General features: G+C 52.5%; 1 long non-coding RNA gene across 2 annotated transcripts; it reads left to right on the top strand.

The window, feature by feature from the left end:
• Positions 1 to 48,346: 48,346 nt before the first annotated feature.
• LOC120388931 lies at positions 48,347 to 63,578 on the top strand. 2 transcript variants are annotated; one of them, XR_005590680.1, is made up of 3 exons: positions 48,347 to 48,776; positions 61,743 to 61,930; positions 63,398 to 63,578. It is a non-coding gene; the product is annotated as an uncharacterized LOC120388931 (long non-coding RNA). The 2 variants fall into 2 exon arrangements; XR_005590679.1 differs by lacking the exon at positions 48,347 to 48,776 and adding an exon at positions 60,771 to 60,833.
• The last annotated feature ends 7,735 nt before the right edge of the window (positions 63,579 to 71,313 follow it).

Raw genomic sequence — 71,313 nt, 5'->3', positions numbered from 1 at the left:
GCTATTGCCCCGCCCTGCTCCAGAGGGCCAGGGCTTATTGAACTGCTGTCGCTCTGCCCTGCCCCAGAGGGCCAGGGCTTATTGAACTGCTATTGCCCGCCCTGCTCCAGAGGGCCAGGGCTTATTGAACTGCTGTCGCCCTGCCCTGCCCCAGAGGCCAGGGCTTATTGAACTGCTATTGCCTGCCCTGCCCCCGAGGGCCAGGGCTTATTGAACTGCTGTTGCCCCACCCTGCTCCAGAGGCCAGGGCTTATTGAACTGCTGTTGCTCTGCCCTGCTCCAGAGGGCCAGGGCTTATTGAACCGCTGTCGCCCTGCCCTGCCCCAGAGGGCCAGGGCTTATTGAACTGCGATTGCCCTGCCCTGCCCCCGAGGGCCAGGGCGGATTGAACTGGGGTTGCCCCACCCTGCTCCAGAGGCCAGGGCTTATTGAACCGCTGTCGCCCTGCCCTGCTCCAGAGGGCCAGGGCTTATTGAACTGCTGTTGCCCTGCCCTGCTCCAGAGGGCCTGGGCCTATTTGAACTGCTGTTGGCCGGCCCCTGCACCAGAGGGCCCGGCGATCTAACGTTGTTCCCCGTGACTCCTAATAGCTAGCAGGCGAACAGAAGTGAGTCGGTGCGGCTCCCCTCCTGCCGCTGGAGGGTCGAGCCCGACCGACCGATTACATTGGCACCTGACCAGGGACCGTGAACCTAAGCCCTGTGAGAAGGGCTAGAAGAGGGCCAACGACTGCCAAGTCGGCCCCAATACCCAAATGGAGATGGAGCGCATAATCCAGCTGATCGTGGAAAGTCAGGAGTGGCAGCTGGCCGCCCAGCTGCAGCATCAGCAGCAGCAGCAGGCGACCCAGCGGGAGGACCAGCAACAGAGGATGCAGCCCACCTCCAGCTGCAACAAGGCCTGCACACAGCCCAGCTGGAACAGCAGCAGCAGTTGCTGCAACAGTTGGGGGCCCAGCTGCAACAGCTGCTAGTCGCTCACCCTCGTCCCGCGGAGGACCGCCGGCGAGGTCAGGACCACCCGGATGGCGGCCCCCTCCGCTTAACCAAGATGGGCCCGGACAATGACCCCGAGGCCTTTCTAGTAACCGAGCGGGTGGCCCTGGTCGCGGCTGGGCCGGGACCAGTGGGCCACGCTACTCGCCCCTATTTAACCGGGCGGCGCAGGCGGCGTGCCGAGGACTCCTACGGAGGACGCCCGACATTATGATCGAGTAAAGGCCGCCATATTAGACGCGCTGAGCGTCAGCCGGAGACATACCGGCAGAGGTTCCGAAGCCAGGTGTACCCCACCGGAGCTCGGCCCCGCGTGGTCACTCAGACGCCAAAAGAGAACTGCCGGCGGTGGCTCCAACCGGGCGAGCGGACGGCAGAGGAAGTTACTGAACAGGTCGTCCTCGAACAATTCGTTCACACCCTGCCGTCCCGGGGCAGGGCATGGGTCCTACGTCACTGGCCCACGACTCTGGCGGAGGCCGTAAGCCGGATGGAGGATTTCCTAGCTGCTGAAACGGCGGTAGGACCCCCCTGCCACCCTCCTGGGGTCAGGACAGACACCCCACGGGGGGAAAGGAAGGGGGAATCCCCCAGTGAAACCCGGCGGGTAGGACACGGACCGGACGGCCACCCGGAACCCCGGGCCCGAGGCCGGGAGACACCCCCTCGGACCAGGCGCACGCCCATCCGCCCCGGGGCCCCGTCGGAGCCCGCCTCGCGGGCCGACCCAAATGGCCCCTCGGACCCGGCGACCTGAGCTCGGCCCCTGTTTTGGCTGTGGGAAGCGGGGGCACCTGCAGCGGGATTGTCCAGGGATGGACTGTAGCTTCGGCCAGGTCTGGGCAGGACACAACCGAGCGCGACTGCCCCAGAACCCCAAGCTAACCGTCCCGGTGGTTGTCGGCCACCAGTCCGCTCGGGCCCTAATTGACTCCGGCTGTGGCCAGACCCTAGTGCGCCAGGACTTGGGACCCCCGGCCGACTCCCGCTTAGGAACAATCCAGCTACAATGCATACATGGGGATGTCAAGCCCTATCCTAGTGCCAGAGTCTCGTTGACGGTTGAAGGGGTCACTCGGGATCTGGTAGTCGGCCTGGCGCAGGGCCTGGCCTACCCTGTCATCCTGGGGCGGGACTGGCCCGCCTTCGAGGAACTCTTGCGGGTCAAGCCGGTCTTCGAAGCAGACACCCCGGAACACTTGTCTGAAGACCCGGCGGACACCATAGGAGAAGGGCCGGGACCCACCCGAGAGGAGGAACCACACCGGGAGCGCCCGGAGGGGCCCCGCTTTGACAGTGACTTCTGCCAGGACCAGAGGACGGACCCTACCCTCCGCGCCTATTACGAGCAACTTGCAGCCATAGACGGGTCCGTGATTGAACCCCAGCGAGCTACTCAGTGGCCCCACTTTGAGTTGCGTCGGGACCGCCTGTACCGGATGGACCGGGACCCGCGGACCCGGGAGCCGCGGACTCAGCTACTGGTTCCCCAGTGCCATCAGCGGGCCGTGCTGAAGCTGGCTCACGACGTCCCGGCCGCCGGACACCTGGGGCAAGAGAAGACCCTAGCCCGGGTTCTGGGGCGGTTTTTCTGGCCAGGGATCCACCAGGATATAAAGCAGTACTGCCGGTCCTGCCCAGAATGCCAGCTAGCGGCACCTCCAGGAGTACCCCGGGCACCCTTGGTTCCCATGCCCCTCATGGAGATACCCTTTGAGAGGGTCGCCATGGATCTCGTGGGTCCACTCCCCAAAACAACGACCGGGTTTCAGCATGTTCTCGTCCTTGTGGACTACGCCACCCGGTTTCCAGAAGCCATCCCCTTGAGGAGTATTACGGCCCGGACCATCGCCGGGGAATTGATGAAGATTTTCGCCCGGGTGGGACTTCCCCGGGAGATACTGACGGACCAAGGGACCAGCTTCACCTCTCGGCTGCTCCAACAGGTGTGTGGCATCTTAGGGATCAAGCAACTCCGCACGACCGTCTATCACCCGCAAACGGACGGACTAGTGGAATGCTTCAATAGAACCCTTAAAAGCATGTTGCGCAAGTTCCCTCCCGAGGAGCTCCGGCATTGGGATCAGTTCCTGCCTGCCCTGCTGTTAGCGATCCGGGAGGTTCCCCAGGCATCGACACAGTTCTCACCCTTTGAGCTTCTCTACGGTCGCCGCCCCCGGGGACTCCTAGACCTGCTGCGGGAAGCCTGGGAACAGATGACCTCCCCGACCCAAGGTCTTTTAGACTATGTCATCCAGTTACAGGGATACCTTACCCAGGCAGGAACCCTAGCCAGAGAAAATCTGAGGGCGGCCCAGCGCCGACAGGAGCGGACCTACAACCAAGGAGCCCAGGTCCGCGAATTTTCGCGGGGACGCGTCTTGCTGCTCCTGCCGTCCAGTGAGTCTAAACTACTGGCCCGCTGGCAGGGGCCGTATGAGGTGGTTAAGAAGACCGGACCCGTAACCTATGAGGTTCGTCAGCCGGGCAAGCGCAAGGCGACCCAACGATATCATGTCAACCTATTAAAGCCCTGGCGGGAACAGGAGGGCCTCCTAATTAACCCGTGTCCCCCGGGAGCTAGGGCCTAGCGTACCCGGCCGAGGAACACCTCACACCAGCGCTGGGCGAATCATTGACGGACGAGCAGCGGAAGCAGGCTAATTGTCTCCTGAGAGCATTCCAGAAGACCTTCACCGCTGTCCCAGGGCAGACCAATCTGGTGTGCCATTCGATCCAGACGGAGCCCGGGAAGGTGATCCGTGAAACGAACCGGCCCCTACCCTATTGAATGCGAAACGACGTCGAAGAAGAGGTCCAGGCGATGCTAGCTTTGGGGGTTGTGGAACCATCCCAGAGCGAGTGGCGCAGCCCCGTGGTGCTCGTACCCAAGCCAGATGGCTCCAGACGGTTTTGTATTGACTTTCGGAGAGTTAACGCCATCTCACGCTTCGACGCGTACCCGATGCCCCGGGTAGACGAGTTACTAAATCGGCTCGGCGAAGCTCGATACATTACAACCCTCAACCCCAGTAAGGGTTATTGGCAGATCCCCCTCGACCAGGCCTCGAAGGAAAAGACCGCCTTTGCCACCCCCTCGGGGCTCTATCAATTTACCCGGATGCCCTTCAGTCTTCATGGGGCCCCTGCGACCTTCCAGAGGCTGATGGACCGCCTGTTACAGACCTATCACGAATACGCCGCCGCCTACCTGGACGACGTGGTCGTCTATAGTCGTCGGTGGGAGGAGCACTTGCCCCGGGTCGCGGCAGTCCTAAGGTCACTCAGGCAAGCGGGGTTGACCGCTAACCCCAAGAAGTGTCGCATCGCTTGGCAGGAGACGAATTATCTGGGCTACACAGTCGGAGGGGGCCAAGTGCGGCCTCTCGTGGGGAAGGTACAGGCCCTACTGGACTGCCCAAAACCAACGACGAAGCGCCACGTTCGTCAGTTTCTGGGCATCGTCGGATATTATCGACGCTTCATTCCCCAGTTTGCTTCCATAGCCGCGCCCTTAACGGGGCTCTTGACCAAGGATAGCCCCAGACAGGTGCGCTGGGACGCGAACTGCGAGGCAGCGTTCGGCGGCTGAAGCACTGCCTCTGCCAAGAACCCGTTCTATACAGCCCAGACTTCAACCGAGGTTCATTCTACAGACGGACGCCTCCCAGGTGGGGTTGGGCGCAGTTCTGTCTCAAGATGTGGAGGTCAAGATCACCCCGTACTCTACCTTAGTAGGAAATTGTTCCCACGCGAAGGAACTATTCCGTGGTGGAAAAAGGCGCTGGCGTTAAATGGCCCTGCGAGGCCCTCCGTTTCTATTTGCTGGGGCCCCCTTCACACTGGTGACAGATCACGCCCCCGCCGATGGCTACTCCGCATGAAGGACAATAACGCCCGCATCATGCGGTGGTACTTGGCCTTGCAGCCTTACGCGTTCACTGTTCTACACAGGGCTGGCAAGGACCATGCCAATGCGGACTTCCTGTCGCGTATTGGAGAGATGGAGGAGCCTGGCCCCGATGAACGGGAGCCAGACTTAAGGGGTGTGTGTGTGTAGTGAGTCGGTGTGGCTCCCCTCCTGCCCGGCAGAGGGAGCTGCCCTGCCAACACCTCAGTGGGCGGAACTTCCGCCCCCAGTCCCCGCCCCCCGGAAGTCAAGGGGCGGGGCAGGAAGTAGAAAAGGCGCATGCCCAAGCTCAGTCAACACCCAGCCGTCGCCGGGAGCAGACGTGCCTGCGGGAGCTCCCGGCTGGGAGCCCTCCTCGGCCCAAGGTAACTGCCCTGCCTGGCCGGAGCTTCCCCTCGCCCACTACCCAGAGGAGCCCGCGGAGCCTACCCGGAGCCCGTACTGGGAGGAGCCCCCAGGATTGCCGAGCGCCCGCTACGAGGAGGAGCCCCCTAGGCCCTGCTGTTACCCAGAGGAGCCGCCCGAGCAGTCCTGGCCCAACTTCCCAGAGGAGCTACCGGACCTGCCGCCAAGCCCTCCACCGGAGCCGATGCAGACCGACTGGCCTGAACCGGGTGGGACGGACGAGGTAGGCCTTGAGGGGGAGATGGAGTGTAGCCCGGGGGTAGCCGACTCTTGTCCGGCTGAGGGCACTGATGTGCCCATGTCAGTGTGTTGCGGCCAGGATCCCCACTGACTGCAGCGGGTCCACGCCGCTGCTAGGGCCCCGGGCTGGGACACAGTGGAGTGGGTGGGCCTGTGTCCCCCCTGCCACCCCACTCACGGGTGGCAGTCTCCCCCCTCAACCCCGCGCTCTGGCATAGCAGCTTGCACTTGGCTGTTGCTGCTCAGCCCCTGCCTGAGGGTCTGAGCTAGAGCTGCTGTTTTGCTGCCCCACCCTGACTGAGGGCTTGGGCTTTATGGACTTGAACTGCTGCTCAGCCCTGCCAGAGGGCCTGAGCTCTGCCTCTTGCTGTTGCCCTGCCCTGCCCCAGAGGGCCAGGGCTTATTGAACTGCTGTTGCCCCGCCCTGCTCCAAAGGGCCAGGGCTTATTGAACTGCTGTCGCTCTGCCCTGCCCCAGAGGGCCAGGGCTTATTGAACTGCTATTGCCCCGCCCTGCCCCCGAGGGCCAGGGCTTATTGAACTGCTGTTGCCCTGCCCTGCTCCAGAGGGCCAGGGCTTATTGAACTGCTGTTGCCCTGCCCTGCTCCAGAGGGCCAGGGCTTATTGAACTGCTATTGCCCTGCCCTGCTCCAGAGGGCCAGGGCTTATTGAACCGCTGTTGCCCTGCCCTGCTCCAGAGGACCAGGGCCTATCTGAACTATTGTTACCCTACCCTGCTCCAAAGGGCCAGGGCTTATTGAACTGCTGTTGCCCTGCCCTGCTCCAGAGGGCCTGGGCCTATTTGAACTGCTGTTGGCCGGCCCCTGCACCAGAGGGCCCGGCGATCTAACGTTGTTCCCCGTGACTCCTAATAGCTAGCAGGCGAACAGAAGTGAGTCGGTGCGGCTCCCCTCCTGCCCGCTGGAGGGTCGAGCCCCGACCGACCGATTACACATCCTAAAGGGGCTGACTTCCAGCGGGGGGGGGGGGGCTCAGTGCAGTCTGTCTGTCACCCCTTAAGCTGTCTCATGCTGGGGTCCCCAAAGACTGATAATTTTGGAAGGTTTGGCCAGAAGTGTTTGTGCCAATTATGCATGTGCAGAATCTGTGTGTGAGACCAGCTGTAGGGATGCGAGGGGCTGTGTCCCCACGACCCATTCTAGCTCTGGCCCTCGGGTGAGACTGCAATCAAGGGCAATGGGTGCGAGTTGTGATGGGGATTTTGTGATAAAGCTCCTCTGGCACAACCACACTGTGCGGACACTGAGTGGCCAGTCCAGTTCTCAGCTGCCCCAACCTACCTGAGGCAGTAGAGGCAGCTGTGTGAAAGCTGTGGGCACCACTAACATGTTGCCAAAGCACGTGAACTAGACCCAGCACCTGCCCATGAAACACAACCCCTGCCGCTAGGGTACTTCCCAGGAAGTTATCTGGTATCAGCTAAAGGCTGAATTTATACCGCTCCAGTTACCCCAGTATAAGTCCACCCGGTGCACACCTGGGTTCTGGTCTAAGAGACCCTTTGTCTGGTTTATCTTTTCTTGTTTTGGAAGCAATATTAATGATAACTGTACATTTTTACCAGTGAGGATAATTAACCATGGGAAAAACTTACCATGGGATGTGATGGATTCTCCATTACCAGCAATTTTAAAATCAAGGGTGGATGTTTTTGTCAAAGAGATGTTCCAGTTCAATCAGGAATTATTTTGGGGCAGTTCTCTGGCCTGTGTTATACCGGGCTGTGTGTGTGTGTGTCAGATTAGATGATCACAGTGGTCCCTTCTGGCCTTAGATTCTATGAATAAACCTGATCAAGGCTCTGATTCCACAATAAGAGTGTCCCTGTGGGAGTTACACCAGCAAAGCTAGAGCAGTTTAATTACACTGGTAAATTTCCCTGTCTATAGAGAAGTTTTAATAAGCAGCTCTTCTTGTCAGTGCTCTCGCTCCTTCTACATCCCCTGTCACTGGAGTATCTGAGCCTCTTACAATCATTAATGGGGTTTATCCTCACAAGCTCCTGAGAGGGAAGTTCAGCCTCATTTCACAGATGGGGAAACTGAGGCACACAGTGACTGAGCACAGGACACACAGAATTTTCTACTGAGTCAAGGATTGAACCCAGGGTGTTGCTCCCCAGTGCATTTCCCTAACCACTTAATCATCCTTCCTCCTCTCAGCCCCAACCCCCCCACAAAGTCTGCTGGCAATCACCAACCTTGTAGTTGCCTGGAAGGCCAAGGACCCTGGACTTCTTCACCCAAAGAGGAGAAGAACCTGGAGGGGATGGGAATGGGAAACAGGGAAAACCTGAGTCACAAGGTGGGAAATCTGCTGCAGCAGTCGTACACCCTATTTGTACCAGCCTCAATCCTGCCTCCCTTCCCATCGCCCAAACCCCAGGGCAGTCAGGGCAGAATTAGAATCATTTTCTCAAACTGCAGGGGATATTGATGGACCCAGATGCTGCAGGACTAGAGAGCGACTGGCTGCTGCTCAGCAACTCTCTGCACACACAGTCAAGCTGCTCCATGCAGCCACATAGGAAGGGAACCGCAGGATGAGCCGACAGCTCCCAGAACATCTGCAGAGTCACATATGCACATGCCTCTTCCCCCTCCCAGCAGTGAGCTGTCCCCAGCCTGACCCCGAGCTTGCAGTTCAGTGGAGCGGGGGCGTATCACACGCCGTGATGTGGGATTGAAGAACCTGCTCTCACAATGTTATTTTTGTCCTCACATGTTAACCTGCCTCATTCTCTCTCTCTCTCTCCAGTTAGTCTGTTCTCATGAGGTTTCCAGGGCAGTTTATTTTCATAGTTGTACATTTAAAGGCCAGAAGGGACCAATGGGACCATCTAGTCAGAGCATCTGCACAGCCCAGGCCAGAGAGCCTCCCCCAGGGAGCCCTGCATTGAGCTGCTAACTTCTGGCTGGGCTAGAGCCTGTCTGGTAGAAAGAAACATCCCCTCTTGGTTTAACGACTCCAAACTGGCTCCCATTTCTAAACACTAAGGTGGTTGTGGCTAATCAGGGCAAGAGGGGACCGGGGGAAGGAAGATGCTGGACTGGGATAGAGCAACTGGAGATGGGCCCTGAGGTTTAGCTGCAGCTGTGGGTCCTAATCTGACCTTCCCCAGAGTTTAGGGGTGTGGACTTGGGGTTCCAGTTTGTGCCTATGACAGAGACAGCCCCAGACCACACAGTTAGGATCTAAACTCCCCCGAAGTCCAGGAGTGGTTGGGCACCTCATGGTCAATGGGGAAGAGGGACAAGGTAAAGCTGTTGGTCTTGGCATAGATTTCAGGAGCTCAATGGCACATCTAAATCTGGTGCGTACTCAAGACCTGACGCTGACAGACTGACTGAGCAGCTATGCCAGGCCACAGATAGACTTTAGCAAAGGACGCTGGGAGGTTTAACACTGTAGTCAAGGGTACAATCCAGGGCAGATTGTCAGGGCAGGGACCATGTTGTATGATACCCGACTGTACAGCACCAGGGACACCAATGGTATTGAGGAAAAAAACTAGTCACACTGACAACTCCACCAGGGCCAGCTGTGAATTTAAAAATCAAGATCGTTTTCAATGCAGAACTAGATTCTTGAAAAAAATGGGTTTTTGATTTATTTATTTGTGGCAGTCTCTGCTTTCTTTGAAGATTTTTGATTTGTCATTGGAAATCCAAAAGCCCCAAAGTATTTCAGTTTTTAGAAGTTTTCTGCTGAAAATTTTCAGTTTTCAGATGCCAAAACTGACATTTCCTTCCCAATTTTCAGGTTTTCAGTTCATTGATGAAAAGTTAAACTTTTATTGCTGAAAATTTCAAGGGAAATTCATTTAAATTTTCCACAGGAAAATCCATTTTCTGCCCCACCCCAGGGTGCACCATGTTTAAGCCCTCACTGGTTGCAGGTGGAATCTGCCAATGCTCCGTTCTGCCCTATGTCCCTACGATCTCCTAGAGGTTAATGTTTATTAGCCTGACGGACTGTGTAACAAGTGCGGGAATGTTGGTAATCAGAGAATCATGGAAATATTGGGCTGAAGAGACCTCGAGACGTCATCAAGTCCAGCCCCCTGCAGCGAGGCAGGACAGAGTAAACCTAGACCAGGGATGGGCCACCTTTGAGAAGTGGTCTGCCAAGTCTTCAGTAATTTAAGGTTCCGCATGCCAGTAATAAAGTTTACATTTACAGGCTCCCCCCGACAGAACCGCAGACCGTCAGCTGGCTGAGCGGGGCCAGCAGCCGGGACCCCAGCTGGCAGGGGCCAGAACCCCAGACCAGCAGCGTGTTGAGCGGCTCAGTGTGCTGCTGGTTTGGGGTTCCATCTGCCGCCTTCGCTGCTGGTCTGAGGTTCTGTCCGCCAGCTCCTTATAACCTTGTTATCATCCAGGTGCGTATTAACTGATTGTTTAATAATTTATTCTAGTATCTTTACAGGTATGGAAGTGAAAACAACTCTATAGGCTGGGGATTGAGGTGCTCACTTGGGTGGTAGGAGCTAGGGACTCAAATTCCTCCTCTGAATGAAGAAGAGAGAAGATCTGAATCAGTGTCTCCTACCTCCCGAGTGCCTTAATCCCCAGGCTGGAGAGTCGTTCTCATGCTCCTTGGCCCAAGGAATAGCAAATTGTTAGCTACTATTTTGGGGTCAAACACACTTCTGAAGCAGCCTGAACAACGTATTAAAAAACCTTTGTCCAGCTACAACTAATCGGGTGAAATTTGTGAATAGTTTTGGGTTGGCCAAAACAGCATTTTTCAGTGAGTAAACTATTTGTTCAGAAATTTCCACCCAGCTCTGCTTGTGAGAAACCAAACTGGTTTGTTGTTGTGGGATTGTTTGTGAGTGCCAGGACTGCACACAAAGGGGTTTGTGTGAAGGTCTGTGACTGCTGGGGTTGCATTTTGATTTATTTTTGTAGGTGCATCCGTGAGCACTGGGACACTTTCCATGTGGGATTGTTATTATAGGGTTCTCCATAAGTACTGAGGCTACTCATATGTTGGGGCTGCAGGCTTACTGGTTTGCTATGAAAGGGTCTTTTTGTGAGCTGTGGGGCCACTCCTGCTGGTTTGATTTTGTAGTATTGTTTGTGAATGCACAGGCTGTTATCACACTGGATTGTTGTCAGGATGCTTGTGAGTGCTCCGGCTGAGGTCACACTGTATTGTTATGGTAGGGCTGCTCATGAATGCTGGGTGTGTTGTTAATAACAACAGTGAAGTGGAATGAGAATCTCCAGTTGTTTCCATGTGCAAATTGCTGCATTGCTAAGAGTGAAATTCCCATGTGGGGTGAGGCTGTTCTATGGGGCGGGGGAGATGACTTCACTATTGGGGGAGACCTCCCTGTATTGCTCTGCTTTGTTTCCCCAACTCTGCCCCAGAGCAGAAACTCCCTCTCTCTCCCAAAGGCATCACTCAGGGGGTTGTGTTTTTTGTTTTGTTTTTGTTTTTTAATAAATGCCACTGCTGGGATAAGGGCAGGTCCATAGGTTTGGGCCTTACTCACAAGGGGCCTCCCTGTTTCTCCTAGAGCAGCGTGTCTGACCTGAAACCATCTATAGTTTGTGTGGGGGGAGCGATCCCACTGGGTGCCCCCTCGTGTCAGGACCCCCATTCTGTGACATGTGACTGAGGGGAGCTGGAGCAGCCACAGCCGTGGACACACCCTGAATGTGCTGCTGGAGGAAAGACACTGAGGCACCCAAACAGGAGGAGACTTACCAAAGCTCACATGGTGAGTCATTAGCACAGCTGGGAATGGAACCCAGTGCACCAGACCCTGGGTGTTAGCCCTAAGAGCCTTCCTCCCACCCTCGGCAATGGGAAGTCTCGTGTCTTGTCCGTGCATGGAAGTGACACCATTGGCCCTGGAAGCAAAACATAACCGGGGGCTGGAATCTGTCTGGATTAGGGTGCATCCATAGTTGCACCAGATCTAGGGTTGTGTTAAAGACATTTGTGTTTTGACAATGGAACAGATGATGTGGTTTTGAGTGAGTTTTAATAAAACAAAACCTGGGTTATAATCTTTAGCCAGTGATGGACTGTTTGGGGGATTGATAGTACAGTTTGTGTCTTGTACCATATCCCACTGGGCCAGCCAGTTCCTCCAACCTAGTCTGTTTAGTCTGCAGAAGAGAAGAATGAGGGGGGGATTTGATAGCTGCTTTCAACTACCTGAAAGGGGGTTCCAAAGAGGATGGATCTAGACTGTTCTCAGTGGTAGAAGATGACAGAACAAGGAGTAATGGTCTCAAGTTGCAGAGGGGGAGGTTTAGGCTGGATATTAGGAAAAACTTTTTCACTAGGAGGGTGGTGAAGAACTGGAATGGGTTACCTAGGGAGGTAGTGGAATCTCCTTCCTTAGAGGTTTTTAAGGTCAGGCTTGACAAAGCCCTGGCTGGGATGATTTAGTTGGGTTTGGTCCTGCTTTGAGCAGGGGGTTGGACTAGATGACCTCCTGAGGTCCCTTCCAACCCTGAGATTCTATGATTCTATGAACCTGGAACTGGATCAGAGCCTGAGTCCCCTCTGTTGGGAAGGCCTCATATCCCATTTCATTTCTGGCTGACACGGAAGGGTTGAAACCATGACTCCCAGACAGCAGGAGAGAGAAATTTTCCTGTTGAAAAAACAGCCCTTTCCTAATGCTGAAGTTCAGGAGAAGCCATTGTGGGGGTGGCCACAGGGATGTTACGCAGGTGCTAATGGCAGGGGAGGTGTCTGCTAGACAGTCTGTCTGCTACTGTGAGCTCCACATACAGAGAAGTTCATGAAATTCTGGTGCAGAGACAAAATACATGAAAAATTTGCACAGTTGCAATTGTAGATTTGGCCAGTAGATGGCGGCATTAAGGTGTGACTCGAAAAAATAAAAAGACAAGGCACAGGAGGTAACATCTTTTATTGGACCAACAACACCAGTAAGATGGAGTTTTCCACTGGGATTGGTGTAAAGTGCCATCTAGTGGATGGGAAGCTGCCTTAACTGGGATAAGCCTGCAGGGGTCAGAGATGAAATATGTCCAGAGGTCAGGGCCAGTGCAAGGAAGTTTCACACCCTAGGGGAACCTTCCACCTTTCGCCCCCTCTCCTCCAGCAGCTCCCCCACCCTCCACCCTGAGGCGCCCCCCCCGCGGCAGCGCCCCCCCTGCCCTGAGGCACCCCCCCCACGGCAGTTCCCCCCCGGGGAGCCGTGCAGCACCTCCCCACCCCAGTTCACCTCTGCTCCGCATCCTCCCTGAGCACGCCGCCCCCGCTCTAATTCTCCTCTCAGGCTTGTGGAGCCAAACATCTGACTGGCCCTGCAAGCCAGGAGGCAGGAGAAGTGGAACAGTGACCACGCGCTCGGGGAGGAACCACTGTAAAAAAAAATTGGGGGGCACTGCTTTTTGGCACCTCCAAATCTTGGCACCCTAAGCAACCGCCTAGTTTGCCTTAATGGTAGCACCGGCCCTGCCAGGGGTTTCTTGTTATCTCTGCTCCCCTACTTCAAGAATTGCACGTTGTCTAATAACCCCTCACTACAACCCTTGCAGCACCGTTGACATTCCCAGCCAAGTGCATATCGCTAAAGACCCTGTATACATCCAAGGGGCCATGTGCCCTTCCAGTGATGGGAATCGCCCCCACACCCACCCACAGATTAACCCCAGTCACTGTTCTCTGGCCAGTCATCGTGTGACTCCCCTGATGGGAACTTTACACTGATCAGAAAATAAACACCAAGGAAACTAACACGAGAAACCCAGATAATTAACAGGAGACGGGACCTTTCACTCAGCCACTCTGCACTGTTATGACGCAACATTTCTATTGTGGTAGCACCTAGAGACCAACTGGGTCAGGGCCCCATTGTGCCTGGCAGTGTACAAACAGCGAGCAAATGACAGCCCCAGCCCCAAAGAGCTCACAGGCTAATATCTGAATCCCAAGCATCCGCTGGAGACAGAAGAAAACCTCAGTAGGGTGCTGCTTACACTGTATGCTGGCTAGCATCTGTATCGCTCATATTAATAATATGTATTATTCTCACTGTATATATATTAGCATGCATTAAGCACAAATAATATTAAACACAAATATTAGAGCAATTATATAGCCTAGGTTGACCTACACCTTTATTATAGCCCTGTTCACTTGCGCTAAGTATCCGATCACATCTTGCATTTGCTGAAGGAAGCTTTGGCTTATAAATAGGAAACCTGTCAGGATCAGGACATGTGAGTGTTTTATCATAGCAACAGGTAGGGAGTTACTCTTACAGGTCTGTATTTGAATGTATAAAGGAGAGGACAAGACATTTGATCATTCCAGCCTAGAACAGACCTAGGAGGTTTTGTTATGCCCTTTGGTACCATGTGTTCAGAATAAAGAAATAAGGAGTACACCATGGTACAGAGAAACAAGGTAGCAAGTTGATTGCAAGTTGAAATCCAGTGTCTCAGATGACAGACACAGCACCTTGTACCTCTAAACAGGTAAGGTATAAAAAGAGGCTTTAGGGGTGTAACTTGGGGAGCAAACCTTTTGTGTAAGGGGAATGTAACAACGCTGCACAAGGTGCTTCCCAGAGATTGGTATTGTACTGAACCTTTTCCCTAGACTATATCATTGTTGTCTTAGACCAATAAACCTGACTGATATTGGTTATTTGGGCTCTTGAATACATTTCATAACAAATCAGAATGTGTTCAAGCCACTGACTTTACAATTTATCCACAGGACATAATATCAAATCAGAAACAGAGACCTTGTTCCTTAGCTCCTGTCCACTGAACCCCCTTCTGCAATTTCCTGTGACTATAGATGTTACAGCAGCCCCTGGAGACCCCAGCCATGCTCAGGGCCCCTTTGTACTGGGTGCTGCGCAGACACTAATTGCTGGTCTGCATGGTACTCAGGGGCGGCTCTAGACATTTCGCCACCCCAAGCACGGCGGCAGGCGGCGGGGGGCGCTCTGCTGGTTGCCATGAGGGCGGCAGGCAGGTTGCCTTCGGCGGCATGCCTGCAGAGGGTCCACTGGTCCCGCGGCTTTGGTGGACCTCCCGCAGGTGTGCCGCCGAAGGCTGCCTGCCTACCGCCCCCCCCCCCCCCGTGGCTGGCAGAGCGCCCCCCGTGGCATGCCGCCCCAAGCACGCACTTGGCGTGCTGGAGCCTGGAGCTGCCCCTGTGGCTGGTGAGTCTTGCCCACATGCTCAGGGTTTAGCTGATCGCCATATTTGGGGTCAGGAGGGAATTTTCCTCCAGGGCAGATTGGCAGAGGCCCTGGATTTTTTTTGCTTTCCTCTGCAGCATGGGGCATGGGTCACTTGCTGGAGGATTCTCTGCAGCTTGAAGTCTTTAAACCATGAATTGAGGACTTCAATAGCTCAGACATAGGTCAGGGGGTTGTTACAGTAGTGGGTGGGTGAGATTCTGTGGCCTGTGTTGTGCAGGAGGTCAGACTAGATGATCATAATGGTCCCTTCTGACCTTAAAGTCTATGATTCTATGATTTCTAGTTAGTAGTGAACAAATATATGCGGTCATATGCTCAGTATTACATCACAGACAACTGAAGAGTAAGTGAGGGCTGGGGACGCAAACTCACAATTTATATTGGCTACTGACCATCTCCAGAAAGGCCAGTAGTAAACAGTTCACGGAGCACGTTTTGATGGGAAAATTTATCAGTCCAGAAATTTAGATCAGTTTTAATCACTAAAGCATCATAAGCATTGTAAGGTCATACTGTCATTTACAATAAGGCTTCTTTACACCACTCTAGCAATGCAAAGGAATTTTAAAATGTTTACACCTGTTTTATGCCTCTGGGTTGAATTCACTAAGAATGGGAAAAATTCAGTAACAACAATGGGAACAAATATGCAGACAGGCTGCTACATTATGCTGGGCCAGAGGGGACAGAGTTTGCCACACGCCTACCTCCAAACACCTCAAAGCCCTACCCCTCCATGCCAGGCATGCTGGAATAGCAAGCCAGAATCTCACCCACTCACCCAGTCCCACCTCCTGGCCTGTCACTTAATCTCTTTGCACCTCAGCTCCCATCTGTGAAATGGGGATAGTAATTCTGCCTGTCTCAGGGGAGAATTTTCAAAGCCCCCAAGGGATTTAGGAGTACAAGTATGTGACTGTGCTCTGTGCCCACTGCCTTGTGCTCCTCACAAGTGCTTTTGAAAATCTTCCCTTAGATTGTGAACTCCTCCAAGTGGGGTTAGAATAATAGAATCATAGAATATCAGGGTTGGAAGGGACCTCAGGAGGTATCTAGTCCAACCCCCTGCTCAAAGCAGGACCAATCCCCAACTAAATCATCCCAGCCAGGGCTTCCTCAAGCCTGACTTTAAAAACCTCTAAAGAAGGAGATTCCATCACCTCCCTAGGTAACCCATTCCTGTGCTTCACCACCCTCCTAGTGAAAAAGTTTTTCCTAATATCCAACCTAAACCTCCCCCACTGCAACTTGAGACCATTATTCCTTGTTCTGTCATCTGGTACTACTGAGAAGAGTCTAGATCCATCCTCTTTGGAACCCCCTTTCAGGTAACTGAAAGCAGCTATCAAATCCTCCCTCACTCTTCTCTTCTGCACACTAAACAAACCCAGTTCTCTCAGCCTCTCCTCATAAGTCATGTGCTCCAGCCCCCTAATCATTTTTGTTGTCCTCTGCTGGACTCTTTCCAATTTTTCCACATCCTTCTTGTAGTGTGGGGCCCAAAACTGGACACAGTACTCCAGATGAGGCCTCACCAATGTCGAATAGAGGGGAATGATCACGTCCCTCAATCTGCTGGCAGTGCCCCTACTTATACAGCCCAATATGCCGTTGGCCTTCTTAGCAACAAGGGCACACTGTGGACTCATATCCAGCTTCTCGTTCACTGTTACTCCTAGGTTCTTTTCTGCAGAACTGCTTCCTAGCCATTCGGTCCCTAGTCTGTCCCTCGATAAGGATTTGCCTGCACAAGGAGCAGCTGGCGGAGATGTAAATTATTGTGGGTGTGGGGGAACTGGGCGTGCATGGGGAGACGTCAATCACCGCCAGGGGGGCTGGCCTGGATATGCCTGAGAGAGGGTGCTCCTCCTGGGGATGCTCTTACTCAAGTGTATGAGGGGCACTTTCCAGTTTACCTCATAGTGAAAATGGTGTAAAGTAACCCCAATCAAGGCTCTCTAATTCCAGAATAAGGGTGTCCTCACAGGGAGTTATTCCAAGATAACTGCAGTGATTACTTACACCAGTATAGTTCTGCTGTGTCATTTTCTTCTGCAAACAAACCCTTAGTGAGGGGCAGCCCCTACCCAAAAGAGTTCACAATCTAAGGGGAGATTTTCAAAAGCACTTGAGGGATTTACGAACACAAGACAGTGGGCACAGAGCACAGTCATGTACGTGTGCTCCTAAATCCCTTAGGGGCTTTGAAAATTCAACCCCGAGACAAGGCAGAATTATTGTCCCCGTTTCACAGATGGGAGCTGAGGCCCAGAGAGATGAAGTGACAGGCCCCAGGACTCTGCAGCAGAGCTGGGACATGACCCCCAGTCTCCCAGCAGAGTTACCTTGGTGACTCACCCAGGAGCCCAATCTTAATCCCTGAATGTGCAGCTTCTCTGGAAGGAGGGATTATTTGTACAGAAGGAAGGAGCTGGGCTGGGCTGTCTGACTGGGTCAGTTCATGGCAAGGCTAAGTTCTGACAGAGCTCGGTGTGGCCCTGGCCTGGCTGGGAGTGAGCAGAGCTCTGCAGGCTGCAGGGCAGAGAGTCGCCAGGTACCCAGTTTTTGTCCAGAAAGTCCAGTCAAAAAGGGGAGCTGGCAGTGCCCACTCAGCTGTACTGACTGGACCCTGATGGTCCAGTTATTGGGGAGGAGGAGGCACTGGGTCATCAACCCACATCAGCCTCTGCTCAGTTAGGGCCACCTCCTACCTCCAGGCAGGCTCTGAATCAGGCTGCAGTAGCTCCCATCCCCGCCCTGGAGCAGAGGCAGCCCAGCAGGTTGAGGGGAGGTGGAGACGATCCAGTGATGAGGAGTCGGGGGAGAGCAGAGAGGGATGGAGGGAGGCAGGAGATGGGCAAGCAGGGGTGGTAGCAGGGTCTGGAGAAGAGGCAGAGAAGGGGCAGAGCCTAAAGGGAAGAGGCAGGTAGCGATGGGGACTTGGGGGTCTGGTTTTCAGCCAATAGAAAGTTGGCAACCTTAGTCACTGACTGACAATGTCCCTGATGGGGGAAGGGAGGGGGACTGAAGGAGGCTGGAGGAGTTACCTGGGCAAAAACTGTTACCGCAGGGGCCTATTCTGCAGCACTGACCAATGGTGTCTCCCCAACACTAACTCAGAGCTGGTCACTGGTATCGCCCCAACTCCCTCCTCACCCTCCCTCCTGCTCACAGCTGGTCAGTGGGAATCTCTCTTTGCCTCCTCCCCCAAAATGCTGCCGCTCCTGCCACAAGTCTCCTCCAGCTCCGCAGGATGGGCAGGCCCTGTTTCTCCATCACAAAGGTGATGACGGGCGCAGACACCAGGAGGAGCAGGACCAGGGTGCAGCGGGTGGTCCAGATGGCGAGGGTCATGGCCGGCCCTGCAACATGGAAAGGGGCACGGTGATGGCCGTGTGCAAAGCAGCGTGTGGCACTGCAGTGCCAGCACTGGGCACAGAGCAGCAGCTCTGTAATGGGGTCCACGTGTGAGCTCCCAGAGCCTAGATCTAAGGGGGGATCATGCTGCAGGGGGCACGTTTTCCTGACGGGAACCCTAAGTGATGGCGCTTCTTGGGGAGGGTCCACCCTTTGCCCCAGCACTAGGTCACTCTTGTTGCAGTTTGCTCAGGCTACACCCAGATTCTGTTAAAAGGCCTCACAAGAGCTTGTGACAGATGCAGCAGCCCAGACCTTATCACCCCTCTCCAGTGTGGCTGGCAGTTCATCATGGGGGCGACCCCACTCTGGGCACAGGGGCAGCATGAGGCCTTGGCACCAGCTGTGTCCTCAGAAAAGGGTGACAGTGGGACGTAACCAATGCCACAGGGCTGTCCTACCCTTCTGTCCTGGGGGAATTGCAGTGGCAGAGCCCAGTTAGTACTAAGGGTGACTGTGCTGCAGGCCGAAGAGTTACCCACCGTGGGGTGAATTTGTCCTAGACTTTATGAGATCAGAGCTGGGGGCACAGAGCCGGGCTCTGATAATCAGGGTGTGTCAGAGCAATAGCCCGTTACCTGTGCGGGTCGGCTCCTCCCCTCCTCCGCTGCTGCTCGCGCTGCCTGTGGGACAAGGGCAAAGAGAATCACACTGTGTGGGAGAGACGCCTGCAGCCTCCACAGGGACACACCTCCCAGTGACAGACAGAGCAGTTCTACCAGCCACTGGGGTGAGATCCCCTGTGGGTGTAAATGAGCATCACACTACTGGAGTCACTGGCCCAGATCCCAAGGTGCTGTAAATTGGCCTCCCTCTATTGGAGTCCATATGGACCCTGCCAGTTTATACCACCAGTCCCTGGACTCTCTCTTCCTCTGAGTTTCCCCACTGCAGACTGAGCGAGGATGTCACTGTCCATTTAACAAACCCTCATTTCACTGATCCCTGGCACCTGGCACTGAGGTCGAAGCTCCGCGGGGGTGAAAATGCCCCAGGAAGCTCTGAACCAGGATTTCCCTGCCCCCAAGTCAGATGAGCTTGTCTGTGGAGCACCCTCGGGAGCCTGAATGTGCGGGAGACCCCTGCACCCTTCAGACAGCCTGGGGCTCGCCTGGTGGGCAGAGCGGGTTGTGTGATAGGCTGTGTGCACGGGCGACATTCCCCAGCCGCCCCTGTGCCTGGGGCAGCACCAGGCCTAGGCCCTGCTCATGCCCAGTGCTGAGGGGTCAGGGGAGTTAAGTGCTGCCTGGCCCTGGGGCTGGCCCCTCTGCGCATGCCGGGTTTCACTGCAGAGTCTCCCCCGGTGTAAGTGCTGCAGGCAGAGGAGTTTCCCCCAAGGGTGAGTTTGCCCCAAAGTCTCTATGCAGCGAGAGGAGAGCTGAGGGGACAGAGCTGGGCTCAGATCCCCAGGGTCTGGCCCAAGAGCATCTCTGTGAGCTCTGGGGTCTGACAAGGGCTGGCTCTAGGTTTTTCACCGCCCCAAGCAAAAAAATGTTTGGCTGCCGCCCACCCCAGCCCTGGGCTCCCCCCTGCACTCCCCTGCTGCCCCAGCCCTGAGGTCCCCCCCCAACCCGCACCCCCTGCCGCCCCTAGCGCTAGGCTCCCTCCGTTCCCCACCACCCGTGCCCTCCCCCAACGTGCACTCCCCTGCCGCCCCAGCCCTGGGCTCTCCCCCGAACCTGCACCCTCCTGCTGTCCCAGCCCTGGGTCACTGGTAACTCGCTCCCAGGGCGGGTCATTCAGCAGGAATTTTGGATGTGCACAGAACACAGACAGGATCGGTTCCCATATGGTTACAAAGCTGCAGTAAAGTGGAAAAAATTTCAGTTTGTGTGACTGGAGGATATCTGGATGCATTTTATAAGACTGTCCTTCATAAATGAGGAAAAGTTGAGATGCCTTTATTATTCTTTTGTTCCACTCTGTTTCTGTGGGGAATTTACCAATGCAACATCACTGTCTTCCTTTTAAACAAATAAAACTTTTTTTTTTTAAAAAGGGTAATAGCTGTTGAAAATAGCAATTCCAGTCCTAAAAACCACTGGGAAGCATTTCCTACTTCTTCATTTCTTACTCTACTTTTTTCTACATCAAGTTACAGTGGATCAGTATATCTGATTTGGGAGAAATGAAGTAACAGCTGCCCAAATTGAGCTTGAGCACTCCTGAATTTTGAGGGTGTTCAAACGTGGAAGGCAGGTGCTAGATTCCCTTTCTAAATATTAGCTAAATCTGGAAAGGAAAAGTCAATTTCTGCTGCCATGGCTCAGAAGTGGAAATCCTCCTACACGCCTGGTACTGTATCTAAAGCTGCCCAGGTCCAGTAGAGTCTCCCCTCCCTTACTTTTCATTTTAAATTCTAGTAGGATCCATGTACCGCCCTTGCTAGGCTTCAGATAGAGAGGGGCCCTGTCCATTTAGTCCACCCAATTCCTTCTTTGGGGGCTGCAAGGTGAGGTCACACCAGTATCCCTAATCCAGTCTGGGGAAGTCTTCTGAAGGAGACATCTGGGCCAAAGCCTTCTACTCCTTAGGCACACTTGTTCCCCATTCACAGTGCCACCCCTTTCGACTCAAATAATAGCTCAGCTACCTCACTCCCTACTCCTCCCTTTCCTGTTGATAACAGCCAAGGGATTGCTGGGAAATGTAATTCTTTCCCTGCTCCAGGGCTGATTCTATAGGCAGGGAGCTAGGCAAGGAACTACAGCTCTCAGAGTCCTATGGGTTCTCAGGTCCTATGTTGGATCCCCAGCTGCTCTATGGCTCTGCTTCTGCAGGGTTGTGAGAGGGGAGGAAGTGAGGTGTTTTGTTTTTTTTTAAAAAAAAGGGATGGCCAAAATGATGCCCCCTGGAAATGTGCTGCCCCAAGCACCTGCTTGTTTTTCTGGTGTCTAGAGCCGGCCCTGGGTCTGACTCCTCTCCCCTGCTGTTCACCTGGCCTGTGCAATGGGGACAAGGAGAATCTGGACCTGTCAGTGCCTCCAGGTGACACTCAGTGTGTGAGAAACGTGACTGTGATGGCTGAGCCCAGCCCCCTACACCAGGCAAACGGGACATGACTGTTCCCCAACTCGGAACCTCCCAAAAGGGGCTCACCCTGGCTCCATCGGACCTGTCAAGTGTCACACACATTATGGGCATTTGGCAGCCCTGTCACTCTGCATAGAAGCTGTGTGTAGAGGCATGGACTTCCCACTTGGTGTCCTGGAGCCTGGGGGTGACTCTCAGCTACAAGCCAGGAGACTCTATAGTCTAGGCCCAGCTCTTCCACTGAGTGTTATTCACTTCTCTGTGCTCTTCACTGCCCCAGGTGCTGCCTCTGTGGTACAGGTGAAACTGTCATTCACTCCTTGTACAGATCAATGTGGTGGCACAAGGTCACTTGAGTCAGTGCTGGGAATACGGCAAAAGTATTGAATTCAGCAAACCCCAGTCCCATCTAGTTTCTCTTGCTGCCTTTCAGAGGGAATGTGCGAGATTTATGTGCTTGGCAGTGCTGCCCTTAACATTACCCACAGTCTGCTCCCAGAGCCAGGAAGAGAACCCAGGAGTCCTGGGAACCAGTGTCCCACTCCCGTCTCACTAACATTTGAGTGACACACATACAAAGCAGGTGCAGTGTCTCCATCTAGGGGCTGGTGCACATGGAGGATAACAAGCTACTTCTGCCCATCACCCTGTCACTCAGCTGTGTCCCCCTGGATTTTCTCTCAGCCATTGTATGTATGATTGTACTCACTCTGCTGGGACAGATGGCTTGCGGGGGGGAGGGATAGCTCAGTGGTTTGATCATTGGCTTGCTAAATCCAGGCTTGTAAGTTCAGCCCTTTAGGGGGCTACTTAGCAATCTGGGAGGAAAAATCAGTACTTGGTCCTGCTAGTGACACCAGGGGGCTGGACTCAATGACCTTTCAGGGTCCCTTCCAATTCTATGCAATAGGTATATCTCCATATCTTATTATATTGTCACTCTTACCAGTGATGCTGAAGTGCTTGGCAGGGCTGAGCTGGGATCTGCGCATCCGGTTGTCTCTGTCCTTGGTCTCGTACCCACAGGAGTAATTCCCGGAGCTGCCCCTGGATGCTGTATGGTCCCAGTTGTAGATGGCCTTTTTTTTTGAGCCTGTCTGCGATGAAATCTCCTCCCCATCCTTGCAGAAGATGACACGGGTAGCCGGGGCTTGGGAGAACACAGAGCACTGGAGCCGCATGGAGTCTCCTGGCCGGGCAGATGTTGGGCTCAGGTAGAGGGTGGGGGCACGGTGAGGGCCTGGGAAGGGGAATGGGTCAGAACTGTCAGTGAGGCTGTTGGTGGTGCTCGTTTAGGGTGGGAGCCAGGGAGCAGTTTGCCAAAGGAAGCTGGTTACTGTGGAAGCAGCTCACAGCTGCTCAGAGTATGTCTACACTGCAATCAAATCCCCATGGCTGACCCATGCCAGCTGACTCAGGATGGCGGGGCTTGGGCTATGGGGCTGTTTGCACAGCACAAGCCAGCTGTGGGCGTCTAACTGCAGTGTAGATGCACTCTGCCTGCTGCAGGGTCTACGCAATGTGTCTGGAGCAGGCTCTTATTTCAGCACAGCTGGGTACCGGGGATACTCAGATCTGAGACTTTCAGCTCTACGGGGGCAGGGACCAGAGCTTCACATAGTGGGCTGCAGCACCTGGTGCCATGGGGCTCTGATCCCTGAGGGGGCATCTGGGGTCACAGTAATCATAATAATAATAATCTTCTGTAGCTGGAAGCCTTTTCTATAAATACAAACCCTTCTGGCATGAGTGTGTATGGGGACAGACAGACAGATGGACTCACCAGGAGCTGAGCAGATCTCCTGGCTGCTGGGACTAGGTACTGGGAACAGAAAGGTGATGTGTAGTTAGTGCTGGAAATAAAATCTCCCCCTTTTCTAAGGTCCCTCTGCAGGGACAAAAGCTGCCTTTAATAGAGAGGGAAATAAATTCCTGATTTGTGTTTTGGTGAAGAAGCAAACCAGGCAGGATGTTAGATCTGGGGCATGGCAGATTCCTTGCCTTTCATAGGGGATGTGCTTGGCTATGCTGCCTCTAATACTAACCACAGTCTGTTCCAGGAGTCAGGAAGAGAACCCAGGAGTCCTGAAAACCAGGGGTGGCTCTAGACATTTTGCAGCCCCAAGCATGGATGGTCCACTGGTCCGGCGGCTTCGGTGGTCCTCCCTCCTGCGGGAGGGCCACTGAAGCCACTCGACCAGTGGACCCTCCGCAGGCACGCCTGCGGGAGGTCCACCGAAGCCGCGGGACCAGTGGACCCTCCGCAGGCATGCTGCTGAAGGGAGCCTGCCTGCCACTCTAGCAGCGACCGGCAGAGCGCCTCCCGCAGCTTGCCGCCCCAGGCACGCGCTTGGAGCACTGGTGCCTGGAGCCGCCCCTGCTGGGAACCAACACCCCACTGTTCTCCCACGATCAGTTGAGTGACCCACCAACAAAGCTGGTGTCATGTCTCCATCGAGGGGCTGGTACACATGGAGGATAACAACCTACTTTTGCCAGTCATCCCGTCACTCAGCTATCTATCTCTGGAAAATCTCTCGCCATTGCATGTATTGTACTCACTCTGCTGTGTTTCCCCTTTATCAGTGATGCTGAGGTGCTGGGCCGGGCTGAGCTGGGATCTGGTCACCCGGTTGTCGCTGTCCATGATCTCGTACGCACAGGAGTAATTCCCGGAACTACCCCTGGATACTGCGTGGTCCCAGCTGTAAGTGATGTTCTCCTCCGAGCCCGTCTGGGACCAAACCTCCTCCCCATCTTTACAGAAGATGATGTGGGTGTCTGAGACCTGGGAGATCACAGTGCACTGCAGAAGCACAGAGTTCCCCGGCTGGGCGGACGTCTGGCTCAGGTAGAGGGTGGGGGCAGGGAGAGCACCTGGGAAGGGGAATGGGTCAGAGCTGTTAATGTGGTGCCTATTTCAGGTGGAGCCAGGGAGCAGTTTGCCAAAGGAAGTTGGTTGCTGTGGAAGCAGACTCAGGCTGGCGCGGCTTGGGCAATGGGGTTGTTTGCACAGCACGAGCCAGTCGCAAATGTCAAATTACAATCTAGACGTACTCACCTTAATAATAATCTGCTGTAGCTGGAGCCTTTTCTGTCAATACAAACCACTCTGGCAGGATGGATAGACAGAGGGGTTAGTGTATCAGGGGACAGACAGACAGATGGACTCACCGGGAGCTGAGCAGATCTCTTGGCGGCTGGTACTAGGCGCTGGGAATAGAAAGGTGATGTGTAGTTAGTGCTGGAGATAAAATCCCCCCCTTTTCTGAGGTCCCTCTTGAGGGACAAAAACCACCTTAATAAATAGAAAAAAATTGCTGATTTGTGTGTCGGTGAAGAAGCAAACCAGGCAGGACATTAGATCTGGGGCAGGGCAGGTTCCTCGCACACACAGACCTTGGTTGAGCTGGGAACCGCCTTTCTCTTCAGGTCTCTAGAGGGCCAGATCCTCAGCTGGTGTAAACCGGCATTGAGTCCAGTGGAGCTACACTGATTTACACCAGCTGGGGTTGTGCCCCCATTGACTCCAGTGGAGAGACACCCATTCACACCAGCTGGGGATCTGGCCCATTAGCTCTCACACTCAGTGCTTCTACTGGTTTCCATTTCTCCCCACTGAAGAGGATTTGCGGACAATCAGGCCAGGGGCTGCTCTCGGTGCTGTTTTCTCCCCATCTGCTATGAATTAGCACAGTGTTCCCGGATACTCACTGGGAAGCAAGAGGCACAGATCATTGGAGTGGTTGGGGGAACTGATCAGGGTGGAAATAGCCCAGTGGCTTCTGCTCCTGAGGTTAGGAAGGGACAATCCACAGTCGTTCCCAGATCCCACCTGCCCCCTTTGCCCTCTCTGAATTCAGCAGAAGGGAAACTCTGGTCTCTCTCTCTGCTCCGATCTACCCCCATCTGCTCCTCTTGGTAGGATGCTCCAGCCAGCCCCTCTCCCAATCCCTAGTGTCTGTAGGGCTCAGGCAGGAGCAGGGAGGGATAGCTCAGTGGTTTGCGCATTGGCCTGCTTAAACCCAGGATTGTGAGTTCAATCCTTAAGGGGGCCATTTGGGGACTGGTCCTGCTTTGAGCAGGGGGTTGGACTAGATAATCTCCTGAGGTCCCTTCCAACCCCAATAATCTATGATTCTATGCTGCAGCCTTTCTCTGACCTGCTATGTCCATTCCTCAAGTCTGATATTTGTCACCATTTCCTGCACCCCCCTTTCCCTCCCTGGCCACAGCTTATCTATTTAGGGCTGCAAGACTGAGAACCAAAGGAGCCTGGTTTGCTTGTTTGAGTCTTAATAGATCATTGAGGAAACACCTTCCCTCCCATCTCACAGCCTGGGGACCAAGACAGCCCCTGGCTAAAGGCACAGCTGGGCCAGGATGAAAGGTCACTGGGTCATTGGGGGTCATGAGATGTCAGATGAGCCTGACCCTTTTGCCTCCACCCTGGTCCCCAGTCCCTGGTGTGAAGGACCCAGCTCCCCTAGGGAGAAATTCACCCTCTGGTGTTAAGGGGATATAAATGGGGTCTGGGCTTCATGTGGGAGCCTCTGCACAGGGGTGAATTTGTGCCCCAGAGAACAGCAGCCATGGGACTGCACAGTGTCCCCCTGCCGTGTCCTCCATCCCCAGCTCTAGGCACTTCTTCCCTGACAGTCCCTGCTCCCCATTCTGGGCTCCTGCAGAGTCTGCTGTCCCTGCTGAGAGATGGACACCAGGTCCCTTCCCCCATCCCGGTCCTTTCTGCATCCCTGCTCATTCTGGTGTCCCTGCTGGGAGGCGGGTACGAGGATACTGCCGGATGGGGAAGAACACAAGGCAGTTGAGAAAGAGCATCCAGAAGTGAGCTCTGAGCAGGTGGGAGCCGCAATCAGTGTGACTAAGCAAGTGGGGGAACCACACAAAGAAAGATGTGGGAAAGAAAGTCTTGTGAACAGAGGTTAACACCTCTGCAGGAAGCCAAGCAGCAGAGGGCCTCAAAGGAAATCTGTCAGGAGCACAAGGCAGAGCAGTTTTGCAGAGAAACTTTGCAGAGTAATTGATGCAGAAGTGGCTTGTGCTGGGACGGGGGCTGGGCACATTTCATCCCTGGGATGGAGTCAGCTCTGCAGAGGAGATGGACAGGGGAGGTTTGGGGCAGCTCAGATGTTCAGGGCAGGGCCGGCTCCAGACCCCAGCGTGCCAAGCGCGTGCGCGGGGCGGCATTTTGCCGGGAGGCTGGCAGGCGGCTCCGGCAGACCTTCCGCAGTCATGCCTGCAGGAGGTCCACCAGAGCCGCGGGACCAGTGGACCTGCCGCAGGCATGACTGCGGAGGGTCCGCTGATCCCACGGCTCCGGTGGACCTCCCGCAGGCATGACTGCAGAGGGTGCACTGGTCCCGCGGCTCCGGTGGACCTCCCGCAGGCACGTCTGCAAGAGGTCCCCCAGAGCCGCGGGACCAGCAACCAGCAGCACGCCCCCCGCGGCATGCCGCCCTGCTTGGGGCGGCGCAATTCCTAGAGCCGCCCCTGGTTCAGGGGATGTGCCCCGGGGTGAGTTTGGCCCAGACTTTATGCCCTGAGGTCAGAGCTGGGGGCACAGAGCCGGGCTCTGATAATCAGGGTGTGACAGAGCAAGAGCCCGTTACCTGTGGCGGTCGGCTCCTCCCCTCCTCCGCTGCTGCTTGCGCTGCCTGTGGGACAAGGGCAAAGAGAATCGCACCGTGTGGGAGAGACGCCTGCAGCCTCCGCAGGGACGCGCCTCCCAGCGACAGACAGAGCGGTTCTACCAGCCACTGGGGCTAGATCCCCACTGGGTGTAAATCAGAATCTCTCTGCTTGAGTCCGTGGGCCAGGTCCCCAGCTGGTGTAAATTGGCCTTTCTCCATTGGTATCCATAGGGCTCTTGTACACCAACCAAGGAGCTGGTCCCTGATTCTGCCCCTGGTGCAACTGCTTCAGGCAGAGGAGTTTGCCCCAACATCTCCATGAAGCGAGGGGAGAGCTTTGGGGACAGAGCCGGGCTCGGATCCCCAGGGTCTGGCCCAAGAGCGTCTCTGTGAGCTGTGGGGTCTGACTCCTCTCCACTGCTCCTCACCTGGCCTGTGCAATGGAGACAAGTTGAATCTGGGCCTGTCAGTGCCTCCAGGAGACACTCAGTGTGTGAGAAACGTGGCTGCAGTGGCTGAGCCCAGCCCCCTGCTCCATTCAAATGGGACATGACTATTCTCCAAATGGAAACCTCCCCAAAGGAGCTCATTGACTGTCTCTGTCAGACCTGCCAAGTGTCACACACACCATGGGCATTTGTCAGCCCTGTCACCATGTGTAGAAGCTGTGGGTGTGGGACTGGACTCCACACTTGGTGTCCTGGAGCCTGGTGGTGGAACTCAGCTACAAGCCAGGAGACCCTACACTCTAGGCCCAGCTCTTCCACTGAGTGTTATTAACTTCACTCTTCACTTCACAGCCCCTAGTACTATCCAAGCGCTCATGTCCCTGAAGTTTAAGTGACAGTTGTCACCCTTGAAGTAGTGCTGGTAATAGAGGGGAGGGTTCTCACATTGCAAACCCCAGTCTCATTCACCTTTTCCTGGTGCCTTTAAGAGGGAATGTGCCAGATTTACGTGCTTGGCTATGCTGCCTCTAATACTAACCAGTCTGCTCCCAGAGCCAGGAAGAGAACCCAGGAGTCCTGGGAACCAACAATCCACTTCTGTCTTACTAACAGTTGTGTGACCCATTGTCTGCAGCTATCGGCTGGTGCACACAGAGGATAACAACCTACTTCTTCTGCCTGGCACCCCTGTCACTGAGCTATCTGCATCTGGATTCTCTCTCTGCCACTGCATGGACAATTGCAGTTGCTGTGTTGATCACCCCCCTCTTACCAGTGATGCTGAGATGCTGGGCAGGGCTGAGCTGGGATCTGTTCACCTGGTTGTTGCTGTCCTTTATCTCGTACCTGCAGGAGTAATTCCCGGTGCTACCCATTGACACTGGATTGACATAGTTGTAGGCAACCTCCTCCTCCGAGCCCGTCTGGGACCAAACCTCCTCCTCGTCCTTACAGAAGATGACGCGGGTGACTGGGGCACGTGAGATCAAGGAGCACTGGAGCCACACGGAGACCCCCGGCTGGGTGGATGTCTGGCTTATGTAGAGGGTGGGGGCAGGGAGAGCGCCTGGGAAGGGGAATGGATCAGAGCCATCAATGGGGCTGTCGGTGGAGCTCTGTCTATTTCAGCTGGACTCCAGGGAGCAGTTTGCTAAAGGAAGCTGGTTGCAGTGGAAACAGCTTGCAGCTGCTATAGGTATGTCTACACTGCAGTCAGCAGGGCCGGCTCCAGGCACCAGCCTACCAAGCATGTGCTTGGGGCGGCACCTTGGGAGGGGGCGGCGATCGGGGTTTGGTTTTGTTGTTTTTGGTTTGGCCAGGCGGCGCTGGGGACTTGGCGGTGCGACGCTCAGGGGCGGGACTTGGGCGGTGTGACGCAGCGCCGGAGAGGCGGGACTTGGGCGGTGCTGGGAGGGGCAGGGACTTGGGCGGCACGACGCTCAGGGGCGGGACTTGGGCGGTGCTGGGAGGGGCGGACTTGGGTGATGCGGCGCTCTGGGGGTGGGGCTTGTGCGGTGCGACGCGACGGTTGGGGGTGGGGACTTGGGCGGCGTGACGCAACGGTGGGGCGGGGACTTGGCGGCGCGCGCCTGGGGCCGAGGACTTGGGCGGCGCGACGCTCGGGGGGGGGGCGAGGACTTGGGCGGTGCGACGCGACGGTTGGGGGGGTGGGGACTTGGGCGGCGTGACGCAACGGTGGGGGGGCGGGGACTTGGGCGGCGCGACGCTCGGGGGGGCGAGGACTTGGGCGGCGCGACGCTCGGGGCGAGACTTGGGCGGTGCGACGCGACGTTGGGGGTGGGGACTTGGGCGGCGTGGACGCAACGGTGGGGCGGGGACTTGGGCGGCGCGACGCTGGGGGCGAGACTTGGGCGGCGCGACGCTCGGGGGGGGGCGAGGACTTGGGCGGTGCGACGCTCGGGGAGGTGTCGGGCGGCGCTCTTTTTTTTTTTGCTTGGGGCGGCAGAAATGTTAGAGCCGGCCCTGGCAGTCAGAAACCCGCGGCTGACCCGTGCCAGCTGACTTGGACTCGCAGGGTTCAGGCGACGAGGCTGTTTACACAGCACAAGCCAGCCATGGGCCTCTAATTACAGTGTAGACGTACTGTGCCCGCTCCAGGGCTATGGGGTCTGTGCAATGGCTCTGGAGCAGGCTCTTATTTCAGCACAGCTGGGTACCGGGGGGATAATGTCAGATCTGAGATTCTCAGCTCTTCAAGGGCAGGGACCAGAGCTTCACATGGCGGGGAGGTGGTGCAGCATCTGGCACGATGGGGCCCTGATCCCTGAGTGGGGTGCCTGTGGTCACAGTAATAATAATAATAATCTTCTGTAGCTGGAAGGCTTTTCTATCAAGATAAATAGATAGACAGAGGGGTGACTGTGTCTGGAGACAGACAGACCGACGGACGCACTCACCGGGAGCTGAGCAGATCTCCTGGCTGCTGGGACTCAGCACTGAGAACAGAAAGGTGCCCTGTGGTTAGTGCTGGAGATAAAATCCCCCCTTTTTCTGAGGTCCCTCTTCAGGGACAGAGAAAACCTTCCTGATTCATGTTTCAGTGAAGAAGCAAACCAGGCAGGACGTTAGATCTGGGACTTGGCAGGTTCCTCGCGCACACAGACCTTGGCCGAGCTGGGACCTTCTTTCCCTTCAGCTCTCTGGAGGGCCAGATCCTCAGCTGGCGTAAACCGGCATTGACTGCAGTGCAGCTACACTGACTTACACCAGCTGGGGATGTGTCTCCTCTGACCCCAGTGGAGCGACATCCATTCACACCAACTGTGGATCTGGTCCAGCTGCTCTCATACTCAGCGTTTACACTGGTTCCCATTTCTCTCCCACTAAAGCGGATTTGCCGACAGTCTGGGCCAGGGGCTGCTCTCGGTTCTGTTTTCTCCCAATCTGGTACAAATTTGCACAGGATTCCCACATAAAGCCAGAGGTACAGAGACAGGAACATCAGGGGCACTGGTGGGAATCGCAAGGGATGGAAACAGCCAAGCAGCATCTGCTGCTGCCAGGGTCAGCAGTGGACAATCAGCAGTGGCTCCCTGCTCCGTGCTCCCACCTTATGCCTTTGCCATGTCTGACTTCAGCAGAAGGGAAGCTCCAATCTTTCTCTCTGCTCAGATCTGCCTCTGTCTGCTCCCCTTCGTAGGAAACTCCAGCCAGCACCTCTCTCTGCTCCCAGGCCCCCATGGTGTCTGCAGGGCTCAGGAAGCAGAGACGCTGCAGCCTCTCTCTGACCTGCTCTGTCCCCTCCTTGGGTCTGATATTTGTCGCTGCTCCCCATTTCCTGCCCCACACTATCCCCCTTCGCTGTCCTGGCCACAGCATCTCTATTTAGGGCTGGAAGATTGAGAACTGAAGGGGCCTGGTTTGCTTGTTTGAGTCTAAAATGTCACTGAAGAAACACCTCCCATTCCATCTCACTGCCTGGGGACCAATATAGCCCCCTGGCTAAAGGCACAGCTGGGCCAGGGTGGAAGGTCACTGGGTGATTGCGAGGCCTGGGATGTTGGATGAGTCTGAACTTTTTGCCTCCACCCTGGTCTCCAGTTCCTGGTGAGAGTGACCCAGCTCCCCCACAGGGTAATTCCCTCTGGGCTTAAAAGGGACATAAATAGGGTCTGGGACTCATGCTAGTCCCTCTGCACAGGGCTGAATTCCCCCCAGAGAACACCAACCATGGGGCTGCACTGGCTTCCATAGGCGGCAGGTTCGTATAATTTTTGGTGGGGCCCAAAATGGTGGTTTCCCCACCCCTCTCTCACCCTGTAAGCTGATATAAAATGAAGCTACAATGCGTCAGCACCACAAGATTACAAGGGTCAATTAAAAGTGGAAAGTCAGAAGCAGCACTTGCAACAAAATTTAATACCGTATATTGAAGCAGGCACCTGTTGTGACAAAGTGGGAATGTTCTTAATGTTTTCTCTAAATATCGTGTGGGTGCCTCAGTTTCCCCTGCAAGGTGCCAACTGACGGTGTTGGGGACAAAGAGATCAGGTGGCCTCCTTGTCCAGAAGAGACACAAAGGCCAGATGAGGGAGTGTCAGTTTGGAGCTGGCTGGGGAAATCGGGAGAGGACCAGAACTTGGGTCTGGGCTCCCCACCCCCCAAGATGGACCTGACTGAGGGGTCCTGTTTTCTGTACCTATAAGCTCTGTTTTAGACTGTGATCCTGTCGTCTAATAAACCTTCTGTTTTACCAGCTGGCTGAGAGTCAGGTTTACTGCAGAGTTGGGGTGCAGGGACCTCTGGTTGCCCCAGGACCTGCCTGGGCACACTCGCTGCGGAAAGCGCATGGTGTGGAAGGGGATGCTGAATGCTCCGAGGTCAGACCCAGGAAGGTGTAAGCTTCTTGCCCTGGAGACAGTCTGCTCCGAGAGAGGAGGCTCCCCCAGAGTCCTGACTGGCTTTGTATGGAGTAGTTCCAAAGCATCCCAGCATCCCCTTCCACACCATGCGCTTCCCGGAAATCCTCACAGGCACTGACACTCCCTCCTCTGGCCTTTGTCTCTTTTCCAGGCATTAGGAGGCCACCTGATCTCTTTGTTCTCCAACACCTTCAGTTGGCAGCTTGCAGGAGAGTGGCCCAGGCCATCAGTTGCCTGGAGACAGGGTTGCAGCCATTCTCTGTGCAGACGGCATCACACTGGCCCTCTAGGGCTCTACAACAATCACACCCCCTTATCCCACCATCTAGATCCTTGAGAAATGCATAGGGGAAACTCAGGCACCCACACAGTATTCAGAGAAGAACATTCCCATTTTGTAACACCTGTATACGACTAGTTATATACTTTAAAGGGGTGTAAAATAATCAAGTATTGTGCTAAACACAATGATACTCCAACTGACCACCAAATTTAAGGTGCACGTTTTTCCCCTCAGGTGAGGGCTCTGGGGTGGGGCTGGGGATGAGGGGTTCACAGTTCAGGAGGGTGCTCAGGGGTGGGGTGCTTGGGGCACAGGGCTGGGGATAAGGAACTTGGAATGCAGACAGGCTGCCCCAGGGCTAGGGCCAGAGAGGACTCCCCCCTACACCCCGTTACCGGCAGCAGCTAGCTCCAGGGGAGGGACCCCTCCTCTCCCCACTCCTCTCCCCCCTCCCTGCAGCACACTCACTCTGCACCACAGTCACTGCACATGCTCCTAGGGACTCTCTCAGGTCCAGAAAGCCCACTCACCTCCCCTATGGTGAGTACCGGGTGTCATGGAGTCCCTGGGCGATGCTCTGGAACTGCTCCCCACCAAGCCAGGCAGGACTCTGGGGAGCCTCCTCTCCCTCGGAGCAGCCTATCTGCAGGGCAAGAAGCTCATACGGCTTCACCTCCTGGGTCTCTCCTTGGAGCATTCAGCATCCTCTGCCCCTCCGTGCGCTTCCCACAGTGAGCCCACCCCAGCAGGGTCCTAGGGAAGCCACAGGGTCCTGCCCCCCCCACTTCGCAGTCAGACGTGACTCTCAGCCAGCCAGTAAAACAGAGGTTTATTTGATGACAGGAACGGGGTCTAAAACAGAGCTTATAGGTACAGCGAACCAGACGCCTCGGCCGGGTCCATCCTGGGGGGCAGTGAGACAGACCTCCCCCCATCTGCACTTCACTCCTCATCCCCAGCCAGCTCCAAACTAAACACCCGCTCCAGCCCCTCCTCCTCTGCTCAGCCCCTTTCCGGGCCAGGAGGTCACCTGACCTCTTTGTCTCCCACACCTTCAGCTGGCATCTTTGCAGAGGAGGGGCCCAGGCCATTAGTTGCTAGGAGACAGAGTGCCAGGCATTTAGGTGCACTGGCCTTTTGCTCTGCAGCAAAGAACTGCATAGGGGACACTGAGGCACCAACACAGTATTCAGAGAAAACATTAAGAACATTCCCAGTTCATCACACCAGGGGGGGGTTGCCATCATGTGTGGCCTCCCCACCCCTGCTGCTGTCCCGGGGGGGGGGGGGCAGGGGAGAGAGCTCCCAAGCACCTGTGTGCCTCTTTCCTCCTCCTCTCTCCCTCTTCCCCTCCCCCGGTGCTCCAAGAGGCTGCTGGCTGCTGATCTCTATAGCCTTAGGCAGAAGCAGCACAAACAAAGGAGAGAGGCACTGGCTGTTTTCTTTCAGGCAGGGAAGCTCCGAGGCGGGGGCAGGGGAGAAACCCAGCTCCAAATACTAGTGGAGCAGAGCCCTCAGCCTTGAATATTCCTGGGGCTTAAGCCCCTTGAGCCCATATAAGTTGGCGCCCCTGCTGGCTTCCCCACTCCTCCACACCCACTTCTGCACACCCTGCCTTGAGTGCTCCTGCTGCCCATTCTGAGTTCCTGAGGAGTCTTCTGATCCCTGCTGAGTACAGGACACTTCCAGATGGGCAAGAACACAAGGCAGTTAGGAAAGAGCATCCAAAAGTGACCTCTGAGCAGGTAGGAGCTGGAATCAATGTGAATAAGCAAGTGGGGGAATCAGGGTAAAAGGTCAAAGAAACAGGAAAAGAAGACAGTCTTGTGAATAGATGTTAACACCTGTATGAGAGAGCTCAGATGCCCAGAGGAAAATAGTGGGCTCTGATGTTTGAGGAATGTTTTGGGGAATGGAATGATTGAGGGAACTCAAATGTTTGGTGGATGGTTGGGGAAACTCAGGTGGTGAGGGGAGCTCAGATGTTGGAGATTGTTGGGGGACTCAAATTTTGGGGGGATGGGCCAGGGGCTTAGATGTGCAGGGAATGGTTGGGGGTTCAGATGCTGGAGATGAAGCTCAGATGTTCAGGGGATGGTCAGGATTCTCAGATGTTTGAGAGATGGTCAGGTGGCTGCATCATCGTGATTGTGAGTGCTGGAGATAGGTGACGCTGAGCAGTTTTTTGTTAAAGTCTGCAGCTTTGGGGGCATGGACCAGACCTGGGTCTGTGTTGCAGCAGACTAGCATGTCTGGCTCAACCAAGCAGGGTCCTGGAGTCCCAAGCTGGCAGTGGAAAACGGGCTCAAAGGTAACCTCAGCACATCAGGTGACAGTCTCAAGGAGGTCTCTGTGACCAAACCCATCACAGGTAGAACTTTAAGTATGGTGAATAAGGTTTTCAATAAACATTCACTATGTTAGATTTGGCTGTCTGGGTGGGAGCCAAAGGCTGGATTGCTTAAAGGTGACTGTAGTGTAGCTTCTTGGTAACCAGTGTGATATTACAGAAGCTGTTTGGTTATTGGCTTGGAGAATCTAATGATAGTTTGGGGGGTTGTCTGCTCTATCGCTTGCAGTTTGCCCCAAGTAAGCATTCTCAGTGTGGCCCCTCCGGGCAACATGATCACAGCAATTCATATATTTGGGAGATGGTTGGGGGATGTTGTGATGGTTGCTAGGCTCAGGTGTTTCAGAGATGGACCAGGAACTCAGATGTTTGGGGAATGTTTTGTGGAGCTCAGATGTTGGGGAAGGTTGGAGGAACTCAGATGTTCAGAGGATGGACGGGGAGCTCAGATATTTGGGGGACAAACTAGGGCCACAGATGTTCTAGGGTTCTTTGGGGGAGCTCAGATGTTTGGGACATGGTCAGGGGAGCTCAGATATTTGGGAGATGGTTGGGGGAACTCATGGTTGGAGGCTCAACTGTTTGGCGGAATAGTTTCAGGAGATCAGATGTTTGGGGAAACTCGGACTTGGGGGATTATCGGGAGGGCTCAGATGATCAGGGGATGATTTGGAGAGAGCGATCTCAGGGGGGATCATGTGCAGAGGGCACATTCCCACAGTGGGAGGCCTAAGTGATGGAGGCTGTTGGGAAGGCTCATCCCTTTGTCCAGCACAGCCCTGAGGGGTCGGAGGAGCAGGGAACGGCCCAGGTTTCCTCAGGCTGCACTGGGTCTCAGTGCAAAGGCCTCACAAGAGCCAGTGACAGACCCTATCACCCCTCTCCAGTGTGGCTGGCAGTTCACCGCAGAGGCTCAGATCCCTGGAGTCTGGCCCAAGAGCGTCTCCATGAGCTGTGGGGTCTGACTCCTCTCCATTGCTGCTCACCTGGCCTGTGCAATGGGGACAAGGAGAATCTGGGCCTGTCAGTGCCTCCAGGTGACTCTCAGCTACAAGCCAGGAGACCCCGTGCTCTAGGCCCAGCTCTTCCACTGACTGTTACTATCTCCTCTCTGCACTTCACAGCCACTAGCTCATCCTGCTAGGATATAGATCACAGCTGCTGTTCACCCCTCATAGAGATAAGGAAAAGTTGCACAAGGTCACATGAGGCAGTGCTAGGATTAGAAGGGAGGTTTTCACACAGGAAACCGCAGTCTCATTCACTTTGTCTTTGTGCCTTTAAGAGGGAATGTGCCAGATTTATGTACTTGGCTGTGCTGCCTCTAATACTAACCACAGTCTGCTCCCAGAGCCAGGAAGAGAACCCAGGAGTCCTGGGAACCAATAACCCACTGCTGTCTAACTAGCAGTTGTGTGAGTGTCGTGTCTGCAACTAGGGGCTGGCATATATGGAGGATAAAAACGTACTTCTTCTGCCTGACACTCCTGTTGCTCAGGTATCTGCATCTGGCTTCTCTCTACCATTTCATAGTCAATTGTACTCTCTCTGATGTTCACCCTCCTTACCGGTAATGCTGAGGTGCTTGGCAGGGCTGAGCTGGGATCCATTCACCCGGTTATTGCTGTCCTTGATCTCATACCCACAAGAGTAATTCCCAGAGCTGTGCATGGACACCACATGGTCCCAGCTGTAGATGACCTTCTTCTCCGAGCCCTTTTGGGATGTAACCTCCTCCCCGTCTTTACAGAAGATGATGCGGGTGGCTGGGGCATGGGAGATCACAAAGCACTGGAGCCACACGGAGACCCCTGGCTGGGCAGACGTCTGGCTCAGGTAGAGGGTGGGGGCAGGGAGAGCACCTGGGAAGGGGAATGAGTCAGAGCTGTCAATAGGGCCGTCAGTGTCCCCCAGGGAGTAGTTTGCCAAAGGAAGTTGGATGCTGTGGAAGCAGTTCTCTGCTGCTAAGGGTACATCTACACTACAATGAAAAACCCGTGGCTGTCCAATGCCAGCTGACTGAGACTCACAGTGTACAAGTTACGGGGCTGTTTACACAGCACGAGCCAGGCATGGGCCTCTAATTGCAGTGTAGACGTCCTGTGGCTGCTCCAGGGATGCGGGGTCTGTGCAATGTCTCTGGAGGAGGCTCTTCTTTCAGCACAGCTGGGTACTGGGTGGATAATGTCAGATCTGAGACTGTCAGCTCTTCGGGGGCAGGGACCAGAGCATCACTGCAGTGTGGCGGCTGCCCCACTCCTGGATAAACAAGGCTGTGGCCAGGTGACCTAGCAGCCTCAGTTGTGGTCATGCCCCAATCAGGGCCCAGCTGGCCCTTAGAAGAGGGCAGTGGTCCAGGAGTAAACAGTCTCCCTCTAGCTGAGGAGGGAGATGGACCTGGCTGCCTGAGTGCTAAAGGGCACTGAAGTGAAGCCGGACTGGGGAAAGGCCAGAGGAGCTGGGGAGCTCCAGACTGGCAACTCCCTGGGCTGCAGGGCCAGGGCCAAGGCCCCCGGAGGTTACTGGGCTGCAGGGAAAAGGAGCAGGTCAAAACCTCCCTTGCCTATGATGACTGGCTTATACAGACTGCAGTCTGCCCCAGTGAAAGGGGGCTAGATGGTGACTGGCAGTAGCCCATAGGCTGAGGCAAGGTGGGGATAGAGGGTGGGGGTTTCCCAGAAAGAGGAGACTCAGATCTGTGGGGTATTGCCTGGAGGGGCAGCATCCCAGGTAAAAGGGTATCAGAGTCTTGGTGGGACACGGGGGCCAGCGACAGCGAAACACTGGCAGAGGGCGTTCTGGAATTGGTAAAAAGAGCTAATTCCCAGGCAGCCTGCAGGAGGCACCGCAGCGGTGACACTTGACCCTGCTACATCACATGGGGAGTGCAGCACTTGGTGTGATGGGGCCCTGATCCCTGAGTGGGGTGTCTGGGGGCACAGTAATAATAATAATTAATAATAATCTTCTGTAGCGGGAAGCCATTTCTATCAACACAAACCCCTCTGGCATGACAGCTAGAGGCGTGAGTGTGTCTGGGGATGGACAGAGAGACGGACTCACCGGGAGCTGAGCAGATCTCCTGGCTGCTGGGACTCAGCGCTGGGAACAGAAAGGTGACGTGTGGTTAGTGCTGGAGATAAAATCTCCCCCTTTTCTAAAGTCCCTCTTGAGGGACAAAAACTGCCTTAATAGATAGGAAAAAAATGCTGATTTGTGTGTTGCTGAAGAAGCAGACCAGGCAGGACGTTAGATCTGGGGCATGGCAGGATCCTCACACACACAGGCCTTGGCTGAGCTGGGAACCGCCTTTCTCTTCAGCTCTCTAGAGAAACTCTCTAGTAAACCGTCCAATGGAGCTACACTGAGTTACGCCAACTGGGGATGTGCCTCCCTTGACTCCAGTGGAGTGACACCCATTCACACCAGCTGGGGATCTGGCCCAGTAGCTCTCACACTCAGTGTTTACACTGGCTCCAATTTCTCTCCCACTAAAGAATATTTGCCGACACTCTGGGCCAGGGTCTGCTCTTGGTTCTGTTTCCACCCAACCTGCTACTAATTAGCACAAAGTTCCCGGATACTCACCGGTCAGCAAGAGGAACAGACACAGGATCATGGGGCTAGTGGACAGAACCAATCGGGATGGAAACATCCCAGCAGCGTCTGCTCCTGATGGGGTCGGGAGGGGACAATCCACAGTTGTTCTCTGCTCTGATCTGCTCCCACTGCCCTGTCCCACTTCAGCAGAAGGGAAGCTCCAGTCTCTCTCTCTCTCTCTTTGCTCTGATCTGCCCCTGTCTGCTCCCCAAGGTTGGATGCCCCAGTCAGCCCCTCTTCCTGCTCCAAGGCCCCTGAGGTCTGTAGGGCTCAAGCAGCAGAGACACTGCAGCCTCTCTCTGATCTGCTTTGTCCCCTTGGGTCTGATATTGATCACTGCTCCTCATTTCCTGCACTGCGCAACCCCGCGCTGGCCACAGCGTCTCTATTTAGGGCTGGAAGATTGAGAACCAAAGGGGCCTGGTTTGCTTATTTGAGTCTAAAATGTCACTGAGGTAACACCCCCAGTCCCATCTCACTGCCTGGGGACCGAGACAGCCCCCTGGCTAAAGGCACAGCTGGGCCAGAGTGAAAGGTCACTGGGTGATTGCGGGGCCTGGGATGTTGCCTGAACCTTTTACCTTCACCCTGGTCTCCAGTCCCTGGTGAAGAACCCAGCTCCCCCAGGGGGAAATTTACCCTCTGGGCTGAAGGGGGCAAAAATGGGATCTGGGCCTCGAGTTGGACCCTCTGCACAGGGGTGAATTTCCCCTGCAGAGAACAGCACCGACGGGTCTGCTCTGGCTTCCTCTCCTGCTTAGTCTCTCCCTGCCCTGTCCTCCATCCACAGCTCCAGCCACTTCTGCCCATCTTGCCCTGACTGCCTCAGCTCCCCATTCTGGGCTCCTGTGGAGTCTGCTGTCCCTGCTGAGAGAAGGGCACCAGGTCCCTTCTCCCTATCCTGGTCCCTTCTGCATCCCTGCTCATCCCTGCTGAGAGACATCTACTAGGGCACTGCCGGAGGGGGAAGAACACAAGGGAGTTGAGAAAGAGCATCCAGAAGTGACCTCTGAGCAGGTGGGTGCCAGAATCAGTGTGACTAAGCAAGTAGGGGAACGAGGGGAAAAGGCCAAAGAAAAATGTGGGAAAGAAAGAAAGTCTTGTTGAATAGATGTTAACACCTGTGTGGGAAGCCAAAAGACTGAGGTCCTCAAGGGAAATCTGTCAGGAGCACAAGGCAGAGCAGTTCAGCAGAGCAACTTTGCAGAGTAATTGACGCAGAAGTGGATTGTCCTGGGATGGTGGCTGGGCACATTTCACCCCTGGGATGGAGTCAGCTCTGCAGAGCAGCTGGACGGGGTGCGTGGAGGGAGCTCAGATGCTCTGAAAAGGGTCAGTGTGAGACTGCCTGTTACGAGCAGTGGCCAGAAGACAGCAGGGTGAAAAAGCTTTAATATTTTTACAATATTTTTACAATAATTATTTCAAACCTCGTGTGAAAATACTTTTCCCATTTTTTTCCTCTCTCTTGGTGACAAAATGCTAAAAATGGAGGGAGGAGAAATCCAAAACTTGAAATTAAAAAGAAAAAAGTTAGTCATTTAAATGAAAATTTGTCTTTTTTTTAATATTCCCAGTTTTGTTTTTACAAAACCCCCAGAACAGTTTTATTTTTTTCTTAAAAAATTGAATCTTTGGAAAAAAAGAAAATGTTTGAGAAAAATTCTCACTTTTTTTAAAAGGGTCCTTTTTAGATCACAGCATTGTGGTGGCTCAGCCCAGAGTGACCCCCAGGGCTGTGGGTCAGGCTGAGCTGCTGGCACCCTTGGATGGCAGCCGGGCCCTGCTTGGAGCTCAGACAATGCTGCCCAGAAAGGGCCTGATCCAAAGCCCATTGGTGTCAATGGAAAGACTCCACTGACCTCACTGGCCTGGGGGATCAGGCCCCTGTGTAAGAGGGTCAGTTCTCTTGTGACAGAGAAATGGTTCTTCAGGAGCCTTCACTTGGAGTGACCCCAGCCCAGACAGGCCAGAGAAATAGGAACAGGGAAAGTCTCCACCATGGGCAGGGGCGGCTCTAGGTATTTTGCCACCCCAAGCACGGCAGGCAGGATGCCTTCGGTGGCTTGCCTGCAGGAGGTCCCGGTCCTGTGGATTTGGCGGCACACCTGCGGGAGGTCCGCCGAAGCGGCGGGACCAGCGGACCCTCCGCAGGCATGCTGCCGAAGGCACCCTGCCTGCTGCCTCGCGGCGACTGGCAGAGTGCCCCCCTGGCTTGCCGCCCCAAGCATGCACTTGGTGTGCTGGTACCTGGAGCCGTCCCTGACCATGGGCAGGTGAAGGGGAGGTTGATGATGGGATCATGAATAGTGCAAAATGGGATGTGAAGAAGGGAAATTCACCTCATCCCCCACCCAGAGCTGGAAACGCAGCTGAGATGTGAAGCAAAACCATCAGCAGAGTGAGTTCCTCCTGCTGCATGTATCCTGCAGCTGCTTCACTGCGCAGACCCTGAATGGAGCAGAGAGACGGCTCCATACAGGAGAGAAATAACCAGGGCTTCTCTCTATGCTAGTGCTTTAACAGAGACTTGAAAGGACTCAGATGCACAGAGCCTGCGATGGATGGATAGATAGATAGATAGATAGATAGATGGCTATATTTGGGCACAGAGAGATAGAGGATGGATATATGGGGATAGATAGACCGATACAATATTATTTTGAAATACCATGCTGGGTTTATAGTTAAGCACAGAGAGCAAGACTTTAAAAAACAATTAGTGAATTTTGGGGCCCCATTTAAGCCATCCTAAAGGGCCTGATTTCCAGCAGGTGGGGGCTCAGTCCAGTCTGTCTGTCACTCCTTAAGCTGTCTCATGCTGGGGTCCCCAAAAAACTGGTAATTTTGGAAGGTTTGGCCAGAAGTGCTTGTGCCAATTATGCATGTGGAGAATCTGTGAGACCAGCTGTAGGTGTGCGAGGGGCTGCATTCCCACAGCCCATTCTGTCCTTGTCCCTCAGGCAGTCAAGGGTGATCAGTGCCAGCTGTGATGGGGATTTTGTGATAAAGCTCCTCTGGCACAACCACACTGTGTGGACGCTGAGCGGCCAGTCCAGTTCTCAGCTGCCCCAACCTTCCCTGCCGGGTGAACATTGATCATTTCCTGCTGAGGTAATAGAGGCAGCTGTGTGAAAGCTGTGGCCACCCTAACGTGTTCCCAAAGTAACTGAACTAGACCCAGAACCTGCCCATGAAACACAAAGCCCCTGCCACTAGAGTACTTCCCTGGAAGTTATCTGGTATCAGCTAAACTGTGAATTTATACTGCTCCATTTACACCAGTATAAGTCCCTGTACTCACCCAGGTTCTGGTATAAGAGACCCTTTGTCTGGTTTATCATATCTTGTTTCGGAAGCAATATTAATAATAAGCTGTACATTTTTAACAGTGAGGAAAATTAACCATGGGAAAAACTTACCACGGGCTGTGATGGATTCTCCAGTACCTGCAATTTTTAAATCAAGGGTGGATGTTTTTGTCAAAGAGATGCTCCAGTTCAAACAGGAATTATTTTGGGGCAGTTCTCTGGTCTGTGTTATACCGGGGGGGTGGGGTGACTAGATGATCACAGTGGTTCCTTCTAGCCTTAGATTCTATGAATGAACCTGACAAAGGCTCTGATTCCACAATAAGAGTGTCCCCGTCAGAGTTACACCAGCAAAGCTCTAATGGTTTAATTACACTGGCAAATTTCCCTGTCTATAGAGAAGTTCTAAATAATCAGCTCTTCTTGTCAATGCTCTTGCTCCTTCTACATCCCCTGTCACTGGAGTATCTGAGCCTCTTACAATCATTAATGGGATTTATCCTCACACACTCCTGAGAAATAGAAAAGTTCAGCCTCATTTCACAGATGGGGAAACTGAGGCACACATACTCAGTCACTGAGCACAACACACACAAGAATTGTCCTGCAGAGTCTGGGATTGAACCCAGGGCCATTTTCCCCTATTGTATTTCCCTAGCCACTTGACCAGCCTTCCTCACTCACCCCCATACCTCCCAAAAGCCTGCTGACAAGACCAGCTTTGTGGTTGCCATGAAGGCCAATGACCCTGGACTTCTTCACCCAAAGAGGGGAAGAGCCTGCAGGGGACAGGAATGGGAAACAGGGAAAACCTGAAAGACACAAGGTGGGAAATCTGCCGCAGCAGTCGTACACCCTATTTGTACTGGCCTCTATCCTGCCTCCCTTCCCATCGCCCAAACCCCAGGGCAGTCAGGGCAAAACTAGACCTGTCTCCCTGCCCTGCAGGGGATATTAATGGAACCAGATGCTGCAGGACTAGAGAGTGACTGGCTGCTGCTCAGTAACTCTGCACACACAGTCCAGCTGCTCTGTGCAGCCGCACAGGAAGGGAACCACAGGATGAGCCGACAGCGCCCAGAGCGTCTGCAGAGTCTCCTGTGCAGACTCTTCTTCCCACACCCAGCAGTGAGCTCTCCCCAGCCTGACCCCGAGCTAGCAGCCCAGCAGGGGGGAGGGTGTCACATGCTGTGGTGTGAGATTGAAGAACCTGCTCTCACAATGTTATTTTTGTCCTCACACGTTAACCTGCCTCATTCTCGCTCTCTCTCCAGTTAGTCTGTTCTCATGAGGTTTCCAGGGCAGTTTATTTTCATAGTCGTACATTTAAAGGCCAGAAGGAACCAATGGGACCATCTAATCTTAATGTCTGCACAGCCCAGGCCAAAGAGCCTCCCCCAGGGATCCCTGCATTGAGCTGCTCACTTCTGGCTGAGCTAGAGCCTGTCTGGTAGAAAGCGACATCCCCTCTGGGTTCAAAGACTCCAAACCGCAGGGGTGAAAGTAACTTACAGGACTTATCAGTACTGCCGGAGTCCTGAGGGGGGCGTGGTCTCATCCAGAAGGGGTGGGGCCTCTCAAGATTTAAAGGCCCTGGGGAACCAGCTGTGGCTGGGAGACCCAGAGCCTTTAAATCAACCAGGGGCTTCCAGCTGTAGAGGTGGCTGGGAGCCCCTCGGGGCTCAGAGGCAAATTAAAGGGCCCGAGGCTCTGGCCGCTAGGGGGAACCCTGAGCTTTGCAGGGCTGGGGCAGGGATTTAAAGGGCCCAGAGCTCCTGCCGCTGAGGGAAGCCCGGAGTCCTTTAAATCCCCAGCCCAGCCACCAGAGCCGCGGCCGGGATTTAAAGGGCTCAGGGCTGCCTGCAGCCGCGGCCAGCCTAGAGCCCTTTCAATCCCCATCGTGGAAGTTGATGCGGTCCAGCACGGTGTACTGGCTGTTGCCAGTACGCCGTACCGTACCGGACCAGCTTACTTTCACCTCTGACTGTATGTATGGTTATGTGTATGAATGTGTCACAAACAATGCAGCTGCAGCCTGCCACCGACCAACAGCGACCCCAGCAACCGGCCCCTGTGGGCTGCTGCCTGCAGAGAGCCAGCAGGTGCTGCTGGGCTGGGTCTGCCAAGGAATAAGTAATCAAGGCAAAAACCACAGCCAGCCAGCCAGGGAGGGAGCCGGGAGGGAGGGGAAGTCAGAGGTGAATGAAGGACAACTGGAACAGCCTTCATGAAATATACAAGATATTTAGAGAAAGTTTTATCAATTTCAGCCTCTGCACTCTGCAGGCAGGACAAAACAAAAAGAGATCTGAGATTGCACCCGATGTCCTAAGGACATTTCAGGTGTTTAAATCAATATATGAAGAGGGTGGATTGGAATGAAAACCACTATTTATTTCAAAGGAGGCACAATAATTTCCCTGAATATTCAGTTTTCCCCTCCAATCCCTTTGTGGTTTTGTCTATGGAGGCTATTTGCTTTCCCTATAAATCTTTAGTTGCTTTAGCAAAATTGCTTTGCCCAAAATAAACCCTAATCATCATGACACATCTTTCCACCATGTTCTCCATGTTTTTTGTGTTGTTTTTTTAAAATAGTAACATTTCAAAGAGGAACTGCAAAGAGTTTGGACATCACAACCATGATCCTCTGCTGGGGAGGGAATGGGATAGATTTGAACTTGGAAATGGTTCCTGATTTTGATTGTGTTTAGGAGATCCCCTCATCCCAGGGGCAGAAAAGAACAGCCACTGCCATGGTCGCACATACCCAACAACAACTGGGAGTGAAATTAATAAGGATGCCAGAAATGGCTCCTAACTCTGGGCACTGAACTGCATAGGGAACAGCTGAGTTTAAACTGTTCTTTTGCAGGCAGCAGCAGCAGGCATTTCAGCCAGTGTCCCTACTGCAAGCTAGAGCCTAGAAGAGAACCCCTGCGGGGGGGGGGGGGGGAGGGGAGGGAATGCAGAGCCTGTCTGCAGCCTTGCTGGAGGAACCGAGAAACCAATGTGACAGTGAGTTTTCGCCTTCCACCTGCTTTTATTAGCTGGATTTAAGCTGTGCAGCCAAATGCTTGTATTTGTTGTGTATATTAGTATTGGAGAGATCCCCTCATCCCGGGGGCAGACAAGGACTGCCCCTGCCATGGTCAAACACACCCTCCCCTCGACCCCCTCCCCCCAGCTACTGTGAGTGAAATTAACAAGGATGCCAGAATCCTAGCCCTGGGGGCTGAACCATCAGGGAACAGCTGAGTTTAAACTATTCTTATGCAGGGAGCAGGCTTCTCTCTCCCTCCCTCAGTCAGTCTCCTTTTCTTACCAGTCCTCCGTACTGGCCTGTACCAGCTTACTTTCACCTCTGCCAAACCGGCTCATATTTCTAAACACAGAAAGGAAGGTGGTTGTGGCTGATCAGTGCAAGAGAGGACCAGGGGGAAGGAAGATGCTGGACTGGGACAGAGCAACTGGAGATGGGCCCTGAGGTTTAGCTGTAGCTGTGGGTCCTAATCTGACCTTCCCCAGAGTTTAGGGCGGGGTGGACTTGGGGTTCCAGTTTGTGGCTATGATAGAGACAGCCCCAGGCCACACAGTTAGGATCTAAACTCCCCTGAAGTCCAGGAGTGGTTGGGCACCTCGTGGTGAATGGGGAAGAGGGACAAGGTGAAGCTGTTGGTCTTGGTATAGATTTCAGGAGCTCAATGGCACGTCTAAATCTGGTGCGTACTCAAGACCTGACGCTGACAGACTGACTGAGCAGCTACGCCAGGCCACAGACATACCCAGGATAGGCTTTAGCAAAGGGTGCTGGGAGGTTTAACACTGTAGTCAAGAGTACAATCCAGGGCAGATTGTCAGGGCAGGGACCGTGTTTTATGATATAGCACCATGGACACCAATGGTATTAAGGAAACAAAACAGTCACACTGACAACTCCACCAGGGCCAGCTGTGAATTTAAAAATCAAGATCGTTTTCAATACAGAACTAGATTCTTGAAAAAATGGGTTTTTGATTTATTTTTTTATTTGTGGCAGTCTCTGCTTTCTTTGAAGATTTTTGATTTGTCATTGGAAAACCAAAAGCCCCAAAGTAGTTGAGTTTTTGGAAGTTTTCAGCTGAAATTTTTCCGTTTTCAGATGCCAAAACTGACATTTCCTTCCCAATTTTCAGGTTTTTAGTTCATTGATGAAAGGTTAAACTTTAATGCTGAAAATTTCAAGGGAAATTCATCTAAAATGTCCACAGGAAAAACCATTTTCTGCCCCACCCCAGGGTGCACCATGTTTAAGCCCTCACTGGTTGCAGGTGGAATCTGCCAATGTTCTGTTCTGCCCTGTGTCCTTATGATCTCCTAGAGGTTAATGTTTATTAGCCTGACGGACTGTGCGGGAATGTTGGTAATCAGAGAATCATGGAAATATTAGGCTGGAAGGGACCTCAAGATGTCATCAAGTCCAGCCCCCTGCAGTGAGGCAGGACAGAGTAAACCTAGACTGGGGGTGAGCCACCTTTGAGAAGTGGCCTGCCAAATCTTCAGTAATTTAAGGTTTTGCGCGCCTGTAATAAATTTTACATTTACAGCCCCCCCGACAGAACCCCAGACTGGCAGCTGGCTGAATGGGGCTGGTAGCCGGGACCCCGGCTGGCAGGGGCCGGCGGCGGGAAGCCCAGGCCAGCATCGGGCTGAGTGGCTCAGTGTGCTGCAGGTTTGGGGTTCCATCTGCTGCCCTCGCTGTCGGTCTGGGTTTCCATTCACCAAAGCAGGCAGCCGGCTGAGCGGGGCCGGCGGCCGGGACCCCAGCTGGCAGCAGTGTGCCAGTAAATATTGGCTCATGAGCCGCCTTTGGCACACATGCTGTAGGTTGCCAACCCCTGAACTAGACCATTCCTAACAGGGGGTTTGTCCAACCTGTTCTTAATAACCTTCGATGATGGCAATTCCAGAACCTCACCTGGAAGCCTATTTAAGAGCTTAACTTCCCTTATTGTTAGAAAGTTTTTCCTGCTATCGAACCTAAACAGATTAAGCCCATTAGTTCTAGTCCTACCTTCAGAGTCACTGAGTATAATTGATCACTGTCCTCTTTATAACAGCCCATAACATATCTGAAGACCATCAGGTCCCTCCTCAGTCTTCTTTTCTCATGACTAAACATGCTCAGTTTTTTAAATCTTTCCTCATAGGTCAGGTTTTCTAAACCTTTGATTATTTTAGTTGCTTTCCACTGGACTCTCTCCAATTTGTCCACATCTTTCCTAAAGTGTGACACCCAGAACCGGACATAGTCCTCCAGCTTGGACCTCACCAGTTTCCAGGAGGATGGGAAGACGATGTCCCATATCTTACATACAATGCTTCTGTTAGTAGACCACAGAATGACATTAGCCCTTTTTGCGACTGCGTCACACTGCTGACTCATATTCAATTATTGATCCACTGTGACCCCCAGATTCTTTTCAGCAGTATTGCCACCCTGCCAGTCATTCCCCATTTTATAGTTGTGCATTTGATTTTTCCTTCCTAAGTGATGTACTTTGCACTTGTCTCTATTGAATTTAATCTCATTTGATTTCACACCAATTCTGCAATTTGTTGAGGTCATTTTCACTTCTAATCTTGTCCTCAAAGTGCTGGCAACCCCTCCCAGCTTGGTGTCATCTGCAACTTTTATAATCATACTTTCCACTTCATTATTCAAATCATTAATTAATGAGAATAGTGAATAGTACCAGACTCAGGACAGACGCCTACAGGATGCCACTAGATACGGCCTCTCATGTTGACAGAGAATTGCTGATAACTGCTCTTTTAGTACAGTCTTTCAACCATTTGTGCACTCACTTTAAAATAATTTCATCTACACCACATTTCCATGGTCTTATTATGAGAGTATCATGTGGGACTATGTCAAAAGCTTCACTGAATTCTTCATAGATCCCATCTTTTGTTTCCCTGCTATCCACTAGGCCAGTAACTCTGTAAAAGGAAGAAAGTTAGGTTGGTTTGGCATGATTTGTTCTTGACAAATCCATGCTGGCTATTCCTCATAACCTTGTTATCCAGGTGCTTAACAACTGATTGTTTAATTTGTTCCAGCATCTTTCCAGGTTTGGAAGTGAGATTAACTGATCTATAACTCCCTATAACTAAAAAGCGCATCTCTCTCACCAGCAGAAGTTGGTACCGTGGAAGGTTTGACCTCACTCGCCTTGTCTGGCTAATAAAAACCAGACACACCCAGCAAACTGGAGGCCCCACAGTCCCTGGGCCAGCTGGACTCCAGGCCGGCTCACAAATGTGGGAATTTTACCTGGTGCCTCTCCAGCGCTGGCACCTCAGCAGGCAGAGCCCGTCTCTTCCCCACGCTCGCTCAGGTGTCTGGCCGTGGCTGAGCAATGCCGGCGTAACCCCCGTGTTTGCATTTCAGGGCGTGGTGACATCACTAGGGGAGCAAACAGTCAGGGGCTACGTGGCCCTTTGCTCTGTGGGCTGGAGACTTGCTGGAGCCTGGTGGGACCCTGCTGGAACGGGCCGAACCCTCCAGCCCTGGGTGCGGCGAGCTCGGGGGATGGGCCGGAGCCACCTGCAGCGACTTGGGAAACTCCTGTGGGGGGAGGGGCCTGGTGAGCAGAGTCAGTGACGGGACCATCAAGGGGGGGAATGGCCAACTGTCACCTAGGGAGGATGGGGGAGCCCAACTGTCTCCTGAGGGAGGATGGGGGGGGGCCCAACTGTCACCTGGGGGAGGATGGGAGGAGCCCAATTGTCACTTGGGGGGAGCCCAAATGTCATCTGAGGGAGGTGGCCAGAGGGGGGACTCAACTGTCACCTGGGAGGGGGATGGGGGGAGCCCAACTGTCACCTGGGGGAGGATGGGGGGAGCCCAGCTGCCACCTGAGGGGGGATCTCAATAGCTGTGTGGTGGGCTGGGGAAGGTTCAGGAAGATCCCTACAGCAGAGACCCCCACACGCTGCCTTTAGAAGAGGTGACCCCCCACCCCAGGGCTGCAGGGCACATTCCAGAGCCGAGTGGCCACTCTAGGGTCAGTGTCGGGGGTTTCGTCCATTTCCGATGGGCGTGTTTTGCAGACATTGGTGCTGGGTTTACAAGTTCTGGGATGTCGCTGCGTCTGGGTGTTATTGCAGGTCACCTGTGGATGGAGCTGGGTGAATAGTTGATGTTTCGGGCTGGCAGCAAACAGAAAACCAGAGCAGGGATTCGGGTCAGTTCCGAACGCTTTTGGAATTTGTCAGTAAATCGGGAAACTCTGCTTCGGGTCATAAAAATGTTTCACTCGGGGCAGCTTCCTAAGAATTCCTGCCCCACCCAACCTTTCTCTGGGGTGAGGGCACTCGTCTGGGATGTGGGAGACCCACATGTGGAACCCCACTTTGGAGCAGGGTCTTGAGCAGAAGCCTGGACCCTTGAACCTGAGATGTCAGGGAATGTCGGGGAGCGGCGGCCCAGACCCCTGAGGATGTAGCGAGCAGGAGGAGAGGCAGAGAGGTTAGCGCATTAGATTTTTAAATCATTTTTTATTGGTTTTACACTTGGTGTGTTTGGCAGCGGCATTTTCCCCCCCAATAATGTTGCTTCTTCTATACACAGATTTGTTTATTTTGTGGTTGTCATTCGGATGCTGGGGCTGTGCACACACTAGGATGACCAGATGTCCCGATTTTATAGGAACAGTCCTGATATTTGGGGCTTTTTCTTACACAGGTGCCAATTACCCCCCACTCCCTGTCCCGATTTTTCACACTTGCTATCTAGTCACCCTAGTACACACTGGGTTGTTGTCATTTCCGTGTCTACTTTCAGATTTGCCCTGGTTGTTAACACCCACATGAAGCACACAAATGTTACTTGTCCTGGTTTTAGAAGGGCAAACTGAGGCACCCAGATAGGAGGGGATTTACCAAAGCTCACACGGTGAGTCAGTGCCTCGGCTGGGAATGGAACCCAGTGCACCAAGCAAGCCCTGGCGTTAGCCCCAAGATCCTTCTTCCCACCCTCTGCAATGGGAAGTCTTGTGTCTTGTCAGTGCACAGAACTGACACCACGGGCATGGAAACAAAACATAACTGGGGGCTGGAATCTGTCTGGATTAGGATGCATCCACAGTTGCACCACCACTAGGGTTGTGTTAAAAACATTTGTGTTTGGACAATGGAAAGGATGATGCATATACTGTGGTTTTGAGTGAGTTTTAATAAAACAACACCTGAGTTATAATCTTTAGGCAGTGATGGACTGTTTGGGGGATTGATTGTACAGTTTGTGTCTCATACCATATCCCACTGGGCCAGCCAGTTCCCCCAACCTGGGACTGGATCAGAGCCTGAGTCCCTCTGTTGGGGAGGCTACATTTCATTTCTGGCTGAGATTGGAGGCTTGAAGCTCTGTGATCTCTGTTTTTAGCTGAGGCTGTCATGAGATTCTCTGCTGGGTGGGGTCAGAACTGAAGGAGCAGAACTAGACAGCGGGAGAGAGAAATTTTCCTTTTGAGAAACCAGCCCTTTCCTAATGCTGAATTTCAGGAGAAGCCAATGTGGGGGTGGCCACAGGGATGTTACGCAGGTGCAGAGCCAGCTTTAGGAAGTGCGGGGCTCAATTTGAACAGTTTCGATGGGGCCTCGGCAGGGATGACTTAAAAAAAAATGCATGTAAAAAAACACATGGGGCTTGTACTCACCGGGTGGTGCTCCGAGTCTTCGGGGGCACTTCGGCGGCAGGTCCTTCACTCGCTCCAGGTCTTTGGTGGCAGTGAAGGACCTGCCACCGAAGTGCCACTGAAGACCCAAAGCGCCACCAGGTGAGTAAAAATTAAAAAGGCACCTCTAGCCAGGGATGGGATTCTCACTGGGTGCGGGGCCCTCTTAGGCGCGGGGCCCGATTTGGGGGAATTGGTGAAATAGGCCTAAAGCCGGCCCTGCCAGGTGCTAATGGCAGTGGAGGTGTCTGCTAGACAGTCTGTCTGCTACTGTCAGCTCCACAACCCACAAGACAGAGGCCTGGTCTACACTAGGCGTTTAAACCGGTTTTAGGAGCGTAAAACCGATTTAACGCCACACCCGTCCACACTAAGAGGCCCTTTATATCGCTATAAAGGGCTCTTTAAACCGGTTTCTGTACTCCTCCCTAACGAGAGGAGTAGCGCTAATATCGGTATTACCATATCGGATTGGGGTTAGTGTGGCCGCAGATCGACGGTATTGGCCTCCGGGCGGTATCCCACAGTGCACCACTGACCGCTCTGGACAGCAATCTGAACTCGGATGCAGTGGCCAGGTAGACAGGAAAAGCCCCGCGAACTTTTGAATATTTCCTGTTTGCCTAGCGTGGAGCTCAGATCAGCACGTGTGGCGATGCAGTTAAAAATCAAAATAAAGAAAGAGCTCCCGCATGGACCATGCGGATGTGATCACTGTAAGGGCAGGCAAATCTGTTCTATCAGCGCTCCGTTACAGAAGACGAAATTCAAAATCATTTTTAAAAAATCTCCAGACAGACGCCATAGCAGGGGCTCAGCGCACTGCTGCGTGACAAATGTAACGGAAAGCCCAAGAATCAAATGGACGCTAGTGGACTGGAGGACTCAAGCTATCCCACAGTTCCTGCAGTCTCCGAAAAGTATTTGCATTCTTGGCTGAGCTCCAAATGCTTCTAGGGTCAAACACAGTGTCCGCGGTGGGTCAGGGCATAGCTCGGCAATTTACGCACCCCCCCACCCACCCTCAGAAGTGAAAGGGAAAACAATCCTCTCTTGATTCTTTAACATTTCACCCTATCTTTACTGAATGCTGCAGATAGACCCGATGCTGCAGCACTCAACACCAACATCCTTGCTCCCCCCCGCCATGGGTGGCGGATGGTGCAATACGACTGGTATTCGTCCTCGTCATCAGCCTATTGGCACATGGGGCAGTGCAAAAGGACTGGTAACCATGCAGACTAGCATCCGTTAGGTCGATCAAGGGTGCCTGGTCCTAATTTTTCATGGTAGATGGTACAGTATGGCTGATAACCATCATTGTCATAGCAACAGGGGGCTGAGCTCTGTCAGCCCCCACCCTTCATGTGTAAAAAAAAGATTCAATTGCCCCTGGACTAGCAGAGGGATGCTCGGCTCCTCTGCTCCACACTCCTTACTGTCCTGTCTGGACTATCATAGCAGCTGGAGGCTGCCTTCCACTCATTTCTCACTAACAAGTCAGTGTGTCTTATTCCTGCATTCTTTATTACTTCATCACACAAGTGGGGGGACAATGCTACGGTAGCCCAGGAAGGCTGGGGGAAGAACGGAATCAACAGGTGGGGTTGTTGCAGGAGCACCTCCTGTGAATAGCATACAGCTCATAATTTCTGCAGGATCTGACACAGAGCAGCTGTGCTCTCTGATACAGTGGTTCTCTAGTACACTTGCCCATATTCTAGGCAGGACTGATTCTATTTTTAGATACCAAAAAGGAGGGATTGACTCTGGGATTCATTCCCAATTTTGGCTTTTGCGCCCCTGGCTAAGAGCAGCCAGGGGCACTTATGACAGCAGCAAATGGTGCAAAACGACTGGTAGCCATGCTCATCTTTTTACCAATTTATGGATTGGTAGATGGTACAGTATGGCTGATAACCATCTCTGCTGTCATGCAAAAGCAAAAGCATGCTGCTGTGTAGCGCTGCTGAATCGCCTCTGTCAGCGGCATCTAGTACACATACGGTGAAAGTCACAAAAGGCAAAACAGGCTCCACGATTGCCATGCTATGGCATCTGCCAGGGCAATCCAGGGAAAAAAGGCGCAAAATGCTTGTCTGCCGTTGCTTTCCCAGAGGAAGGAGTGACTGACGACATTTACCCAGAACCACCCGCGACAATGATTTTTGCCCCATCAGGCACTGGGATCTCAACCCGGAAATTCCAAGGGGCGGGGGAGGCTGCGGGAACTATGGGATAGCTACGGAATAGCTACCCACAGTGCAACGCTCCAGAAGTCGATGCTAGCCTCGGACCGTGGACGCACACCACCGATTTAATGTGTTTAGTGTGGCCGCGCGCACTCGATTTTATACAATCTGTTTTACAAAACCGGTTTATGCAAATTCGGAATAGTCCCGTAGTGTAGACGTACCTAGAGAAATACACGAAACTCTGGGGCAGAGACAAAAAACACAAATTTGCACAGTTGCAATTGTATAATTAGCCAGTAGATGGCAGCATTAAGGTGTGACTGGAAAAAATAAAGGGACCAACGCAGGTAAAATGGAGTAGTCCACTGGGATTGGTGTTAAGTGCCATCTAGTGGATGGGAAGGTGCCTTCACCTGGACAAGCCTGCAGGGGTCAGAGATGAAATATTTCCAGGGGTTTCTTGTTATCTCTGCTCTCCTCCTTTAAGAATTGCACATTGTCTAATAACCCCTCACTGGAACCCTTGCAGCACCGTTGACATTCCCAGCCAAGTGCATATCGCTGAAGACCCTGTACAGATGTGAGACATCCAAGGGGCCATGTGCCCTTCCAGTGATGGGAATCGCCCCTACACCCACCCACAGATTAACCCCAGTCACTGTTCTCTGACCAGTCATCCTGTGACTCCCCTGATGGGAACTTTACACTGATCAGAAAATAAACACCAAGGAAACTAACAAGAGAAACTCAAATAATTAACAGGAGACGGGACCTTTCACTCAGACACTCTGCACTGTTATGACGTAACATTTCTATTGTGGTAGCACCTAGAGACCAACTGGGTCAGGACCCCATTGTGCCTGGCAGTGTACAAACAGCGAGCGAATGACAGCCCCAGCCCCAAAGAGCTCACAGGCTAATATCTGAATCCCAAGCATCCGCTGGAGACAGAAGAAACCCCAGTAGGGTGCTGCTTACACTGTATGCTGGCTAGAATCTATATCTCACATATTAATAATATGTACAATCCTCGCTGTATATATTAGTATGCATTAAGCATAAATAGTATAAACACAAATATTAAAAAAAATTATGTAGCATAATTTGGCCTATTCCTGTTCACTTGTGCTAAGTATCTGAGCACATTTTGCATTCACTGAAGGAAGCTTTGGCTTATAAATAGGAAAACTGCCAGGACCAGGACATGTGAGTGTTTTATCATAGCAACAGGCAGGGAGTTACTCTGTATTCAAATGTCAAAGGAAAAGGACAAGACATATGATTATTCCAGCCTAACACAGACCTGGGTGTTGCCATCTCACTGTTTGGTACCATGAGTTCAGAACAAAGAAATAAGGGGAGCACCCTGGTACCAGAGAAACAAGGTAGAAAGCTGATTGGCTTATTATTAATAGTTATAAATACACAAATACATGCAGCCATATGCTCAGTATTACATAATAGGCAACTGAAGAGCAAGTGAGGGCTGTTCTAATCACTAAAGCACCATAAGGTCATGCTGCCATTTACAATATAGCCCCTTTACACCACTCTAGCAATGCAAAGGATCTTTAAAACATTTACACCTTTTTTATGCTCCTGGGTTGAATTCACTAAAAGTGGGAACAATTCAGTAACAACAATGGGAACAGATACGGAGGCAGGCTGCTACATTCTGCTGTGCCTGAGGGGACAGAGTCTGCCACACGTCCACCTCCAAACACCCCAACGCCCTGCCCCTCCATGCCAGGCATGCTGGACTAGCGAGCCAGAATCTCACCCACTCGCCCAGCCCCACCTCCTGGCCTGTCACTTCATCTCTCTGCACCTCAGCTCCCATCTGTGAAATGGGGATAATAATTCTGCCTTGTCTCCATGGCATTTTCAAAGCCCTAAGGGATTTAGGAGCACTTGTACACGACTGTGCTCTGTGCCCACGGCCTTGTGCTCCTAAATCTCTCACAAGTGCTTTAGAAAATCTTCCCTTAGATTGTGAGCTGTCCTGGGTGGGGATTGTCTCTCACTAAGGGTTTTTCTGCACAAGGAGCAGCTGGCGGAGATGTAAATCATTGCGGGGGTGGGGGAACTGGGCGTACATAGGGAGATGTCAGTCATTGCCGGGGGGCTGGCCTGGATATGTGTGCCATAGGGTGCGTCTCCTGGGGACTCTCTTACTCAAGTGTCTGAGAGGCATTTTCCCGTTTACCTCATAGTGAAAATGGTGTACATTAACCCTGACCAAGGCTCTCTAATTCCAGAATAAGGATATCCCCACAGGGGCTTATCCCGAGATCACTGCAGTGATTATTTACACAATAGTTCCGCTGGTCGATTTCCATCTGCAGACACACCCTTAGTGAGAGACAGCTCCTGCCTGGAAGAGTTCACAATCTAAGGGAAGATTTTCAAAAGCACTTGAGGGATTTAGGAGCACAAGGAAGTGAGCACAAAGCACAGTCACACACTTGTGCTCCTAAATCCCTTAGGGGCTTTGAAAATTCAGCCCTCAGACACAGCAGAATTATTATCCCCATTTCACAGATGGGGAACTGAGGCCCAGAGAGATGAAGTGACAGGCCCAAGGACTCTGTAGCAGAGCTGGGACTTGAAGCCCAAACTCCCAGCCAGAATTTAGCAATGCATCCTTAGCTTTGTTAAATGCAACATCACAGGCTTCAGTCCACTTCCAGGCCTTGTTCTGCTCAAGTTGCTCATGAAGTGGTTTTAGCAGTGTGACTAACTGTGATATGAACTTTCCATAATAGTTCAGTAGTCCTAGAAACGAGCGCAGCTGGCTTACATTTCGAGGTGGGGGAGCCTCCACAATAGCTTTAACTTTTGCAGGGGCCTTATGAAGACCTGCAGAATCAATGATGTGTCCCAAATATTCAACAGAGGGCTTGAAGAATTCACACTTGTCTTTGCGAACTCGTAGGCCATACTCTTCCAGTCTTCGTAGGGTAGCCTCTAAATTCTTTAAGTGATCCTCTTTATTTCTTTCAGTGACCAGGATATCATCCAGATAGCACTGAACTCCTGACAAGCCACACAAGATCTGGTCCATAGCCCTCTGGAACAGGGCGGGAGCAGACGTTATTCCGAAGGGTAGGCGACAGTATCGATAAAGCCCCTTATGAGTCACAATAGTCAACAGCTCTTGGGATTTTTCATCGACGTGCATCTGTAAATATGCTTGACTCAGATCAATCTTACTGAACTTTTGTCCCCCAGACAGGCCTGCAAAGAGGTCATCGATGCGAGGAAGCGAGTATTGCTCTGCACACAACACTGGGTTGACAGTGACTTTAAAATCACCGCAAATTCGGATAGAGCCATCTTTCTTTACTATTGGAATGATAGGAGTGGACCATGAGCTTTGGGTAATTGGTATTAGGACTCCATTGGTGACCAGACACTCCTGGTCTGCTTCAACTTTTGGCCTGATGGCATATGGCACAGTTCGGGCTTTCAGATATTTTGGTGGACTGTCAGGTTTAATGTTCAAGGTCACAGTGATTCCCTTCATACTTCCCAAATCATCTCCAAAAACAGCAGCATGTTTCCTTAGAATAGGGGTTAGACTGGTTTCTTCTTTAGTCATCCGGTGCACTTCTGCCCAGTTCAGTTGAATCTTCCCAAGCCAAGACCGACCCATTAAGGCTGGGTAGTTACCTCTCACCACAAACAGTGGCAACTTAGCAGCCTGTCCATTGAGCTCCACCTTAACATCAGTAGTGCCCAACATGGGCACAGCTTCTCCCGTATACATCTTCAGAACAGTTTTTGTTGCCTTAAGTGGAAGATGCTCTAGCTTTTCTTTATACACAGTCTCGGAGACCAGCGAGACGGCTGCACCGGTGTCCAGTTCCATGCCTATAGGTTTGCCATCCAACAACGGGGTTACCCAGTATTCATGTGAGCCCACTGCCAAAGACAAAACATGCAGTGGCACTTCCTCTTGCAATGAGGTGTCACCTTGATCATCCTGGGTCTGCTCTAGGGTATGCAGGGTTCCTCTTTTTGTCGGCAAGACCACAGGCCTCTTTTTCTTTTGTTTACAGGTACACTCAATGTGTCCCTTTTTGCCACAGTGTCGACACACCAGGTCCTTACACCAGCATTCTGATGCCTGGTGACTCGGCTTACCACAGCGGTAACATTCTTGACTCTGCATAGTTTTGTGGGTCAGTTCTTGTATTGCGCCTCCCTTGTAGCCAGTTCCATGGAGACAGCAATATCAACAGCCTTCTGTAATGTAAGCTGAGCCTCTGTCAGTAGGCGCTTCCGTATAGCTTCACTGTAGAGACCACACACTAACCTGTCACGCAGGGCATCATTTAACATCTCTTTAAATTCACAGTGTTCTGCTAGCTTTTTTAAAATTGCTACAAATTGTACAACTGTTTCATCTTCCTTTTGGTCTCTTTTGTGGAACCTATATCTTTCAGCAATTACCAGTGGTTTTGGGGAAAAATGGGACCCCAGGATTTCCACAATGTCACTGTAAGATTTAGTCTCAGGCTTAACAGGGTGCAGTAAGCTGCGCAGCAGGGAGTAGGTTTTAGCCCCTACAACACTTAACAATATTGGCATCTTCTTCTTTTTTTTTTATTTATTCGCTTCTGTAATGTCATTTGCAATAACAAAAAGCTCAAAACGCTCAGTATACACATGCCACTGCTCTATATTCTCATCAAAAGGTTCCAATGGCCTGGTCAGAGTAGCCATGATTTTTAGTGTCACTTTCACAGTCAGTGCAAACAAGCAGGTTTTTTGTTTGTTTGTTCTTTACCTTGACTTCTACTTCCTTCTGTTACTGGAGCAGCACCGGAATCCCATCCATCATCACCATTTGTTATATCCTTGGGGGCAGCTGATTTAGGAAGAAATCACTTGAGACCAGAGAGCAGACAGCTAACAAAACTACCATTTTATTTACAGACACAGAGCTCACCCAACCAGCCGAAGCTGGCTGGGCTATCACCTAATAATCTAACTCAGTTGCCATAGGAACAAAAACCATGACAACCAAATACACAACAGGAAGGAGGCAATGGCTCACCAATCCACATCAGCCCCTGCTCAGTCAGGGCCCCCTCCTACCTCCAGGCAGGCTCTGCATCAGGCTGCTGCAGCTGCCAGACCAGCCCTGGAGCAGATGCAGCCCAGCAGGTTGTGGGGAGGAGGAGACATCCAGCAATGAGGAGTGTGGGGAGAGCAGAGAGGGATGGAGGGAGGCAGGACAGAGCCGAGTACAGGGGGAGGGGAACAGGGTCTAGGGAAGAGGCAGAGAAGGGGCGGGGCTTCAGGGGAAGAGGCGGGCAGGGGCGGGGACTCAGGGGTCGTGTTTTCAGCCAATAGAAATTTGGCAACTCTAGTCAGTGACTGACAACCTCCCTGATGGGGGAAGGGAGGGAACTGAAGGAGGCTGGAGGACTTACCTGGGCAAAAACTGTTAAAGCAGGGGCCTATTCTGCAGCACTGACCAATGGCGTCTCCCCAACACACACTCAGAGCCCCCTCCCCACCCTCCCTCCTGCTCACAGCTGGTCAGTGGGAATCTCCCTTTGCCTCCTCCTGCAAAATGCTGCTGCTCCCACCACAAGTCTCCAGCTCCATAGGATGGGCAGGCCCCGTTTCTCCATCATGAAGGTGATGACAGGTGCAGACACCAGGAGGAGCAGGACCAGGGCACAGCGGGTGGTCCAGATGGCGAGGGACATGGCCGGCCCTTTAACATGGAAAGGGACATGGTGATGGCCGTGTGCAAAGCAGCATGTGAGACTGCAGTGCCAGTGCTGGACACAGAGCAGCAGCTCTGTAATGGGGACCCCGTGTGAGCTCGCGGAGCCTAGATCTAAGGGGGGATCATACGGCAGGGGGCACGTTTTCCTGACGGGAGCCCTAAGTGATGGCGCTTCTTGGGGAGAGTCCACCCTTTGCCCCAGCACTGGGTCACTCTTGCCGCAGTTTGCTCAGGCTACACCCGGATTCTGTTAAAAGGCCTCACAAAAGCTTGTGACTGACACAGCAGCCCAGACCCTATCGCCCCTCTCCAGTGTGGCTGGCAGTTCATCATGGAGGCGACCCCACCCTGGGCAGAGGGCAGCACGAGGCCTTGGCACCAGCTGTGTCCTCAGAAAAGGGTGACAGTGGGACGTAAGCAATGCCATGGGGCTTTTCTACCCTTCTGTCCTGGGGGAATTGCACTGGCAGAGCCCAGTTCGTACTAGGGGTGACTGCGCTGCAGGCTGAGGAGTTACTGCCCCCAGGATGAGTGTGGCCCAGGCTTTATGCCCTGAGGCCAGAGCTGGGGGCACAGAGCTGGGCTTTGATAATCAGGGTGTGACAGAGCAATAGCCCGTTACCTGTGGGGGTCGGCTTCTCCGCTCCTCCACTGCTGCTCGCGCTGCCTGTGGGACAAGGGCAAAGAGAATTGCACTGTGTGGGAGAGACACCTGCAGCCTCTGCAGGGACTGGCCTACCAGAGACAGACAGAGCTGCTCTGTCAGCCACTGGGGCCAGATTTCTCATGGGTGTAAATGAGCATCACACTACTGGAGTCACTGGACGTAGATCTCCAAGTGCTGTAAACTGGCATTCCTCCATTGGAGTCCATATGGCTCTGCCAGATTACATCACCTGTCATAAGAACATAAGAACATAAGAAAGGCCGTACCGGGTCAGACCAAAGGTCCATCTAGCCCAGTATCTGTCTACCGACAGTGGCCAATGCCAGGTGCCCCAGAGGGAGTGAACCTAACAGGCAATGATCAAGTGATCTCTCTCCTGCCATCCATCTCCATCCTCTGACGAACAGAGGCTAGGGACACCATTCTTACCCATCCTGGCTAATAGCCATTTATGGACTTAGCCACCATGAATTTATCCAGTCCCCTTTTAAACATTGTTATAGTCCTAGCCTTCACAACCTCCTCAGGTAAGGAGTTCCACAAGTTGACTGTGCGCTGCGTGAAGAAGAACTTCCTTTTATTTGTTTTAAATCTGCTGCCTATTAATTTCATTTGGTGACCCCTAGTTCTTGTATTATGGGAATAAGTAAATAACTTTTCCTTATCCACTTTCTCAACATCACTCATGATTTTATATACCTCTATCATGTCCCCCCTTAGTCTCCTCTTTTCCAAACTGAAGAGTCCTAGCCTCTTTAATCTTTCCTCATATGGGACCCTCTCTAAACCCCTAATCATTTTAGTTGCTCTTTTCTGAACCTTTTCTAGTGCTAGAATATCTTTTTTGAGGTGAGGAGACCACATCTGTACACAGTATTCGAGAGGTGGGTGTCCCATGGAGTGATCTAAGGGCAATAGTATATTCTCAGTCTTATTCTCTATCCCCTTTTAATTATTCCTAACATCCTGTTTGCTTTTTTGACCGCCTCTGCACACTGCGTGGACATCTTCAGAGAACTATCCACGATAACTCCAAGATATTTTCCTGACTCGTTGTAGCTAAATTAGCCCCCATCATGTTGTATGTATAGTTGGGGTTATTTTTTCCAATGTGCATTACTTTACATTTATCCACATTAAATTTCATTTGCCATTTTGTTGCCCAATCACTTAGTTTTGTGAGATCTTTTTGAAGTTCTTCACAATCTGCTTTGGTCTTAACTATCTTGAGTAGTTTAGTATCATCTGCAAACTTTGCCACCTCACTGTTTACCCCTTTCTCCAGATCATGTATGAACAAATTGAATAGGATTGGTCCTAGGACTGACCCTTGGGGAACACCACTAGTTACCCCTCTCCATTCTGAGAATTTACCATTAATTCCTACCCTTTGTTCCCTGTCCTTTAACCAGTTCTCAATCCATGAAAGGACCTTCCCTTTTATCCCATGACAGCTTAATTTATGTAAGAGCCTTTGGTGAGGGACCTTGTCAAAGGCTTTCTGGAAATCTAAGTACACTATGTCTACCGGATCCCCCTTGTCCACATGTTTGTTGACCTCTTCAAAGAACTCTAATAGATTAGTAAGACACGATTTCCCTTTACAGAAACCATGTTGACTATTGCTCAAGAGTTTATGTTTTTCTATGTGTCTGACAATTTTATTCTTTACTATTGTTTCAACTAATTTGCCCGGTACCGACGTTAGACTTACCAGTCTGTAATTGCCAGGATCACCCCTGTCCCTGGACTCTCTTGCTCTGAGTTTCACACTGAGTTTCCCCACTGCAGACTTAGCGAGGACGTCACTGTCCATTTAACAAACCAACATTTCACTGATCCCTGGCACGTGGCACTTAGGTTGAAACTCCGTGGGGGTGAAAATGCCCCAGGAAGCCCTGAGCCAGGATTTCCCTGTCCCCCCATTCAGATGCTCTTCTCTGTGGAGCACCCTCGGGAGCCTGAATGTGCTGGAGACCCCTGCACCCTTCAGACAGCCCGGGGCTCACCCGGTGGGCAGAGCGGATTGGGTGACAGGCTGTGTGCACGGGCGACAATCCCCAGCCGCCCCTGAGCCTGGGGCAGCACCAGGTCTGGGCCCTGCTCACGCCCAGTGCTGAGGGTTCAGGGGAGTTAAGTGCTGCCTGGCCCTGGGGCTGGCCCCTATGCACAGGCCGGGTTCACTGCAGAGAGCTGGGTCTCCCCCGGTGTAACTGCTGCAAGCAGAGGAGTTAATCCAGAGGTGAGTTTGGGGAAGGGGAGAGCTGGGGGGACAGGGCTGGGGTTGGATGCCCGGGGTCTGGTACAAGAGCGTCTCCATGAGCTCTGGGGTCTGACTCCTCCCCGCTGCTGCTCGGCTGGCCTGTGCAATGGGGACAAGGAGAATCTGGGCCTGTCAGAGCCTCCAGGTGACACTCAGTGTGTGAGAAACACGGCTGCAATGGCTGAACTCAGCCCCCTCCACCAGTCAAATGGGACATTACAGTTCCCTGAATGGAAACCTCCCCAAAGGGGCTCCCCCTGGCTCTGTCAGACCTGCCAAGTGTCACACACATCATGGGCCTTTGGCAGCCCTGTCACCGTGCGTAGAAGCTATGGGTGTGGGCCTGGACTCCTCACTCGGCGTCCTGGACCCCGGGGGTGACTCTCAGCTACAAGCCAGGAGACCCTGCAATCTAGGCCCAGCTCTTCCATTGAGTGTTAACTTCTCTGTGCTCTTCACTGCCCCAGGTACTGCCTCTATGGTACAGGTGAAACTGTCATTCACTCCTTGTACAGATCAATGTGGTGGCACAGGGTCACTTGAGGCAGTGCTGGGAACACGGCAAAAGTATTGAATTCAGCAAACCCCAGTCCCATCTAGTTTCTCTCATTGCCTTTCAGAGGGAATGTGCGAGATTTATGTGCTTGGCTGTGCTGCCCTTAACGGTACCCACAGTCGTGTCTCCATCTGGTGCACATGGAGAAAACCTACTTCTGCCCATCACCCTGTCACTCAGCTATGTTTCTCTGGATTCTCTCCCAGCCATTGTATGAACGATTGTACTCACTCTGCCATTCATCACTCTTACCAGTAACGCTGAACTGCTTGGCAGGGCTGAGCTGGGATCTGCTCACCCGGTTGTCTGTGTCCTTGGTTTCGTACCCGCAGGAGTAATTCCCGGAGCTGCCGCTGGATACTGTGTGGTTCCAGCTGTAGATTACCTTCTCCTCTGAGACTGTCTGCGATGAAACCTCCTCCCCATCCTTGCAGAAGACGATGCGGGTCGCCAGGACCTGGGAGAATACGGAGCACTGGAGCCGCATGGAGTCACCTGGCCGGGCAGACGTCGGGCTCAGGTAGAGATGGGGGGCTCGGCGAGGGCCTGGGAAGGGAAATGGGTCAGAGCTGTCAGTGAGGCTGTTGGTGGTGCCCATTTAGTGGGGGAGCCAGGGAGCAGTTTGTCAAGGGAAGCTGGTTACTGTGGAAGCAGCTCACAGCTGCTCAGAGTAGGTCTACACTGCAATCAAATCCCCATGGCTGACCCATGCCAGCTGACTCAAGATGGCGGGTCTTGGGCTATGGGACTGTTTGCACAGCACAAGCCAGCTGTGGGTGTCTAACTGCAGTGTAGAAGCACTCTGCCTGCTGCAGGGTCTGCTCAATGTGTCTGGAGCAGGCTCTTATTTCAGCATTTCTGGGTACTGGGGGATAATATCAGATCTGAGAGTGTCAGCTCTTCGGGGGCAGGGATCAGAGCCTCACATAGGGGGGTGCAAAACCTGGCGCGATGGGGCCCTGATCCCTGAGAGGGCATCTGGGGCCACAGTAATCATAATAATTAATAATAATCTTACATAAGAACATAAGAACATAAGAAAGGCCGTACCGGGTCAGACCAAAGGTCCATCTAGCCCAGTATCTGTCTACCGACAGTGGCCAATGCCAGGTGCCCCTGAGGGAGTGAACCTAACAGGCAATGATCAAATGATCTCTCTCCTGCCATCCATCTCCATCCTCTGATGAACAGAGGCTAGGGACACCATTCTTACCCATCCTGGCTAATAGCCATTTATGGACTTAGCCACCATGAATTTATCCAGTCCCCTTTTAAACATTGTTATAGTCCTAGCCTTCACAACCTCCTCAGGTAAGGAGTTCCACAAGTTGACTGTGCGCTGTGTGAAGAAGAACTTCCTTTTATTTGTTTTAAACCTGCTGCCTATTAATTTCATTTGGTGACCCCTAGTTCTTGTATTATGTGAATAAGTAAATAACTTTTCCTTATCCACTTTCTCAACATCACTCATGATTTTATATACCTCTATCATGTACCACCTTAGTCTTCTCTTTTCCAAACTGAAGAGTCCTAGCCTCTTTAATCTTTCCTCATATGGGACCTTCTCTAAACCCCTAATCATTTTAGTTGCTCTTTTCTGAACCTTTTCTAGTGCTAGAATATCTTTTTTGAGGTGAGGAGAACACATCTGTACACAGTATTCGAGATGCGGGCGTACCATGGATTTATATAAGGGCAATAATATATTCTCAGTCTTATTCTCTATCCCCTTTTTAATGATTCCTAACATCCTGTTTGCTTTTTTGACCGCCTCTGCACACTGCGTGGACATCTTCAGAGAACTATCCACGATAACTCCAAGATCTTTTTCCTGACTCGTTGTAGCTAAATTAGCCCCCATCATGTTGTATGTATAGTTGGGGTTATTTTTTCCAGTGTGCATTACTTTACATTTATCCACATTAAATTTCATTTGCCATTTTGTTGCCCAATCACTTAGTTTTGTATCACTTAGTATCTTCTGTAGCTGGAAGCCTTTTCTATCAATACAAACCCTTCTGGCATGAGTGTATGTGGGGACAGACAGACAGACGGACTCACCGGGAGCTGAGCAGATCTCCTGGATGCTGGGACTCAGCGCTGCGAATAGAAAGGTTCGATGTGGTTAGTGCTGGAGTTAAAATCTCTCCCTTGTCTGAGGTCCCTCTTCAGGGACAAAAACTGCCTTTAATAAACAGGGAAATAAATTCCTAATTTGTGTTTTGGTGAAGAAGCAAATGGGGCAAGACATTAGATCTGGAACATGGCAGATTCCTCATGCACGCAAAACTTGGCTGAGCTGGGAACCCCCTTTCCCTTCAGCTCTCTAGCCTAGTGGCTTCTGCTCCTAGGTAAGGAGGGGACAATTTGCAGTTGCTCCCAGATCCTACCTGCTCCCTTAGCCCTGTCTGAATTCAGCAGAAGAGAAACTCTGGTCTCTCTCTCTGCTCCAATCTGCCCCCGTCTGCGCCTCTTGGTAGGAAACTCCAGCCAGTCCCTCTTTCAGTCCATGGGGTCTGTAGATGTTGGATGAGCCTTACCCTTTTTCCTCCATCCTGGTCTCCAGTCCCTGGTGAGAATGACCCAGCTGCCCCAGGGGGAAATTCACCCTTTGGGGTTAAGGGGACATAAACAGAATCTGGGCCTCGAGTTGGACCCTCTGCACAAAGGTGAATTTCAGAGAACAGCAACCACGGTACTGCACTGGCCTCTCCACCTGCTTAGTCTCCCCCTGTCCTGTCCTCCATCCCCAGTCATTTCTGCCCTGACTGCCCCTGCTTCCTATTCTGGGCTCCTGCAGAGTCTGCTGTCCCTGCTGAGAGAAGGACACCAGGTGCCTTCCCTCTATCCTGGTCCCTTCTGCATCCCTGCTCATTCTGCTGTTCCTACTGGGAGGCGGGTACCAGGGCACGGCCAGATGGGGAAGAACACAAGGCAGTTGAGAAAGAGCATCCAGAAGTGACCTCTGAGCAGGTGGGAGCCACAATCAGTGTGAAGTAGGGGGAGGGATAGCTCAGTGGTTTGAGCATTGGCCTGCTAAACCCAGGGTTGTGAATTGAAGCCTTAAGGGAGCCATTTAGGGATCTGGGGCAGAAATCTGTCTGGGGATTGGTTCTGCTTTGAGCAGGGGGTTGGACTAGATACCTCCTGAGGTTCCTTCCAACCCTGATATTCTATGATTCTACGACTAAGCAAGTGGGGGAACCAGGCAAAAGATGAAAGAATGTCTTGTGAATAGACATCACCAGCTATGTGGGAAGCCAAACAGTAGAGGGCCTCAACGGAAATCTGTCAGGAGTACAAGGCAGAGCAGATTTGCAGAATAATTGATGAAGAAGTGGATTGTTCTGGGATGGTGGCTGGGCACATTTCACACTGGAATGGAGTCAACTCTGCAGAGCAGCTGGCCAGGTGATGATTGGAGGAGCTCGGAGGGTCAGGGGAGGTCAACTATTTGGTGGATGATTGGGGAGCTCATGGTTGGAGGAGATCAGATGTTGGGGATAGGCGGGGGTTTCAGATGTTCGGGGAATGGACTGGAGGCTGTGTTTGAGTGATGTTTTGCAGAGATCAGATGATGGAAATGATCTGGGTGCTTAGATGTTCAGGGGATGGCTTGAGGAGCTAGCTGTATGGGGGGATCACACTGCAGGGGGCATGTTCGCCTGACGGAAGGCCTAAGTGATGGAGGCTGTTGGGGAGGCTCCTCCCTTTGCCCAGCACAGCCCTGAGGGGTCGGAGGAGCAGGGAACGGCCCAGGTTTGCTCAGGCTGCACTGGGACTCTGTGCAAAGGCCTCAGAAAAGCCAGTGACAGACACAGCAGCCCAGACCCTCTCGCCCCTCTCCAGTGTGGCTGGTAGTTCACCGCAGGGGTGACCCGCCCTGGCCACAGGGGCAGCACAAGGCCTTGGCACCAGCTGTGTCCTCAGGAGAGGGTGGTAGTGGGACGTAAGCAATGCCGGGGGCTGTGCTGCCCCTCTGCCCTGGGAAAATTGTACCAGCAGAGCCCAGCCGATCCAGGGATTACTGCGCTGCAGGCCGAGGAGTTACCCACTTCAAGGTGAGTTTGGCCCAGACTTTATGCCTTGAGGTCAGAGCTGGGGGCACAGAGCTGGGCTCTGATAATCAGGGTGTGACAGAACAATAGCCCGTTACCTGTGGGGGTCGGCTCCTCTGCTCCTCCGCTGCTGCTCGTGCTGCCTGTGGGACAAGGGCAAAGAGAATTGAGACGTCTGCAGCCTCTGCAGGGATGCACCTTCCAGCAACAGACATCGTGTCTGCAGCTACGGGCTAGGGCACACAGAGGATAACAACCAACTTCTGCCTGGCACTCCCATCGCTGAGCTATCTGCATCTGGATTCTCTCACTGCCATTGCATGCACAATTGCACTTGCTGTGTTGATCACCCCCCTTCTTACCAGTGATGCTGAGGTGCTGGGCAGGGCTGAGCTGGGATCTGGTCACCTGGTTGTTGCCGTCCTTTATCTCGTACCTGCAGGAGTAATTCCCGGTGCTACCCCTGGACACCACATGAACATAGTTGTAGGCAACCTCCTCTTCTGAGCCCGTCTGGGACAAAACCTCCTCCCCGTCCTTACAGAACATGACACGGGTGACAGGGGCACTTGAGATCATGGAGCACTGGAGCCACACGGAGACCCCCGGCTGGGCGGACGTCTGGCTCATGTAGAGAGTAGGGGCACGGAGAGCACCTGGAAAGGAGAATATGTCAGAGCCATCAGTGTGGCTGTCGGTGGAGCCCTGTCCATTTCAGATGGAGCCCAGGGAGCAGTTTGCTAAAGGAAGCTGGTTGCAGGGGTATATCTACACTGGAATCAGAAACCTGCAGCTGACCCGCGCCAGCTGACTCGGACTCGCAGGGTTCAGGCTACGGGGCTGTTTACACAGCATGAGCCAGCCATGGGCCTCTACTTGCAGAGTGGACGTACCGTGCCTGCTCCAGGGCTGCGGGGTCTGTGCAATACCCCTGGAGCAGGCTCTTATTTCAGCACAGGGTACCAGGGGGATGATGTCAGATTGGAGACTGTCAGCTCTTCGGGGGCAGGGACCAGAGCCTCATATAGGGTGGTGCAGGGCTTGGTGTGATGGGGCTGTGATCCCTGAGTGGGATGTCTGGGGCCACAGTAATGATAGTAATTAACAATAATCTTCTGTAGCTGGAAGCCTTTTCTATCAAGATAGATAGATAGATAGAAAGAGGGGTGAGCATATCTGGGGACAGACAGACAGATGGACTCACCGGGAGCTGAGCAGATCTCCTGGCTGCTGGGACTAGGCGCTGGAAACAGAAAGGTGCCGTGTGGTTAGTACTAGAGATAAAATTTCCATTTTTCTGAGGTCCCTCTTCAGGGACAACCTTTAACAGACAGGGAAAACCTTCCTGATTCATGTTTTGCTGAAGAAGCAAACCAGCAGGGCAGATTCCTCACACACACAGACCTTGGCCAAGCTCGGACCAACTTTCTTTTCAGCTCTCTACAGGGCCAGATCCTCAGCTGGCGTAAACCAGCATTGACTCCAGTGGAACTACACTGATTTACACCAGCTGGGGATGTGTCTCCTCTGACCCCAGTGGAGTGACATCCATTCATGCCAGCTGCGGATCTGGCCTAGTAGCTCTCACACTCAGTGCTTACACTGGTTCTCATTTCTCTCCCACTAAAGAGGATTTGCCGACAGTTGGGCCAGGGGCTGATCTCAATTCTGTTTTCTCCGAATCTGGTACAAATTTGCACAGGATTCCCACATACTCACCGGGAAGCAACAGCCACAGAGACAGGAACATCAGGGCACTGGCGGGAATCGCAAGGACTGGAAACAGCCAAGCAGCATCTGCTGCTGCCGGGCTCAGCAGGGAACAATCCGCAGTGGCTCCCTGTTCCCACCTTCCCCCTTTGTTTGCACTGTCTGACTTCAGCAGAAGGGAAGCTCCAGTTTCTATTTCTGCTTAGATTTGCCCCGTCTGCTCCCCTTGGTAGGAAACTCCAGCCAGCCCCTTTCCCTGCACCCAGGATCCCTGGGGTCTGTAGGGTTCAGGCAGCAGAGACACTGCAGCTTCTTTCTGACCTCCGCTGTCCCCAACTTGGGTCTGATATTTGTCACTGCTCCCCATTCCTGCCCCACGCCATCCCCATTTCCCGCCCTGGCCACAATGTCTCTAGCTAGGGCTGGAAGATTGAGAACCGAAGGGGCCTGGTTTGCTTGTTTGAATCTAAAATCTCACCGAGGAAACGCCTCCTGTCCCATCTCACTGCCTGGGGACCAAGACAGCCCCCTGCCTAAAGGCACAGCTGGGCCAGGGTGAAAGGTCACTGGGTGATTGTGGGGCCTGGGATGTTGGGGGAGTCTGAATCTTTTGCCTCCACCCTGGTCTCCAGTCCCTAGTGAGAAGGACCCAGCTCCCCCAGGGGGTAATTCCCTCTGGGCATAAAAGGAACATAAATAGGGTCTGGTCCTCATGCTGGACCCTCTGCACAGGGGTGAATTCCCCCACCCCTGAGAACAGCAACCATGGGGATGCACTGGCTTCCCCACCGGCTTAGTCTCCTCCACCACGTTATCCACACCCAGCTCCAGCTACTTCTGCACACCCCACCTTAATTGCTGCTGCTGCCCATTCTGTGTTCCTGAGGAGTCTGCTGTCCCTTCTGAGAGATGGGTACAGGACACTGCCACGTGTGGAAGAACACAAGGCAGTATAGAAAGAACATCTAGAAGTGACCTCTGAGCAGGTAGGAGCTGGAATCAGCTGTGACTAAGCAAGTGGTGGAATCAGGGTAATAGGTCAAAGAAACATGTAGAAAAAAAGAAAGTCTTCTGAATAGATGTTAACACCTGTGCAGGAAGCCAAACAGCTGAGGGCCTCAAGAGAAATGTGTCAGCAGTAGAAGGCAGAGCAGTTCTGCAGAGTAAGTGATGCAGAACTGGATTGTCCTGGGATGGTGGCTGGACAAATTTCACTACTGGGATAGAGTCAGCTCACACAGCAGCTAGACAAGGGTGTACTGGGGATCTCAGATGCTTGGGGATTGTGGGGGGGAGGGTCAGATGTTTGGGGAATGTTTTGGGGAATGGAATGATTGAAGGAACTCAGATATTTGGTAGATGGTGAGGGGAGCTCAGTTGTTGCGGATTGTTCAGGGACTTAGAGTTTTGGGGGATGGACGAAGGCCTCAGATGTTCAGGGGATGGTGGGGATGCTCAGATGTTTGAGAGATGGTCAGGTGAGCTGTGACACTGACAGCCTGGTCAAATGGTGTGTGACCCATAACAACTTAACAAGAGGCACTGAAATGATCAACAGGGCCATTCCTTGTAGATAGTTTTCAAAGCCATGTTAAGTAGACTTGAATCCTTAACATGTTTGCCTGTATTAGAGAATCAAGAGTAGATACTGATTGTATTCATCTCCTTCTCCGGAACACCCACAGAATCTACTAGTATAGCATTGATAGTCTGGATGACTAATTGCCTTATGTGAATGAATGTAACTAATTACCTGTGTATGCATAGGAAAAAGAAGATTAACTTCAAAGCAAAGGGCTTGCTGGGACAATTGCTGTAAAGAGGCTATCAGCCTGCTAGAGAACTATAAAAAAAGCTAATCTCTGATCTGCTTAACCTTTGACAAGAACTGAGCCACAGAACTGAGGTCTGTAGGTTTGCTCTGGATTCACCCTGGAATTCTAATGGAAGGATTTGAACAACTTAGAGATAAGGAGAGGAATGAAGAAGTCAGAAAAATGGCTGGACAAGGCACCCTCTCAGAAATCATCTACAAAAAATGACATCAGTGGCTGGGGCACGTGCTGGGAATGGAAGTAGAATGCTTACCAAATACCGCCCTCGAATGGAAGCCAGAAAACACAAAAAGGAAGAGGAAGGCCACAAATAACATGGAAACAAACAGTTTTGAACAACATCAAGCACCTCAATGTGAAATGGAAAGATTTGGAGAGAAGGGCAGTTGATAGGCAAGGATGGCAAATGTGGGTAGCCCAATATGCAGCAAAGCACGGGATGGACTAAGATCTAAGGTCTACAACTGAACTGCCTATTGGGCTACACGTGTTTTAATTGATTCCAGCAGGACTTTTACTAATCAGCGACCCACCATCTCTGCTGTGAAACTGACCTAAGGACATTATACACATTTATATGTGTGTTGATCTCTTAACTGTATAAAACTCGCTTTCTTTTTCCCTTGGTTAATACATCTTTGATTTAGTTAATAAGGATTGGCTGTAAGCATGTATTTGGGTGAGATCTGAAATATTCATTGACCTACTGGGCAATGTGTCTGGTGTTTTGGGATTCGTAGTGTGATGTTCCACGCCATATGTTTTACAGAAATATGTTTATAAGTGTGAATATAATGTAACTGGAATATGCTTTATGCAAAAGGTCTCTTGTAAGGTATCATTACAAAGTTTATAATCTACTGAGTGGGTTCATCCTATTTGTATGAATACATCATTCTTGTATGTGAAGTTAGTAATATGAAGTATTACTCTGAAGTTCTATTGTAACTATGCAAAGTGTGGGCCACTAATGGTGGCTTGGATTCTTGATGTCTCCCATTAAGTAGGACAATTGGTTATAAATGGCTCAGTTTAGTTGTAAGGTTTCCTGTATACGGGGGTGCCAGACAGTGAGTAATGAAGTCTCACAGGACATGTGGACATGTCACATGATACTGGAATCCATCTTAAACCCGGTGCTTTTCCATTCAGAATGAAGAGTGGGAACCCAGAGAGAGACAAAGGATTCCCGCCTTGTGCTAGAGATATAAAAGGGGATGGAACAGAACAAAGGAGGCTGTCAGTCATGAGAAATCCCCTAGTTACCACCTGAGCTGGAACTAACAAGGTCTGTACCAGGGAAAGGTTTGGGCCCAGACTAAGAAGGAGTCTAGTCTGTGAAAGAAGCTGATTGGAAAATCTCTGAGGATGAGATTTACCTGTATTCAGTTTCATAAATGCATTAGGCTTAGACTTGTGTGTTTTCATTGAATCATAGAATATTAGGGTTGGAAGGGACCTCAGGAGGTCATCCTTTAACTTTGATAGCTGCTTTCAACTTTTGATAGCTGCTTTCAACTACCTGAAAGGGGGTTCCAAAGAGGATGGATCTAGACTGTTCTCAGTGGTACCTGATGACAAAACAAGGAGTAATGGTCTCAAGTTGCAGTGCAGGAGGTTTAGGTTGGATATTAGGAAAAACTTTTTCACTCAGAGAATGGTTAAGCACTGGAATGGGTTACCTAGGGAGGTGGTGGTGGAATTGCCTTCCTTAGAGGTTTTTAAGGTCAGGCTTGACAAAGCCCTGGCTGGGATGATTTAGTTTGGAATTGGTCCTACTTTAAGCAGGGGGTTGGACTAGATGACCTCCTAAGGTTGCTTCTGAACCCTGATATTCTATGATCTAGTTCAACCCGCTGCTCAAAGCAGGATCAATCCCCAGATTTTTACCCCAGTTCCCCAAACGGCCCCCTTTAAGGATTGAACGCCCAAACCTGGATTTAGCAGGCCAATGTGCAAACCACTGAGCTATCCCTCCCGCCAAAGTTAATGGAGATATCCTATCTCCTAGCACTGGAAGGAACCCCAAAGGGTCATCAAGTCCAGCCCCCTGCCTTCACTAGCAGGATCAAGTACTGATTTTGTCCCAGATCCCTAAATAGCCCCTTCAAGGATTGAATTCACAACCCTGGCTTTAGCAGGCCAATGCGCAAACCACTGAGCTATTCCTCTGAAAATTTGTTTTATTTTGCTTGGTAACTTACTTTGTTCCATCTGTTATTACTTGAAACTTCTTGAATCCTACTTTTTATACTTAATAAAATCACTTTTCTTTATTAAAAAACCCAGATTAAGTGATT

Source organism: Mauremys reevesii, linkage group 22 (assembly GCF_016161935.1).
Source record: "Mauremys reevesii isolate NIE-2019 linkage group 22, ASM1616193v1, whole genome shotgun sequence".
NCBI classification, from domain to species: domain Eukaryota; kingdom Metazoa; phylum Chordata; order Testudines; family Geoemydidae; genus Mauremys; species Mauremys reevesii.
The sequence above is the reverse complement of the archived record's forward strand: the minus strand, read 5'-3'. Positions and strand labels throughout refer to the sequence as shown.